This window comes from Camellia sinensis, chromosome 1, assembly GCF_055761805.1.
Source record: "Camellia sinensis isolate YWXY chromosome 1, ASM5576180v1, whole genome shotgun sequence".
NCBI lineage: Eukaryota > Viridiplantae > Streptophyta > Magnoliopsida > Ericales > Theaceae > Camellia > Camellia sinensis.
Window position 1 is genome coordinate 121,328,993 of NC_138961.1, and position 72,089 is coordinate 121,401,081.

At 39.3% G+C, this 72,089-nt stretch overlaps 1 protein-coding gene across 1 annotated transcript; it reads left to right on the forward strand.

Moving 5' to 3' along the window:
- Nucleotides 1-47,828: 47,828 nt before the first annotated feature.
- Nucleotides 47,829-48,299, forward strand: LOC145819538 (uncharacterized). The gene has a single exon (XM_082913518.1). It carries the CDS (start codon nt 47,829-47,831, stop codon nt 48,297-48,299), a length of 471 nt encoding a protein of 156 aa, XP_082769644.1.
- The last annotated feature ends 23,790 nt before the right edge of the window (nt 48,300-72,089 follow it).

Genomic DNA, 72,089 nt, shown 5'->3' on the forward strand with positions numbered 1-72,089 from the left:
GTGCCAAGTTTCGTGCTAAACCGACGCCGTTTGGTGATTTTGGGGCGTTAACTCCTTGAATTCAAGTTTCTTAAAGAAGTAATTTGCCTAAAGTGAAATCCGGCTCTAACTCCCAAACCGGGAACCCGATTCGAGCCCCGTCTTCTCCCACAAGTCTCTCGTGCCTAGACGGTCGTGTGTGCCAAGTTTCATGCTAAACCGACGCCGTTTGGTGATTTTGGGGCGTTAACTCCTCGAATTCAAGTTTCTTAAGGAAGTAATTTGCCTAAAGTGAAATTCGGCTCTAACTCCCAAACCGGGAACCCGATTCGAGCCCTGTCTTCTCCCACAAGTCTCTCATGCCTAGGCGGTCGTGTGTGCCAAGTTTCATGCTAAACCGACGCCGTTTGGTGATTTTGGGGCGCTAACTCCTCGAATTCAAGTTTCTTAAGGAAGTAGTTTGCCTAAAGTGAAATCCGGCTCTAACTCCCAAACCGGGAACCCAATTCGAGCCCCGTTTTCTCCCACAAGTCTCTCGTGCCTTGGAGGTCGTGTGTGCCAAGTTTTGTCCTAAACCGACGCCGTTTGGTGATTTTGGGGCGTTAACGCCTCGAATTCAAGTAAAGAACGCAAAGATGCATTTTAGCTTAGAATGCAAAGATACATTTTATACCTGATCTTCTGGTGGTGGTGTATATGGATTCTCGTCTTCTGCAGATTCCCTAAATGCCCGGTGGCCACTCGATGCATCAGGAACCTATGTTAGTCAGTGCATAATGTGTTAATCATATTCGAATTTCATACATAATCTTGAGTAAAAATTGAACTATCAAACAATTGTGATGTTTATATGGAACCTGTCTGTTGGGAACCACACTCGCCCCCTGTGACACAAGGGCCATCATCTCAGCTCTCATCTGCTGCAAATGTGTAGAGAACTCTGCTCGCAGCTCCTCCCTCAACTCATCCCTTAGCTCAGCACGAACCTGCTGCGTGATCTGATCAATAGTCGATGGCTGGGGTGTTGACTGTGATGGCCCAGCACCATCTTTATACACCACTCTCCGAGGCACGATTCTCTCGTATGTGTGACAATATCCATGTCTGTCATGACCTATCAACTCATGGAAAATGGCATTCCTAGCCTCCAAAGTCCGACCATCCTCAGGTAGCATAGAGAGTTGACGATTAAACTCATCCTGTATTGAATAAGACACACAAGTATACGCCAAATTAAGATGGTTGACACACAAAAAATAAACTTTAAATACAATCAAAGGTGTTTGGAAACTACCAAGGTCTGGATAACCTCTGGGTCATCTACTCTACGTGTCATAAGCCAAACATTCATCTTATCAGTAGACTCCCCCTTACTGGTCATCTAAATTTTTTTTAGAAATATGAAAATTAGAATCCAAATAATTTGCAAATATACAATGTTTATTTATATACAAAAATAAAACAATAAAATGTAAACCTCATGCCGTATTTGAGAGAAAGTAGTACGCCCTGTGGTATGAGCTATGCCGTGAGCTCGCCGATTTTTAGCGTTCCTACTTGCAATTTTCTATAACAAGTTCAACAAATGTAAGTATGTAAATATGATTTGTATGTTTACATATCATAAATATAACGTAATTGTATACCTCAGCATCGGAAGTACGCCAATACTCCACAAGTTGTTCCCACTGGCTTGGCACAACGTTCATAGGAACATCATCCTTCAGATTAGGATCAGAGCTTCTAGTCTTGAAATACTTAGCCTTAAGCTTGTTCTTGTGGTCCTTCCATATGCTGTTGCAATTTTTCATGTAGATTGGCTTGTACTTCTCTGGACATATATTCAAATTGTCCTATAAAACACAAAGTTTAAGGCTAAGTATAACACAAATTTGGAATTCGAATTTGTGGACAAAAATATACTTTTACCTTCACATCCTTCCAGATAGCATCAACAATATCATCAGGCACACTGTTCCAGTCAACAAAAGTAAGAGGAACAATGTTACCATTCCGGACAATAATGCCAAGTTGAGTAGTTAACTTGGCCACGTTATCCCCTATTGGGCAGTAATTTCCATCAAATTGTATGTGCAGCTTTTTACCAGTACCCCACTCTTTAATGCCCTTGGCACATCCTCTACCACGCCTAGTCGAGGTTGATGAAGAACTAACATGACCTGCGATATACAATAATAATAAACAATATGCAATGGTAACAACCAAATGCAAATTTAAATAATGTGAATACAAATCATATCAAATAAACCTGATGTGGGCTGTGAAGAAGTTGAAGGGTCTGCAAAATACAATGAGAATAAACAAGTTATATATAATGAGCATAAATAAATGTATGTGTAAATAATTTTCATGCAAATCAAAGCAAATTTAAATACCTGCGGATGGCTCATAAGCTGATGATGATAGCTGCTGTGGTGCCATTGATGGTGGACGCACCGATGGTAGGCGTGGAGGCTGAGTACATGGTAGCTGCTGTGGTGCCACTGATGGTGGTCGATACGGTGGTAATGGCCCCTCAGATGGTGGTGGCACTAATGGCCCCTCCGATGCTGGCCGATGTGATGCCTCCTCTAATGGTGGTACTACTGATGTCCTGTTATGTAGCACATCAGACATCATGCGCCGGGGATGATCAGGCTTCCTCTTCCTTCCCATAATAATCTGCAAGCAATATAACATTAATTGACATTAGAAACATAGACAATGGTTTGTCATCAACTATAATATGACATGAATTGAACTAATACAATTACAAAGACAAAGTAAATTAAGAAATTGATGATTAACTACAACCTTGGCCTTAATTGAATTACTAATATTGATTACATATCAGCCTATTTGAACATCAACTGTTTCCCCTTCTGCGGCTTCCCTCACCCAACCAATTTCTTCATCACGAAGCATTATATTTTCTTCCAATTGTTGGCTCATGTATGGCTCGATTTGTGGATCAGTTGAACTCATATCAAATAAACCTCTTTGAGACATCTTCACCACGACTTGCCAGTCTGGTTGTAACGGGTCTGCTACATACCAAACTTGCTCTGCTTGGGACGCCAAGATGAAAGGTTCATTGGTAATTCGATCATCTCGGTACAACAAATGATTGAAGTTCACCAACGTGAAATTGAAGATATCTTCTTTCTTTCCGTGAATGTTGTCAATCCAATCACACTTAAACAACACATGTTTCTTCTCATTGGAATATCAAATCTCAACAATATCTGTCAATTGTCCATAATAGTACACAGACCCCAGACGAGGATTCTTGTCTTTTCGACTAGCATAACTTATGGTATCTGCCTTCAAAGCTACACCACAATTTTGTGTGGCTCGACGATCATCCATGGCCTTTACTCGATACCGAAACCCATTCATTATATACTCGTTGAACCTCCTTGCCAGGTTATGAGGACCATTTGCCAATAGAATAATCTCTTCAGAAAGTATGACATCAGTAGTCCTTCGCAAAGTTTGGACCTATTTAACATGAAAATGTAAAATTTAAAATGTAGATCGACTTAAGTAACTAGAATCTATAGAGTTAAATACATACATGTTCCTTGAACCAAATGTGAAAAGTTTCAAAATGTTCACGCTGAAGTTGATGATCGTCGACACGAGGCATTTTGAGCTTAAGTACTTCAAGGTGTTTGCTGTGTAGATTGAAATTTTAGCCATACAAAAATTTTAGTTGAAAATTCAATAAAACATAATAAAATATTGAGTGAGTGACTTAACCTACTTTATGAATGGTTGAACCGCGCTTGTATTGCATAAGATGTACCGATGAGCTTGTACCCAAGAAGTATTATCAAGATAAAAGCTTGTGTTTTCACCAGTAGCATGACCCAAATTATCAACACCACTATAGTTCCTCACGGGTCGACTAGATTTGGTTTCCACATCACTGAGATATTGTGCACAAAAATTCATGCATTCTTCCATAAGATATCCTTTAGTAATTGATCCTTCAGGACGAGCTCTATTACGCACGTATTGCTTCAAAGTAAGAAGATACCTCTCAATTGGATACATCCATCGAAACTGAATCGCTCCACCCAATAACGCTTCATCAGCTAGATGTATAGGCAAGTGCGCCATTATATCAAAAAAACTCGGAGGAAATATTTTCTCTAGATGACAAAGTGTTACAGCGATACGATCTTTAATATATTGCAAATCCGTCGCACGATTCACTTTCGAACACAATTGTCTAAAGAAATTGCTCAATTCAATCAAGGGTTCAATTACATTCTTCGGTAACGATCTGCGAATAGCCAATGGAATAAGTTATTGCATCAGAATATGACTATCGTGGCTCTTAAGACCCCCAATGCTTCTATCATGTAAGCGCACACGACGTGATATATTGGATGAATACCCGTCGGGAACTCTTACTTCCTTCAACACTTTCAAGAACAAATCTTTCTCATCCTTGGTCATCGTGAATTGTGCTGGTGGTAAATAGGCTTTATTCGACCCTCTTAACTGCAAATGTAGGGGTTTTCTAATATTCATATCTTGTAAATCACGCCGAGCATTAACACCATCCTTCGATTTTCCTACAACCCCTAATATTTTCCACAACACATTGTCACAAACATTCTTCTCTATATGCATCACATCGAGGTTGTGTCTTATTAGATTGTGCTCCCAATATGGCAATTCATAAAAGATACTCTTTTTCTTCCAACTATGGGTGCGATGTCCAGCTTTCTCCTTCTCTACCTGTCTCCTATGCCTCTCTTTAAGGTCATCCCTATTGTATTGGGTTAAAATACCCTCAGATTCTAATTGCAGCAACATCTCAGTTCCAGACAACAATTTTGGTTTGAGTCTGAGTTCCCGACTACCATCAAATGATACTTTATCCTTCCGGAATTTATGGCCAGTAGGTAAAAATCTGCGATGACCCAAGTATGATTGTTTCCTACTATGTTTCAACCAACACGATGTAGTTTCCTTATTGCAACAAGGACATGCATATTCTCCTTTAGTGCTCCATCCTGACAAGTTTGCGTATGCAGGAAAATCACTAATTGTCCACAGTAAAGCTGCATGCATTTGAAACTTTGATTTGTTGATGCATCAAATGTTGACACACCCTCATTCCATAGTTCTTTCAAGTCCTCAATCAACGGTTGCATATAAACATCAATCTTGTCACCAGGTCCTTTCGGGCCGTCAATAAGCACGGATAAAATTAGAAATGGTTGCTTCATGCACATCCATGGCGGCAAGTTGTATGGAATGAGCACAACAGGCCAAGTGCTATGAACTATGTTTATCGTCCTGAATAGGTTAAAACCATCAGATGCTAAGCCAAGCCTTACACTTCGGCAATCATTACTAAAGTCAATATTCCGACGGTCAAAATCTTTCCATGCAAGGGAGTCAGCAGGATGCCTGAAGACACCATCATCAATTCGTTCCTCTGCATGCCATCTCATTAACTTGGCCGTCTTGGATGACATAAACAACCTCTGCAACCTTGACTTTAAAGGAAAATACCTCATCTGTTTTGCAGCTATTTGTTTGCCACCTGTGTTAGGACCATTTGAACCACCATCACCATTTGATTTCCATCTAGAACTGTTGCATATGACACATTTATCAAGATTGGCGTCCTCGTTTCGAAACAACATGCAACTGTTGGGACATGCATCCCACGTCTCATACGTGAAGCCCAAATCTGTTGTGACCTTTTGAGCTTTATAATATGAGTCCGGGAGTTTCACACCCAACGGAAACGCCTCATTCAATAACTCAAGCAACATGTCAACAGACTTGTCCGTCCACTAATTAAGCACCTTCAAATGTAGAAGTCGAACAATGAATGACAAAGATGTGAACTTCTGACAACCCGGATACAATTCACTTTGTGCATCTTGAAGAAGTTTGAAATACTTTGCAGTCTCTGCATTTGGACCGAGCTGGGGTTCAGATGCATGGGGATCAGGCCCCTGTGGTTCATCACCCTCAACACTTGTACCGACATGTGGATTTCTCATAGCCCCTTGTATCATTCCAATCATATCATCTCCAATGTCTAAATTAGCTAATGTTTCATTCTCTCGATTACTATGCAGAGATATGTAAGATTCCCCATGATTAATCCAATGTTTGTATTTTTTAAAAAAACCATTGAAAATCAGATGCTCCCGTACACCATCTCGTACAAAATAGTATCGATTCTCACACTTCCTACACGGACAACTGATCATCGAACCTTCAACCCTATTGGTGTAGGCAAACACAAGGAATTCATCAATCCCATTAATGTATTCACTCGACATCCTATTTGGCAAATCAATCCAACTCTTATCCATCATCTGTACACATCCACAAGAATATCTCACCAAAGTAACTCTAAATATAATACCTACACATAAATATTCACTCGACATCCTATTTGGCAAATTAACGAAATGTCTAAAATTCCTATTTAAGGTTTAAATTAATTAAATTAAAAATTTAAGATTTATTTTATTATAAGGGTTAAAATCCTGTTTTTTTTTTTTTGTATTTTTTTTATTTTCTCTTAAATATTTTTATGACTTATTTAAACATTTGCAATTTAAATTTGTAATCGAACCATTACATGTGTATGATATCAAAAATACAAAAAAAAAAAAAGAAATTCTATCATAATAAACAGATTTATTATGGTACTGTATTTTAAGATTATTGTATATATAGACAGATTTATATAGACATCTCTGAAATCTGTTTATTGTATTTTAAATAAACCAATAAACAGATATATATATATAGACATCTCTGAAATCTGATTATTTAAGATTATTTTATATACAATAAACAGATTTATAAACCAATAAAATAGATTTATAAACAGATTTATAAACCATAATAAACAGATATATATAAACCAATAAACCAATAAACAGTTATTTAAGATTATTTTAAATACAATAAATAGATTTATAAAAAAAATTAAGATTTAAATACAATAAACAGATTTCAGATTAAGATTAACTGATTTATACATATATAGACAGATTTATATATATATAGACAGATTTATATATATATATATAGACAAATTTCAGATAAACAGATTTATATATATAGACAGATTTCAGATTTATATATATATATATATATAGATTTATATACATTGCATATATATATAGATTTATATATATAGACATTCATCTATATATATATATATATATACAGAGACCGAGAGAGAGAGAGAGAGAGAGAGAGAGAGAGAGAGAGAGCATACGCAGAGCGAGAGAGAGTCGTCGCCGGAGCACCACTACTTGTCGCCGTCGCCGCCGCACCACCGCTGGCTTGCTCGCCGCACCACCGCTGTCTTGCTCGTAGCCCGTTTGAGAAATTTGGGGGTGAAGTTAGGGATTTGGGGAGGAAGGATTGAGCGACAACAGGAAAAAGAAGAGGGGGGATTTTTTTATTTTGACTTTTTGCGACGGTATGCTGTAGACCGTCGCAAATAGAAGGCAGTAGTTCGTAAAACGGCGCCGTTTGAATTAATACTTTTTTGCGACGGCAAATTTCCATGGCAAATGAGATATGCCGTCTCAAAAAAAAGGTGTTTTGCGATGGTTTTCTTTACCGTCGCTAATACTTCCGCATTTCCGACCCCTCCGCTTAGTTTCATTACCGACGGGTAAGTGCCGTCGCTAAAGGCTATTATTTGCGACGGGTGACGTTACCGTCGCAAAAAATCGTTTTTTGCGACAGGGGGCGCGGCGTCGCTAAAAGCTCCGTGTTTTTTGCTATGTTTTCCTGTAGTGAAACCACGACGTTCATTGCTAGTCGTTGAATATTTAATACAATGACTTATTTTGCTTGCCGTAGATAGCCTAAGTTTCACAGCATTTTTTGCATGCCGTAGAATATATATATTTTTTTATTAAAAAAAAAAATCAACATGTTTTATTTCACTTGTACAATATAAGAAAACATTGAATACAAGCTTTACAAACATATATATATATATATATATCAATCAACCACCAAAATATTGTTTCAAACATCAGAAAAAAAAATAAAAAATTATCTATAAATTTTGAACATTCAAAAACTATCTATTCATTCCAACCCATCCAAAAACTACGTTTCTAGACATCAAAAACTATTGTTAAGTTTAAAACCGTCCAAAACGTTCAAAATGATCCCAAAAAAAAAAAAAAAAACCCTTAAGTTCTAAACTATCGAAAAACTATCCTTAAATTCAAAACCGTTGCTGAGGGGCCTTTGTCTTATTACAGGTCATGTCGAAATATCATCCCCTCAAGGGGCAACCTAAGGAACAAGGAAGAGGCTCAACTCAACGCCCACTTTAGAAAACCTGGCTGCTTGACTTGGAAGTCTCATAATCTGTGAGAATGAGTACAAGAAACACAAATAGAATGATGCATTGTCAACAACAAAGGAAACATTGATCATTGAAGAGCACATAATTGTTAGTATATATATATATTTGTGGAATGCAAAAGCAACCATTATAAGGAACTAATCATTTGGTGTATTCTTAGTCCACCAATGAGCTTTCCCTTAAATGACTTCCTGTGTAACTTCATTGACTTCATTAAAGAGTTAACCTGTAATTCTTTTCCAGCATGTTTAAGAATTGCAAGTGAAAAGGTAACTAAGAGAGTGAAGTGTTGTGCTATTGTGTAATACTTTCATCTTTTTGCAAGTTTTAGTTTTTTTATTTTATTTTAAGGAAGAAAAAAAAGAGGAAAATCAGGCTTCTTCAAAAAAGAAACAAGTTCATTGTGTTCATGCCACATAAGTTTATATGTTTCCTTATTCAAAGCACTACATGTGAATCTCTTACATTGCTTGATGCACAGAAAAGATTCTTTCACAATTTCATTTAATAGTATTGATCCAATTTCTCTCCATCATTTTAATGACAGCAATTTTTGCAATTGCTCCACTTAGAAATTTTCCTTCAAATGCCAATAACAAAAATGAAACATGCTTAATCATAAGCAATTTTAATGTCTCTAGCTTATTGCACAAGAATTGCAATGTGCTATAAAGTAATTAATAAAAGGGGGAGAAAATGGCACATTTACCATTGATTTAAGAAAGGAATCTTACCTTTTATAAAAGAGAGAGATGAGGTGGGTGATAAAAATAGAACGATTAAGATCAGATGCACCATGTGACTTATCACTCCCTAGGTTTCCCAAATTAACCTTAAGACCGAAAACATGGACAGTGGCAGCACATGGGTAGGACAACCAATGTGGTTTCTTCACCTGGGCAGTAAGAACACAATGTTGCAGCAACCCAGCCATGTATAAGAAAAAGTATAAGAAAGGAATAGCAGATGTTTCTTACCTCAACAGAAAGGAACATACTCTTCTAGCTCCCCCCGAATAGGAGCCTATGAGCCCACCTACAGCCCCAGCTGTGGCTATAGTAGACTGAACCAGATTTTTTTCAACTTCTGATGGTTTAACCATTATTGGTTGACCAAGAAGAGGCTGGCCAGAGAGTGCTATTGCCATAGGGACTGACATTGCATCCAAAAATTCAATAAAACTGCAAAGAAGCTGCATTAGCATCTAGATGTACTAAGAAGGGAAATAGACATTGATTAGATGAGAAAGTGAATACAATAATACGATTAACAAATTTTACTGCCCAATCCAAGCATATTTTTTTTTCCTTTTTTGGGGGTGGGTGGGGAATATATTATTAACCACACCATCAAACCCACTAACTTGCAGAGAATACAACAAGCAATAAATGAAACGGACCATTATGACTTTATAGAATATACCAGCAGTATACAATTTAATGAACTCGAATCCTACAATCAAGCACTCTCTAATTGCTATTGATCAAATATCTATTAATGAGTGGAAGCACTAGGGAAAGTAAACAACTTCCACTAACAAATGAAATATGAAACATCAAAGCAAATACCATCCTTCACCAAAAACAAATGTCCTTCCATTTTTTTCCACAATATTCACCCTCAACATTTTTAAATCACTAAAATAATACAAATCCATTAATAGCTACGCAATGTTTAAAGCATTTCTCCATTACCAAAACCAAATTTTAACCAATGTAATTTCATGAAGCCCATCCCCAAAACCAAAAAAAAACTTGGCAAATTTACATTGTGTGGTGGAGGAAGGTGAAAGAGAAGGACAGGGGGTCATCATCTATCTTACAAAGCATTGGACTTGGCCTTACTGCAATTTTGTTAGCCCATAATTACTTGTCAATTTAGCATGTAGACTTTTTCAATATGATTAGTGTGCCTTTTGCTCTGTCATCTTCACTTGTTGATAACAGCCTTAGTTGTTGAAAGAAGTGTAGACTTCTATCTTTGACCTCATTACGAGATGAGAAACCTCCACCCATAATAGAATTAAAATAGTTATAGCATAACAAAAAATTAAATTGAGATAATTTTTTTGCTATGGCAGGAAAAATTGAACTCACCCAACTCTCTTGGAACGCCTTGAATTGCGGTCCATTATAAGGCGTACATCTTGGACCTGGAACTATAATTCAACGGTATTAGAAATACTCAACACAAATAATTAGTTCACCATCAAACGTAATATACCATCACATATTACATTAAAGCCCCACAGTGAGTGACCCAAGAAGCACGAAACTTCTGGGGGCAGCTGCAAGGCAAGCATGCACAGACTAAGTGGGTCTCCAATAGATAGCTTTGATTGCCTGCCAAAATGTTATAAATCATACGCTAAAGATAATAAAAAGTAAAATCAATGTGAAAGTTGATTCATTTTGGCCAGCTTCATTTACTTGTACAAAATAAAATACAATAACAGATCTTCAAAGCTCAAACACAGTAAAGACTAAGTAATACAATTTCATTTAGCATCCTTTGAACTTTTTTAAATAAAATATGGCAAGTTCCTATTTCTTGTATAAAAATACAGTTAAAAAATTCACAAATTTTGGATATTATTTAGGTTTGCCTAAGACATAAAATGCAATTAATACATCAATAAAAAGTTCAGATGGCAGTGCCTAAATGAAGCCTATAGGCAACCTTCTCATACCTTACAACTTCTAATCTATTATAGACTGAAATATAAAAAGTGAACATAGAATGACTTGTACAAATGATAATAGTTCTGATAGCATACTTAATCTGAAATCACAAGTCATACAAGGACAACCAAAGAAAAATTATTAACCTTTCCGGCCCTCAAGAAGAAATCATACACATCTCTTTCATCTGCCTTCAAAGATATCTATCAGAAATGTAGAAAAAATATATAAGTCAGCAAAGTGCAAGTAACAACCTAAGCAAAGCAACACAAAAGCAATTATGTAGCGGTTTAAATACTTGATAAGCAAAAGCCATCCACTGATCTCGTTCAGGATCAACCTCCGGCTCTACTACGTCTTCCTTTTTCTCTTTATACCGTCTGCTAAAGAAAAAAAAATTCTAAAGTATTATCCCAACTTGTTCCATAAATAACAATAAATCTGATTCAGTTAAAGAAGGGCAAGTCAAAAGAGTGGAACAAACTAGCGAACCATAACTAAGGAAAATACATTTGCTCCTTGAAATAATTGAAGTACTTAAGCAGCAAAATTCCTTGAGTCACTATGCAAAAGAGAAAAAAAAAAAAAAAAGGAAGAACAGAAAAGAGCAATCCAAAAAGGGTAGCAAATTTTCTCCAGTATGTGTATAATGAATGGCCGAACCCATCTCACATAACCCTGCAAGGAAGTGCACCAAGTTAAAATGGTGGGACCAATGTATGCAGTTGTGAAACCATAAACATCTTCTATTAAATTTACTAAGAACCAACCTGGAAACAATTAAAAGAAATTGGAACATTGGGACCAAGTAGTGAACTATGTAATCCAACTTCAGGCAATGAATTAATAACAGACTTGTTCCCTTCTACAAACAGCCTAATCTTCAATGGGAAGAACATCATGGGGTCATACAAATGGCACTGTTAAAGGAGATATCATTAATTGAAAGCACACCAATGTGAAACCTATTAAAATTTTGTAATCAATGAAAAGAGACACTCTTAGCAAGCAATAAGAAGGCCAAAAATTGAACGTAGACATAAAAACCAAAAAGCCAAACATCACTTGATGTGTTTGACTTCTCACCAACCACCACCATAGTGATATAAAATATCACAATATAAGCAGCTCAACTATAGGCATCCACCATATTTCCCCTGGATAAATTATTGGAGTCAATAAACAAAAAATAAAAATAAAAATTACACAAAATTAAGCCATAAAGTGAAATTCTTTATCATATAACACACAGCTATTATAGTATTAAGACAATATAATTAATGAAATTAAGTTCAGAATATCATAAGGAAAATGACCATTGACATTTATGGACACAATGAAACACAAGATACAATTCTAATCTAATGTTTTATAAACATAAAGAGTAACTTGATACTTGAAAACAAAATGGAAGCACACCTTCTGCGGGCGCCGGAGGGGGAGGGGAATAAGTTTCTTTAAAGTAGTAACTTGACAATTGTAAACCAACTAAAAGCATGCCTTCCACAAATAGTAAAAGTCTCTGATTAAGTTTCTTCAGAGCAACAACACAACAATCTAGGGTTTAAGAAACCACTTGTCCTACTTCTCGAAATAGTCACAGCTAAACATACATAGATGATAGAACAGAAGCTGCTACCCATTATAAACCCACGTTTTTTTCTTAAATGATAGCGATGCTAAGGATCTCTATTAATAAATGTGTATGTCAATCCACATCAATGAAGTCAAATATATACTCAATGCAAGTTCTTCTTCATATGTAATTCATACATTTCAAGCATATAAACCTATAATTGAATAAATATACATATATATATATATATATATAGAGAGAGAGAGAGAGAGAGAGGAATTGACAACGTCGTCGCAGTAGAAACGATTGATGAGGACATTGCCGTGGATATTCAAGAAGTATATGGCGGAAGCAGCTACCGGTCAGAATGCTGAGGCTGATCGAAAACAGATCAACTCAGATCTAGGGTTTTACCTTATAGATTCGACGGCCAATAGAGACCTGTCTTCATTCAATTTTGTGGTCTTGTGATTTAGAGCTTCACAATGAATATGAAGAAAATACTACTTACTCTGTTTCTTTGTGAAATAAGAGAGAGAGAGAGAGAGAACTTTCAAGTTGGAAATTTTTTTATCTGCTTCATGGTTTTGAATCGGATTCGAAACAATGGAACTCATATTCGAAATCCCTTATTACAAACTTAACGAATATTCAAAAAAATCAAAATTAAATAATTTTCATATAAAATAAGGTAGGGAGAGGAAGAAACAATCTATGAATCTACACAAATATGGGAGGGGGGGGGGAACAAAACCAAAGATGAAGATGAAGATGAAAATGAAGATAAAGATGACCAACTTACTAGTCAGTGAAATACACTCTCAATCGTTGCTTACAAGGACTCCTTACAGAAAAAACATCATGAAGAAGAGATGGATAACTCTGATTTCAGATGCACAACCGAAGAGAAGATGAGCCCCAGAAAGATCAATTCAGTCTTAGAGAGATTGAAACCCTTCCCCCTCTATGTTCCCTTTCTAAATTAGAACCAATGAGAAGACGAGTTTTTTTTTTTTTTTTGGGAGGGCAAATTCATTTTGCCGCTTTTTTTTAGGGAGAGAATTTATATTTTGGCGCTTATTTTTTTTGGTCTTATTAATAACGACTTAGATTATGCATCGTAAAAAGTGTAATATTTTTAACGGTGGACTTTTTGTGTGCCGTGAAAAGTGTAATATTTTTTGCGGCTGGCATATGTTTGTCATGTATAGTTGATGTATTAACGGCATGCCATATGCATGTCATAAAAAGTTTTATTATTTACGGCAAACATTGCAAGTCGTAAAAAAATCATCGTTATTACCATTCACGGCCTACGCAATGGACACGTCATGGTTGGAAAATTATTTTATGGCGTGCAAAAAAAGCAAGTCGAAAAAGTGAAAAATTACGGCGGGAATTTATTGTATGTCTGTAGACACCCCATTTTTGACCGTCCTCAAGACTTGGACGTCACCATCTGAACACCCGGTGATCATCCATGTTTGTGTTCGTTTGGAGTTCCCGAAGGTCTCGGCCATGCGCCTTGCCTCAGGATCGCCAAACTCGACCATTTAGTGTCTGGTTTTGCACCAAACACTTGTGTTTTGCCTTGGAGGGGTAGGGAATGCCTTGTGAGGCACCCCCACATACCACCGGCCATGGCCAAAGGCCACCGGCTGGTTTTTGTCTCCATCGGCACTGCAGTTTGCCGGTCGGCATCTTATTTTGCCGGTCGGCACATTTTGTTGCCGGTCGGCACTAAATTTAGTCAAAATGACATTTTTGGGCAGCCGACCATTGTTCATCTACTTTATGTAGATATTTTGTGCTAGCTGTGATAGCTGGCACCAACTCTGCTTCCCTCCATACACGTGTATGGAGGGATCTCCCTCTAAGCAAGCTTGTTGTATAAGCTTTGCAAGAGGGACTTCTATAAGAGGAGAAGCCTTCTCCTTGTTCTAGGTTAGAGACTTGGAAGGAAAAAACCAGAGCTTACATATATAGATACACTCTCTCTCTATATTTCCCTCTCTCTCCTCCCTTGTGTGTGTTTCTTGGCCTAAAAGTGTGATTTTACCTTACTTTTGCACCAATACACACACTATTACACCTTGCTCCAAGATTGAGGACTTTGAGGGTTGATTCTTGAGTTTTTGGACTGCTTTTGATCAAAAGAAGGGGGCTGCCTTGGCTGTTCTTGAAGTGTGCTTCAAGGGTGAGCATTTTACTTTAGTTTCCCCAAACTTGCACTAGTCTTTTACCTATCTTTCTTGCTGATTTAGTTTTTGTGTATAACATAAAAAAGGCTTATATTTTCATGCTTTAGAACTTTCATTAAGGGTCTTTGGTGGTTTGAGTTCAAACTCACCCTCTTAGGCCTCATTTGGCCTTTTTGTTGTCTCATTGGTAAGGCCTCATTTGCTTAAGTGTTTTGGTCTTCTCACCACTGAAAACTAGTGGATTTTCAGTGGTGAAGGAGGTGGTTTGAAGTCTTGCATAGGGGAGGGACACCCCTCTCCCTTCATTGTCTTGCTTTCTTGCATTTTGGCTTAAAGGGTAACATGCATGCTTGATTGGTTTTAGCCCTTTTTCAGAGGTTTTTGGGTGTTTTTAGGTCATATGTGATCTCTGTTTTTGGCCGGATTTATACCCATTTGCATGCTTAATATACTTGCTTTATATCCCCCTATTTGGCCTAGAAATGCATCTCATGTTTAGGCCATGATTTTTGCATGTGTTGGCATAGTTCCATGAAGATCTTGGCTTTATTTTATCATGTTTGAGGTCTGTTGGCTATTCATTTCAGTCATACTTGTCTTGGTTGGTGTCATCTCTTTGTGTTTTGGCTTGTAAGCTTTGAGCATATTGACCTCTAGCATGCATAACTATGACCATCCTCATGATTTGGCATCACTTAAGACCCTATTTCAGCCCACGAATCATGTTTATATGTGTGCATGTGTGACCTTTTTCATGCCTTGAGGGTGTGTCCTTTTATGCCTAGATATGAACTTTGGTGCATGCATCCCTTTGGAGCCATTTAAGTTGCCATATTAGGAGGGTTTGGAGTCCTATTTTGTCTGTAAAAATTCTGTTTTTTTACTTGTCTTAATCATGCCATGAGTGGTCTTGTTGGTGGAAGTGAAAAGCCCTCCTTTTGTGCCTTAACTTTAGGACCATTGGTTTGCTTGTTGGCATGAGTTTTGTCCATCTTTCTAGGCACTTTTGGCCACTGTTTTGGGGTGGATCAAGGTCTGCCCCTTTATGGTTCAAAGCCCTCTTACATGCTTGTCTCATGTTCATTGCATGATTGCTTCATCAAGCCTTGCAATATGTTGATCCCATTGCTCAAATGGTCCATGTTTGCATTACATTTACATCTTGCATGCCTAGCATTGCATACTTGCTATATTAGTTGCATAACATTTGGCATGCCTTGCATTTCCATCTCATTGTTGCATTTCAAGCCATGTTTGCATAACATGCATTGCATTACTTGGTTTGGGGTGTCAAACCAAGTGTGAGGATCAAGGAACATTCATACTACAAGTGATGTAATGTGCCTTGATTCTCGGTCACCGGGACCCTTGACTTCGGCATGATAGGGTCTTGGTCCTCATTTGTGTGGTTGCATGCATCTTTACATCAAGTGGCAAATTTGATCCCTTGGGCTATCATGCACCATTGATGGCTCGAGGATCAAGGGCCATGCTTCCCTGAGTTCAAAGCATGATGGGAAGCATGACCATGCTCACATGTGCCTGAAATCCCATGCCATATACTGTCTATCCTCTGTTGCTGTCAAAACTGTCTTCTGCAGGAAGTTTCTGCCGACCGGCAGAATTAAGTGCCGACCGGCCATTTTTGAAATGCCGATGACCCAATCAACAACCGATGGAAGTTGTGAACTGCCGGTGGGAATTTCCCCCAGCCGGTGGTAATCTGCAGCATGCAAGGAACCTGTCCTAGGGCTTGGGCAATTTTCAGAGAGACATGGCAGTATAACCAGAGGTGGCAGAGGTGCGGTACGGGTTTTCCAGGTGAGCCGGGTTTCGAGCATGCATCATTCACGCATCCCGAGGCAGAGGCTGCGGCCACCCTCTTCTTTTTTTTTGCATTCTTTCTATTAATTAATTAGAAATTCTGTAATAATTTATTTGTTTATTATTCGGACTGTAATATTTATTTTGGTCCCTCCGAGTGAGGGCAATTATGTAATAAGTGTGCGTGAGTGTGTGTATGTCTTCCAACCTCACGTCTTTCTTCCCTTTTATTTACCTGCTTATGGTGGTAGATTAGGGCATTTTTAAAATTATCATACCTTATGTTATGCATGTATGCATTCATGCATTTGTATTGCATGCATTAGGCTCGGTACATCACGCTAACTGCATTTGTACTTCAATTCAAAATTGAATACGTGCATCAAATTGATCGCATTTCATATGCCATGTTTAGGTTAGCCGAGCCTACTTTGATTGCACCCTGTGTGTGTTGCATTAGGCAATTTAACATGAGCTAGGACATGCATGTTTGCTAACTAGTTTATTGTTTTGGCATGGAGTACGATGTAAGTATTTTCGCTTTAGCATCTCGCATGAGTGTGAATGCTATCATGACAGCATGCTTACCATATGGCTAAATGCTTACGTGAGATAAACTGTTTGAATGCCTGTGGGTGGAGGTTGGATTGTTTGAGTTGGAAAAACTCGTTAAAATCCGTGTTTTAGCCTACTTGCGAGTAGCAAATTCCAAAGCGTTTTTCAAAACAAACGGATATGCAATGCTTATTTCCAAATTAGGCAGTCTAGTCTATACTTGTTTGTTGTGCGCATAACATAGTAATTCTAGGCTAATAACCGGAATAAGAACACATAACGTTTTCAAAAGTGAATATCACGGTTAGTAGAGGCCGGTCTTCGAACCGGGCGAAAGGGGGTGCTCATAGCTGACCTTCCCCAATCGTACCCAAGCTCCCGAGCCGAGACAACTCCAGTGATGACGGACACGTGGCCTTTGGCACCGAGTCAGGGTTTCCTAAATTTTCCCAAAATAAAATATTTAGGTGGCGACTCTGTATCTGGCAAAGCAGTCCATGTTTGGTAATTCTTTCAAAAATATGTTTTCTTAAAACGATTTGCCAGATTTGGACTCTTTGGTTCAAGATTAAGAACCGTGACACAAATCGAGTCTGAACTGTAGCGGGGTCCCTCGCGGACGTGCTACAATGTCATTGATGTGGTGCCGTAAAAAGTCAATTTTGTTGTAGTGTGTGTTTCTACTTTGTTCTGTGAATTGAAGGCCTTATCGGCCACAGAATGTGGAATTAACTTTGATTTATGTGTTACTTAGAATTTTTAGGAATTTATGGTAGGTTTAATTAAAACTCGATTCGGAATGAATTAAATTAGAATAATTAATGTCGATTTGATTAAGTTAAGTTAAGTTTAATTAATTCCCTAGTCAAGCCTATATAAGGCCACCCCAACACTTTGTATACACTTTACAGCTCCTTCGCTCATCTTTTAAGCTCAAAACGAGAGAGAGAGAGAGAGAGAGAGAGAGAGAGAGAGAGAGAGAGAGAGAGAGAGAGAGAGAGAGATAGATGGGCAAGAGGAGAAGTGAAAATAAGCTAGAAATTGCTAGGGAAATTGAAAGAACTTGGTAGTATTGAGCAAGACTTGCTAGAATTCCAAGGAATGAAGGCATCTAAGGTAAGAATTTAACCCTTAGCTATGTAATTGAGCCAACTAAGGCATAGATTCAAGTGGTTTAAATGTTTAACATGGGAATTGAGCTTAAGAGCTAGAATTGAGATCAAGTCATTCATTGCATGCATAATTCATGAGTTTTAAGGTTTGATTTCAACAAATTCTTACATGCAATAACTTATTTTTGGTCTATTTTGGGAGCTCATTGTGATTTTGCACTTTAATACTTCATTTGAACAAGTTTGGAAGCTTTGAAGCCAGGACACTTCATGCATGTTGTGTTCATGACATACCAAGGTTGATTTTACATAGTTGGCATGCTTTTGGGCCTTGATTTTGTGAAATGATCTTCAATTCATGATATCCTACAAGTTTTTAAATGTTTTCTTGAGTTTTAGTCCCAAAGGAACAAGTTTGAAGCTTCAAACTCATGTTTTGCACCTTGAACAACAATCGGGAAATTCTAGAATTTTGCTTCACTGCTCGAGCGATAGATCCTGTGCTCTAGCGACCTCTATTTATTTTACGCTTTCGCTCGAGTGACCAAAAGTTGCGCTCGAGCGACCACTCTCATGTTTGGGCATCCGCTCAAGCGAGGCCCCTATTTTCAGCATATTTGACTAAGTGTTTTGAAACTCATTTTGGCATCCTTATTGCATCCTAGGCATTCCTAGGCCACAAATAAGATACAATAATGAGGATAAGATGTAGAAATACACTAAAAAAGAAACACAATAAGTTAAGTACTATTCGAGTGTGTATGTCAATCTGTGTATCTGTTATGTTTATGTAGGTCATGCGCCATAAACTATCTGATTTGTCTGCTCTGTTTGTCTGCTTTTGGAGTCATATGTGAGTAATAACTTAGTAAAGCTATGTTCAACATTATTTATTTTATGTGTGATGAAATAAGATCTGTTTTCTGAAATGTTACGTTCTGTACAATGAATAATTGTCCAATTTTTGAAATGTATTCGTGGCATCCTTAGCATCATATGATATCTGTTAGCTGTTACCCAGTATCGGAGGTTCCATCATGGAACTTAATACGCCTGCTATCTATTACCCGGATTCGGAGGTTCCTTTATGGAATTGACTATACATAACCACCATATGTTCTGTATCTATCTGTATCTAATTTGTATTTGTTCTATTAATGCTAATGAATTTACCACATATAATTAAGTATGAACTTTGATTTCTGTGTATAAGTTGAACAAGAATAAGAATATGAATCTGTTTATGATATGAACTCTGATTTCCAAACTGATATGGGACATTATTCAATTAAAACCCTTTACTTTATTATTATTCACTGGGCTTCCACTCACTATTTATATTATGTATGTAGGTGATCAGGCGCGTGATCAGGCACGTAACCAGGCTCAATGATGATCGCTTGGAGGTTGTTTTGTCGGCCAACCCTTGTGCCTCCCGAGGAGGTTCCGAAAGTCATGTGGTCATGTTTTGGGAATGTATAAGACTTGGTTTCCTTTGGTATATGAACAAGTTTTCTATTTATCTGTACTTTGGGTTAAGTTCCACTTTTGTTTTGTCTGTATCAGCGGGTGACATAAGACTACTGTATTATGACGTCACGTGCATGTATATAAAAGTTTTGAAATTTTGTCTCATGTACATCAGCATAGCTTAATGGACTATGAATGTTTTTATATATTTGCTTCCTCAGCCCCTTATTATGTCATAATTTGTTCAGAGGCCTTTGGTAATCCAAGGATTACTAGCCGATTACAACGCTAAACCTATAGGAGCGGGTTTGGGTTGTGACAGAGTGATATCAAAGCACGAGTTATATTGCACACACAAGTCCATAAGAGCTATAAGATGTCCTAGAAAAGAATTAGGGATATTTCATCTGCATGTGTGAGCGTGTATTTATTTCTATAAATGTGAAAACTAAATTTGGACATGAATACATGAAATTGAAATGAATAAACTGGAACTTTATACTCTGAACATTATGAAAAGAACTATTTGTCTATGTTTATAAGTGTCCTGTTTACCTATAGCAAATGGAAAATATAAGAAGTGACGATATAGCTGAATCCTTAGAGGCTCGCAAGAGCCGAATGGAAGAAATGCTCGAAGTCCTAACTGAATCTATAAGACAGTAACAAAGACAACAACCTCCGCCTCCTCCCCCTCCTCTGGTCCAAGTTGAATCAAATAACAATGACATCATAAATCTAACCTAGAAGTTCATGAAGATGAAACCATCAACTTTCTTGGGTGGTATTGAACCACTAAAGGCAGAAACACGGTTACTCGAGATGAAAAAATTATTTGAAATGTTTTCCTGTTCTGAGACTCAAAAAGTTCTCTTGGTCACCTATACTCTAAAAGATTAAGCTTGAAGATGGTGGCTGCTGATTCGAAATAATAATGGAACCATGTTATGGGCTCAATTCAATGAGATCTTCTATGATAAGTACTTTCCTTAGTGCTTTCAGAACCGGAAGGTTTCTGAATTCCAAGAACTCAAGCAAGGCAACATGTCTATAGCCGAGTATGAGGCTAAATTCACTAAACTGGCTCGATTTGCTTCTCATGTGGTGGATACAGACTACAAGAAAGCTTGAATATTTGAGGGTGGATTGGATTTAGATGTATTTAATCGGGTAGGTGTCCTAATGCTACCTGCATATGTGGATGTACTTGATAGAGCATTAATGGTAGAAGCCAATCTGGTAGCAAAGGAACAAGCTAAAGTGCCAACAACAGAATTGAGGGGTAAAAGGTCTGGGTATGATTTCAGAAAGGGCCGTTCTTTTGTAAATAAAAAGCAAAACACGGGGTCTACAAGTAGCTCAAGTTAGAGCAGTGGGTCTATACTAGTTTGTTCTGAATACGGATAGCTCAAGTTCTGAATGTGCATAGCTCAAGTTCTGAATGTACATCTGGTGCTTGTTTTCGATGTGGCAAGAAAGGCCATGTAGTGCGAGATTGCCCACTTAGATCTGATAATGTCAACCATCCTATAGAAAGTTCAGCCGAATCTGCTTCTGCATCTAGAACAAATACGAGAACTAACACTGGGAGAGAAACCTTGAGACAAGGCCGAGTGTTTGCACTAGTGCCTGGTGATGTGCAGAACGCCAAAGTTGTGGTGTCAGGTATACTCCCTATTTGTGCTCAAAATGCATATGTACTGATAGATTTTGGTTCTACGCATTCTTTCATATCGCATGCTTTCTCTCGAAAACTGACTAGACCACTAGAACCTATGAATTATTTGTTATCTATATCTACACCATCTGGAGGTTCTATGGTATGTGTGTATGTTTATTCAGCATGTGACATTGTGATTGGTGGCATGCCATTATATGTTGATTTATTGCCTTTGAGAATTGATCATTTTGACATTATATGGGGTATGGATTGGTTAACGAAGTATTGTGCATCAATTGACTGTGTGAATAAATCTATTGTGTTTCATCCACCCGGGTTACCAAAGTTTGTGTTTGCCGGGAATGGGGCAGTTCCTCTCCATACTTGATTTTTGCCATGAAAGTAGTTAAATTGCTTAGGAAGGGATGTAGGGGTTATATGTGTTATCTTTTGACTAAGACTTCTAATGGTCCTAATGTGAAAACCATTTTTATTGGTTGTGAATTTCTCCATGTGTTTCCGAATGAATTGTCAGGGGACTTGATTGATAGGGAGATTGAATTCACCATTGATGTAGTACCCGGAACACAACCAATTTCCAAAACCCCATATAGAATGTCAACTTCTGAATTGAAAGAATTGAAAACTCAACTTTAGGAATTGTTAGAGAAAAGGTTTATACGCCAAGCATTTCACCGGGGAGTGCTCCAGTTTTATTTGTCAAAAAGAAAGATGGATCTTTGAGGCTGTGTATAGACTATTGGGAGTTGAATAAAGTAACCATGAAGAACAAATATCCACTGCCCCGAATAGATGATTTATTTGACCAACTTCAGGGACCCCAAGTCTTTTTGAAAACCGACCATCGATCCGGATATCACCAATTGAAAGTTAAGGCATAAGAAGTAGAGAAAATTGCATTTAGAACTAGATATGGGCACTATGAATTTTTGGTAAAGCCATTTGGGGTAACAAATGCATTTGCAACGTTTATGGACCTAATGAATTGGGTTTTCAAACAATTTCTTGATAAATTTATTATAGCATTTATTGATGACATACTGATTTACTCCAAAAGCAAGGAAGAACATGAAAGTCATCTGAGAACTGTCTTACATATTCTGAGAGAAAAGAAGTTGTATGCAAAACTTTCCAAATGTGAATTTTGGCTTGATAGTGTAGCATTTTTGGGACATGTAATCAACAAAGATGGAATATCAGTAGACCCACAGAAGATTGAAGCCATTATAGATTGGCCAAGACCAACCAATGTGTCAGAAATTAGAAGCTTTCTGGGGCTTGCTGGCTACTACCGTAGATTTGTGAAAGATTTCTCAAAACTTGCCATGCCATTGACACAGTTGACTCAGAAAAATACACCGTTTGATTGGAATGATCAAAGGGAATCTTCCTTCCAAGAGTTAAAGACCAGGGTTGTAACAACACCAATTTTGACTTTGCCAAATGATACTGATGGGTTTCAAATTTATAGTGATGTTTCATACAAAGGTTTAGGGTGTGTATTGATGCAAAATTAGAAAGTAATTGCCTATGCTTCTCGGCAACTTCAACCATATGAAAAGAACTATCCAACATATGACCTTGAATTAGTAGCGGTGGTGTTTGCTCTGAAGATTTGGCGACACTATCTGTATGGTGTGACTTGTGAGGTGTATATGGACCATAAAAGCTGGAAGTATTTCTTCACCCAAAAAGAACTGAACATGAGACAAAGGCGATGGCTTGAATTAATCAAGGATTATGATTTGCAGATCTTGTATCATCCGGGGAAAGCCAATAACGTTGCAGATGCCTTAAGCTGAAAATTCATTGGCAATTTGTCATGTTTTTTCACCGGTCAAAGGAAGTTGTTGTGTGACTTAGAGAAAAATGAGATTGAAATTGCGTTGCATGAACGAGGTGGGATTCTAGCTGCCATTTCTACCCAGCATGTAATTATTGAAGAGATTAGAGAGAAATAATTGAAAGATGAATTTCTGAAGAAGATTGTGAATGAAATTGACTCAAAACCAAGGTCGGGATTTGTGTTTGACAATAATGTATTGAAATTTCATAATCGACTCCGTGTACCGGACTGTTTTGATTTGAGGAAACGTGTTATGACTGAAGCTCACAACACCAAAATTTCTATGCATCCGGGGAATACAAAGATGTACCATGACTTGAAACAGAATTTCTGGTGGCCTGGAATGAAGAGGAGCATTGCTGACTTTGTAGCAAGATGTTTGCATTGCCAATAAGTTAAAGCTGAGCATAAATGACCTGCTAGATTGCTTCAGCCGCTTCCAATACTAGAATGGAAATGAGAGCATATTACCATGGACTTCATTGTGGGATTGCCTCGCTCCTCCCGAGATATGGATTCTATTTGGGTCATTGTTGTTCATTTAACTAAATCTGCCCAGTTTTTGCCCGTCAAATCTTTGTATAACACGGATAACTTGGCTAACTTGTATGTTAATGAGATTGTGAGATTACATGGTGTGCCAGTATCTATTGTATCTGACAGAGACCCTAAGTTCAATTTAAGATTCTGGCAGAGTTTACAGCTAGCTTTGGGAACTGAGTTAAGACTGAGCAGTTCATATCACCCATAGACAGATGGCCAATCAGAAAGAACGATACAGACTCTGGAAGATATGCTTAGAATGTGTGCCCCACATTTCCAAGGCAATTGGGAGACCTACTTACCATTGGTCGAGTTTGTATATAACAACAGCTACCATTCGAGTATCGGTATGGCTCTTTATGATGCTTTGTATGATAGAAAGTGTCGTTCTCCTATTTGTTGGGCTGAGGTAGGTGACAGACCTTTGTGGGATCGGAACTTGTGCAAGAGATGACGAAAAATGTGAAATTGATACAACAAAGATTAAAAACTACACAAAGCCGGCAAAAGAGTTATGTAGATGTCCAAAGGCGAGATAAAGAATATGAGATTGAAGATCATCTGTTCATCAAAGTGACTCCAATGAAAGGCCAAACACAGTTTGGAGTAAAGGCCAAGCTAACGCTGAGATATGTCAAGCCATATGAAATCCTTAACTCGGTGACATATCGGGTAGCCTTATCACCGGTCATGGACCATATACATAATGTTTTTCATGTCTCAATGCTTCGGGAATATTTACAGGATCCGGACCATGTTATTGAGCCACCCATGTGCTCCTGAAAGATGATTATACATACGAGGAATGACCAATTCAGATTGTGAACTGCCGAATCAAAAGACTAAGAAACAGAGAAATTCCATTGGTGAATGTTGATTAACAAAACCATGGAGGGACATATGCAACATGGGAGACGGAAGAGGATATGATGAAGAGATACCTTGACTTGTTCCCATTGGATCCGGTATTTTTCCAAAGCAAACGTAATTTGAGTTTGGAGAACCAACTCTTTAAGGGGAGAAGACTGTAACAATTTCGACCTATGATTAACTGTTAAACCATGATTATGAGTACCTAATCAGTAATTAAGATGGAATTTTGAATTACTTGCATATGTGTTGCATTATTTGTGTTTCTATCTGTTTATTGTAGAAATATCTGTTTGTGCTTTACTTTGTTTTGCGAATTGAAGGCCTTATCGGCCACAGAACGTGGAATTAACTTGATTTATGTGTTACTTAGAATTTTTAGGAATTTATGGTAGGTTTAATTGAAATTCAATTCGGGACGAATTAAATTAGAATAATAATGCGAATTTGATTAACTTAAGTTTAATTAATTCCCTAATCAAGCCTATATAAGGCCACCTCAACACTTTGTATACACTTTACACCTCCTTTGCTAATCTTTTGAGCTTAAAACAAACGAGAGAGAGAGAGAGAGAGAGAGAGAGAGGAAGAGGAGAAGTGAAAACAAGCTAGGAATTGCTAGGGAAATTGAAAGAACTTGGTAATATTGAGCAAGACTTGCCAGAATTCAAGGGAATTAAGGCATCTAAGGTAAGAATTTAATCCTTAGCTATGTAATTGAGCCAACTAAGGCATAGATTCAAGAGGTTTAAATGTTTAACATGGGAATTGAGCTTAAGAGCTAGAATTGAGGTCAAGTCATGCATTGCATGCATAATTCATGTGTTTTTGAGGTTTGATTTCAACAAATTCTTACATGCAAGAACTTATTTTTGGTCTATTTTGGGAGCTCATTGTGATTTTGCACTTTAATACTTCATTTCAACAAGTTTGGAAGCTTTGAAGCCAAGACACTTTATACATGTTGTGTTCATGACATACCAAGGTTTATTTTACATAATTGGCATGCTTTTGGGCCTTGATTTTGCGAAATGATCTTCAATTCATGATATCCTGCAAGTTTCTAAATGTTTTCTTGAGTTTTAGGCCCAAAGGAACAAGTTTGAAGCTTTAAACTCGTTTTTTGCACCTTGAACAGCAATTTGGAATTCCAGAATTTTGCCTCATTGCTCGGGCGACCGATCCTGCGTTCAAGTGACCCCTCTTTATCTTGCACTTCCACTCGAGCGACCAAAAGTTGTGCTCGAGCAACCACTCTCTTGTTTAGGTGTTCGCTCGAGCGGAAGAAGTTGCGCTCGAGCTAGGCCCCTGTTTTCAGCATATTTGACTAAGTGTTTTGAAATTCATTTTGGCATCCTTATTGCATCCTAGGCATTCCTAGGCCATGAATAAGATACAATAATGAGGATAAGATGTAGAAATACACTAAGAGTGAAACGCAATAAGTTAAGTACTATTCAAGTGTGTATGTTAATCTGTGTATCTGTTATGTTTGTATAGGTCAAGCGCCGTAAGCTATCAGATTTGTCTGCTCTCTCTGTCTACTTTCAGAGCCATTTGTGAGTAACAACTTAGTAAAGCTATGTTCAACTTTATTTATTTTCTGTCTGATGAAATAAGATTTTTTTTCTGAAGTGTTATGTTCTGTACAATGAATGATTGTCCAATTTCTGAAATGTATTCGTGGTATCCTTAGCGTCATATGATATCTGTTAGCTGTTACCCGGTATCGGAGGTTCCATCATGGAACTTAATATGTCTGCTATCTGTTACCCGTACCGGAGGCTCAATTATGGAGCTTAGCATATCTGTATCTGTTACTCGGATCCGGAGGTTCCTTTATGGAACTGGTTATACATAACCACCATCTGTTCTGTATCTGGTCTGTTAACGCTAATTGATGTACCACGTATGATTAAGTGTGGACTTTGATTTCTTTATATGAGTTGAACAAGAATAAGACTATGAATCTGTTTCTAATATGAACTCTGATTTACGAATCTGATATGGGACGTCATTCAATTAAAACCCTTTACTCTGTTATTATTCACTGAGTTTTTGCTCACTATTTATATTATGTATGTAGGTGATCAGATGTGTGACCAGGCTTAATGATGATCGCTTGGAGCTTGTTTTGTCGGCCAACCCTTGTGCCTCCTGAGGAGGTTCCGAAAGTCATGTGGTCATGTTTTGTGAATGTATAAGACTTGGTTTCCTTTGGTATATGAACAAGTTTTCTGTTTATCTGTGCTTTGGGTTAAGTCCCACTTTTGTTTTATCTGTATCAGCGGGTAACGTAAGACTACTGTATTATGACGTCACGTACATGCATATAAAAGTTTTGAAATTCTGTCTCATGTACGTTAGCACAACTCAATGGACTATGAATATTTTTATATATTGCTTCCGTAGCTCCTTATTATGTCATAATCTATTCAGAGGCCTTTGGTAATCTAAGGATTACTAGCCGGTTACGACGCTAAACCTGTAGGGGCGGGTTTGGGTCGTGATAGTATTTTGGCCGCAATGTCCGCACAACCAGCTATTATTGAAGAGATCAAACAGAAACAGAGAGAATATTAGTTTGTCAAGAAAATGTGTGATGAGTTTGAAACTAAGCCCAGACCGGGATTCACCATTGACGAACAAGCATTGAAATTTCAATTGAAATTCCAACGGAGACTTTGTGTTCCTAACGATGCAAAGTTGAAAAGAAGAATTTTAGAAGAGGCTCAGAAGTCAATGTTTGCTATGTATCTGAGGAATACCAAAATGTACCAAGACTTGAAGCAAGTATACTGTTGGCCAAACATAAAGAGAGAAAGTAGTGACTACAATTCCAATTGCCTCAAATGTTAACAAGTAAAAGCTGAACACCAGAAGCTAGCAGGTTTTCTTCAGTCTTTTCCCATCCTAGAATGGAAGTGGGAACATATAACCATGGACTTCATTGTCGGTCAACCTTGAACATCTAGAGGTATGAATGCTATTTGGGTTATTGTTGATAGATTAACGAAATCTGCTCATTTTCTTGCTATGAAAACTTCTTTTAACGATTATAGACTGGCCACTATTTGTATTGATGAGATCATTCTATTACATGCGGTTCTAGTATCTATTGTGTCAGATAGGGTTCCTAAATTTGTTTCTAGATTTTGGCAAAGTTTGCAACAAGCAATAGGCAAAGAGTTGAGATTCAGCACAGCCTTTCATCCACAAACCGATGGGCAAATCGAGAGAACTATCTAAACATTGGAAGATATGCTTTGTATGTGTGTCCTAGAGTTTCAAGGCAGTTGGGAAACTTATTTACCATTGGCAGATTTTGCTTATAACAATAGTTACCACTTAAGTATCGACATGACACCTTATGTTGTGCAAGAAACAATTGAAAAGATAAAAATCATCCAACAAAGGCTCAAGATTGCCCTGAGCCGACAAAAAAGTTACGCTGATAAGACAATGAAAGACTTGAAATATGAAGTGAGAGATTATGTGCTTTACAATGTGACCTTACTGTGGCCATTTTCAATATGGAAAATAGATGTCATTGGGGCTACTACACCGAAAGGATCAAACGAGCATGAGTTCATCCTGGTTCCTATTAATTACTTCACCAAATGGGTCGAGGCATAGTCTTACTTAGTACTAAAGTCATCATATAGGGCCAAGTTCATCAAGAACAACATTATCTACAAATATGGAGTACCAAATGAGATAGTTTTAGACAACTGTTCACACTTTAAGGGGGAGGTGGCTGACTTGCTTGAAAAATACAACATGACTTTGCAAAAGTTTTTAACATATAGGCCACAGACCGATGGAGTCGTTGAAGCTGCAAACAAGAACGTCAAAAATTTTATGCGAAAAATGATTGAAACTTACAAGGATTGGTCGGATAAGCTGCCTTTTGCACTATGGACATATAAGAGTTCTATTCGAACATCTACTAGAGTGACACACTACTCACTCGTATGCGGAATGGAAGCGGTTTTACCTATTGAAATTGAAGTCCCATCACTAAGAGTCATGGCCAAATGTCAGATTTCAGAAACAGATTGGTAGAATAGTCGATTTGAGAAGTTGATGTTGTTTAATGAAAGGAGAATGAAGGCACTATACCACATTCAAGGCTACGAACGTAAGATTGCTAGAGCATTCAACAAGAGGGTCAAATCCAAGGATCTAAAAAAAGGTGATTTAGTGCTGAAAACTAACCACGGACCTATTCATGATCCAAGAGAAAGTTCAAACCCAATTGGACAGGTCCCTACATCATCAAGACCATACAGTTAGGAGGAGCGGTTATTCTTATGGATTTAGATGGATTAGAGTTCACATAACTAGTCTACATGGACAAGCTAAAGAAGTACTACCCTTGAGAGACTCACTAGGCTGAAAACTTGGAAGGACGACCTAGGAAAAAGTTAGAGCATTCAAATTGGAAAAAAGAAAAGAGCTCACAAGGTCCAAAACAAGGCGACTTTGGCAAAAGTTAGGGTGCAAAAAGAGAGTTAATACCTGAGTGAATCCTGATCGTGAACTACATAAGGCTTGATTCCCATCCTTGGGATACTAGGCAATTTCATTTTGAGTTTTGGCCCCAACCATATCCATCCCAACCATGTCCATCTTAGGTTGCACTCATCCATGCCATGATCAAATATGGGCACTCTTGTTCTATGATATGTTTTGGGTTTTGTTTGCGTAGGATGCTCTCGAAGACTCAGTTGTAAGAGGCATGTTGGTAACTCAAGGCGATGTACAGTGATTGTGGCCAGATGTCGTGTGGTCTCGACCTAGGGTTGCACATTCTAGGAATCAATTCCATGCTTGTCAAGTTTCGACGATTTAAAAAAAAATGTTTTGATTTCATTTTAATAAATGATTGGCTTTTCTTGCTCTACTTGTTACAAGCACTTGATCATTCATGGAACAAAAGGGGTACTTTTCAGTACTCAAGCCTTTCTCATTTGCATTAAAGTCAAAAATACAAATGGAATGTGCATGTCTAACTAAGTCTTATTTCTATCAAAACTGTTTTTTAACAAAAAAGTCAAAAATAATAAACTAGGGGTACAACAGAAGAGTCAAGCATTAGTCTTTTATTTCTTTCTGATCCCCTGGAGTCTCTGCCATCTACGCCTTGTCAACATGTATCTCGTCCTCCAAACAGAGAAGGTACTCATTAGACAAGGTACAACTGAACTCAGTCAGGGGAGACAAGAACTCTCTGTCCCTCCACGTAGCTCGAAACAGTAAAAAATAGCTAGTGCAGAAAGACTAAGCAATTGGCTACACCATGGGCCCAACTGGACAAATTTGCTTCCGCCCAAACTGATGCTTGAATCTGAAAAGGAAGAAGTATATGCTTCAAGCCAACCCAACTGTGATAACCACATTATCCACATCATCTTTGCACATTTATTTAATTATATGATTTTGAATGTGATTTGCATAATATGTGTTTAAATTGTTTGATTTGCATTCGATACTTTGTTAGGAATTATAATTGAATTATGAATTTTAAATTAGAGATGGAAAGCCTAAATGACTTAGAAAACGATAAATGATTAGTTCAATTAGTTTAATTTAATGTATAGAATCACATGGGAATTTAATTACAAATTTGATTCTGATTAATAATAATTAGAAATAATCAATTAGAGATAAGTGTGATTAATTAGCTTTAAGATTCTTGATTAACTTAATCTAATCCAATCTACATATATAATACAAGAGAGGAGATTTGAGCTCATTTCTTCAACTTATGTGTTGAGATTTTAGAGAGAGAGAGAGAGAGATTTGTAGAACTCTAAAGAGAGGAAGACGAATTGAAGGAAATCCATCTAGCAAATCAACAATTCAAGCTCTAGGTAAGCAATTCACCTCTAATTCTTGTTGTTTATCTATCTAGGAAGTAAATTCATGGGGTAATTAGAATCATTTGCATGTAATTTGTAAAAGATTGTCAAGAAGATGATGAATAGTAAGCTAGAAGCATGTTCACGGTTCAATATGTTTTCTTTCATCATTTTTTATTTGAGATTTGACATCCTTGCATGCATGTGAGTATTTTTTTTTTTACAAATTCTCACGGTTTTACATTCTCCATTTCATGTTTTGAAAATTTAAAGAAAAGAGTTGGAAATCTCTACATGCATGAAGCTCTTGAATTTAATTTTGTTGAATTGAATGAGTTTTGAGCATGGCTTGTAATTGATCATATATTTATGTTTTCTTAAGTGTTTTCATGCTTTTGATCAAGCCATGGAAGACCCTAAGCTTTGAAACTGCATTTGAAATACTTTTCTTTATGTTTTGAAAACCCAGAATTCGTATAGACTGCTCGAGCAGTAAAGTCACCGCTCGAGCTCACATTTTGAACATCCAGAATCTTGTTTTGCAAACCAAGATACTGAGAGCATGTATTTAGCGATTCTCTATTTTCAGCAAGATTTATACAACACTCTCGTGTGCATATTTGTACTTCCATATTCTTTTAAGCATTCTTACGCATTGTTTAGGCCTCATTAAGAAAATAACAAGCTACAAACCAACATAAGGAAGTGGATTAGACAAGAAGTATTTAGTTGAAGTGTGAGTTTCAACGTGTTTTTGTTTATATATATGTTGTGTAGGTCGAACACCCGAAGTTTAAGATTCGATTGAGCCTACTTTGAGTAATATCTCTATCAATATATGTTTCAAATATATTTTGAAATGTTTCAAGAATGATGTTTACGGAAACTTATTTTGTATATATGAATGAATGTCCTTTTTGTAAATGTATTTGTGGTATCCTTTAGTGGGGCCCAGTTTGGGTGATACAATACCATGGCCCATTGAATGATTGAAGTACAGAGATCTTTGATATATGGCTTGAGTGGTCCCATTGTTTGACCTTTATGGTCCTATTGTTTGACCTGTATGGTCCCTTTGTATTGACCTACATGGTCCTATTGATTTTGACTTATTGGTCCCTTTGTTACTCTATTGGATGTTACCATGTATAACACTTTGATAATGGATTTTGGTTACGCCAATGTTTCGTTATGCATTCGATATATGAGTTGTTAGAGAATAAAAAGACATGTTTCAAATTATAATCATGTTTCATTCATTAACCCCTTTATATTGATGTTACTCATTGGGCTTTAGCTCACCCTTTTCCCTATATGTATATAGGTGAGCATTTGGGAGATCAAGCTTAGAGTTTTCTTTGGGAGTCCACCTTTTTGAGAAGCCAAACTATGGAGTGCCTCCGTGTTGAGGCGTTTGCTTGGGCTTATGTTAAGCCAAGCTTTTGTTAAGTTTTGCTTTTGACAAGTTTTGTGTTTGGACTTGTATGTATAAAGGATGAAGTTTGAACTTAATTGTAAATATTATAAGTTATGATGCAATGTTCTATGGAGTTTATGGTTTATCATTTAAGCACAATTCAATAGACTTATTTTATTATTGATTTTGCTTCCGCTTCAAGCCTTGATATTTTATAAATATTTTGTATTAGTCTAAAAGGCTGTAGGTAATCTACGATTACTAGACGGTCAAGCCCTTAACCTCTAGGGGCAGGTTAGGGTTGTGATAGAGTGATATCAAAGCACGACACACTTGTCCATTTGAGCAATTAGGTGTCTAGAAAAGACTTAAGATTTGCACTCATAATGCATTCATGTACAAGTATGAAATAAGTTGTGCATTCGTAAATGTGAAATTGTGAACATACTTCTTTGTGTTTATTATAATACAAGTTCATATAGATCATGGTGAGAACACAGGCAGATGAATTGGAGGAGTCTTCTTCCACTCGACTTGATAGATTAGAAAGATTGATGGAAGGGATGGTTGAAACCCTAAAATAACAATGACAACAACAACAACTGCCACCACTACCACCAATGACTATGCCACCAGTGCAAGATAATCAAGTAGATGGTCATACCATCACACTCACGAAAGAATCTGAAAAGATGATACCACCACAGTTCTGGAGAGGAGTGGATCCATTGAAAGCCGAGGCTTAGATCCTAGGAATTGAAAAGCTATTTGGAGTATTTCCATGCACTGATGCACATAAAAGTTTTGTTGGTTGCATTTGCTTTAAAAGATGAAGCTAGAAGATGGTGGATGTTGATTACAGATAAAGATAAGGGCATCAATTGGGCTCAATTTTTAGAGATTTTTTATGAGAAATACTTTTCACAATGCATTCTGGACCGAAAGGTTTAAGAATTTGAGAGACTAAGGCAAGGAAACAAGACAGTTGTAATGACCCCAACATGCATATCATGATTATAATTATTTAATTATGTGTTATTCATTAATTGTGATATGTGCCATGTGATTAAATTGGGTATATCTCTGTTTAATTTGAAAACTATCTATAATAGTAGGAAAATCTGTCGTGATTTCCGCTCTAAATCTCAAATTGAAGGCCTTAGTGGTGCCATAAACCAAAATTGAGTACATGATTAGACTAATTGGAATTTTTAGAATCATATGGTAAGTTTGATTAAAAATTGATTCAGATTAATTAATTAAGTTGTGTTTAATTAGCCTAATGTTCTAATTGCTGCATTATGATATCCTAGCTATATATTTGTGTCATAAGCTCATTTGAGCTAGTTGTATCTCTTCAATTGAGTTCAAGAAATCTGAGGGAGAGCTCTATAGAGAGAGAGAGAGAGAGAGAGAGAGAGAGAGAAAGAGAGAGATAGAACTCATATTCTAGAGAGAGAAAGTGTAGAGATTGAAGGATTAGCTTGATTTGATCAAGTTAGTGCAAGACACAAGTGTGTTTGAAGCCTCTAGGTGAGATTTACCTCTCAATTCTTGAAGATGATGTGTTCTAGAGTTGTGTTCATAGATTATATATGACCATTTGCATGTAGTTTAATATGAGAAGTCAAGAATGTGAAGAAGCTTTACTTGCATGTAGCAATATGTTGAATTTGGCCATGTTGAGTTGAATTCTAGCATCTATATTGGAATTGTGGGTTAATTTGTACATACATGTGTCATCCATCATGTGTTGGTTCTTGAATTCATGCTTTGGAAGGGGTTCGGTACATGTATGGAGCCTTTGAGCTCAAAGTTGTCAAGTTCATGAGTTTGAAAAAGAAAGAAAGTTAATTCATTACATGCAAGTCAAGAACATGGAGTTTTGAACTTTGTTTTGGAAAATTGAAAGGGATTTGAGTATATGGTTTCATAATTTCTATGAATTTATGCATTATGATGAGTTTTTACATGTTTCTGATAAGCCATGCAAGCTTTGAGCATGAGAGATGCATTTTTGAACTTCAAAGAGCAATCTGCAAAACCCAGAAAATCTGTAGACCGCTCTAGCAAACTTAACGAGCTCCTAGTACTTTTGCAGCCTTTACAAACAACTCGAGTGACCAAGTGTGTGCTCGAGCGAACCCTTTGTATATAGTTGGACCGCTCAAGTGACCAAGCATTGGCTCGAGCGTAGATTAGACCCATCCAGTACTTTTTGCAGACCTCTGTGATTGCTCGAGCGACCAATAGTTGGCTCAAGCGAGACCCCTGTTTCAGCATATTTTGACAAGTTCTTCTGTGTTCATATATTCGTTCTCAACTTCTTTGGAGCATTTTTAAGCATGAATTGTGACTCAATAAGGTACTAATAAGTGAGAAACCCACATGAATGATTGAATTAGAAAGAGAAGATGGATTATATGATTCGAACAATGTGTTCCAATATGTGTATATGTGAATTGTGTAGGTTTGAACATTATGGAAGAACATGAACCTACTCAAGGTGAGTAATGTCTTTGTAATGGTATTTTAGTATGAATTACTTCGAAAGTAGTTTTGCTATGTAATGAACTATGAAACCTACACTTTGCATAAGTCATCTGAATGATGTTCTGCATAAGTCCTTAAATGTGATGTTCCATATGAGTCACCAATATGGGTGTTCTGAATGAACTCATTCAATATGAATGTTCCGTATGGTATTTCGATAAGTAACATAAGGCCTTCGGACACTTCACAATGTGATAATTTATGAAAGGTTTGGTAGCTGCATTTGCTATTACATGTTTTCGTAACAAGCGTTAATTATAACAAGAACCTTTTGAATTACTCTGACAAATTATGAGACTTATTCATTGAACCCTTTTACATTGAGGTTACTCATTGGGCTTCCAGCTCACTTTGTTTTTATATATATACGTAGGTGAGCATCAAGAAGTTCCGTATTAGAGACTACTCTGGAGCCAACCTTTTGTGTACTCCGTGTTGAGGTCATTAGTTTTTATTTTGGCCAAGCTCGAGAAGCTTTGGTTTTGTGCAGTCTGTTATGTTTAAGTTTTTGACCTTGGGTTTTGTATCTATAAGATGATCCTTTGAATGTATTATGGTCTATTGTGAGATATAACATGTATGTTTTGTTCCTTGCATGTATGCACAACTTAATGGACAAGTTTTTAAATTATGCTTCCGCTTGTGGCCCCGTATATTATATTATAAATTTTGTTAATTCTGTCTTTGAGGTCGGGTAATCTAGGATTACTGGCTAGTTACAGTCTAAACCTATAGAGGCGGGTTTGAGTTGTGAAAATAGTAGTAGAGTATGGAGCATAGTTTACTGAGTTTGCAAGATTTGCGCCGCATATGGTTGACACTGACTACAAAAAGGCTTTAAAGTTTGAAAGGGGACTTCATGACTTAATTCAAGAGAAAATTAATGTTTTGAAATTGCCCATGTATGTTGTTACTTTAGATAGGGCATTGATGTTGGAATGAAATATGATTGCTCACAATCGATTTTCTGAATGGAGATGCAAGAGAAAGAAATTTAATGCAAACAAAGGAGCATTGTCTTTAATGAATAAGAAGTCAAAATCGAGAACTTCTAGCAATTTGGGGAAGTAATTCAGTGCCTACTTGTTTAGAATGTGGAAAGAAACATCGGGGTTTATGTTATTGAACTATAGGGGTATGCTATCAATGTAGAAAAGTAAGACATATGGCAAGTTACGACAAGTTCTACCGATTCGGTTCCAATAGTAAATCCTACTGCAACATCTAGCACAGGAAGAGATAATCTGAGACAATGGAGAGTTTTTGCCTTTGTCCCAGGGGATACCCAGAATACCGAGGCTGTTGTCTCAGATATTCTTTCTATTTGTGGCCAAAACGCCTTTGTGTTAATTGATTCATGTTCCAAGTATTCCTTCGTTTCTGTGACGTTTGCTCATAAATTGAATAGACCACTGGAATCTTTGGATTATCTGTTATGTATTTCACTGCCATCTGCGAGATATACGGATTCAGTCCGAGCTCTTGGAATTGGAATAAGTTCGGCAGCAAATCACAGAATCTTGGATGGGAATGCAACATTGCACCTTGATTTATTACCTCTTGACATGAACCATTTTGATAAGAATGCCTAAATGAGCCTAAGGATACAATTATGCACGTGAAAGTGTTAGGAAAAATTTACTGAAATGGGGTCTTTGCTCGAGCGCACACTTAGTTGCTCGAGCGGTCCAACAATATGCAAAGAGTTCGCTCGAGCACACATTTAGTCGCTTGAGCCATCTATTAAGACTGTGAAAGTACTGGATGCTTAATTTTTACGCTCAACGGTCACTCGAGCCAAGTGTTGAACAAAAGTGGGTTTGCACAAGCGCACACTTGGTCGCTCGAGCCAACGGCCAAATGTCTATAAAAAATACTGGATGCCTTTGTTTTTTGCTCAAGCAACGGATCCTTCGCTCAAGTGAACTGGATGAATTATGGGTTTTCTAGATCTATGTTTGAAGTTCAAAAACACACCTTTCACGTTCAAAGCTTGCATGTTTGGTCTCAAAAGCTTGGAAACACTATATAAAGCATGTATCTTTGGAAAATATGAAACCATTATCTCAAATTCTCTTTCAATTCTTCAAAACAAAGCTTAAAACACCATGTTCTTGACATACATGTAACAAACTCAACTCTTTTCTTTCCAAAACATGTTTATATAAGATGTTAAGTGCAAAACCATGAAGAACTTCAAGAAATAACTCAAGTCAGTCTCGTGTATGTTTGAATTTGAAGAAAACCAAGTTCAAAGATGAAGAATTATATATGCATGTACACAATTCACTTAAACTCTCCACATTTGTTATGATTCATGCTCATTCCTTTAAAATACATGCAAATGATCCTACTAATTGGTGAATTCATCTTCCTACATGGATTAACTTCATGAATTGTAGGTAAAGATCATACCCAAAGCTTAGATTAGGCCTTAGCTAAGTTAATTCTCTTCAATTTCTCTTGAACTCCCTTGATCTCTCCTTCTATCTCTCTAAGATGTTGAAATCTGTCTTGAGCTCTCAATTTTCATCTCAAAGGTTGTTCAAAATGAACTCCTAAGCCCGATTAGGCATATATACAGGGTAATTAGTGTTAGGATAATTAAGTGTGGTTGTGACTAATTAAGTGGGCTTGAGTCTAATCAATTGTACTTAATTATTCTAATTATTTTGATCTAAATCAAATTTTAATCAAACTTACCATATGGTTCTAAAAATTCCAACTAGCCTATTGAATTAATCAATTTTGGTTTTTGAATCCGTTTGGGCTTTTAATTTTGAATTCTAAATCGACATTTAAATAGATAATTCACCAACAAACAAATAAGTATCAACTAAACACGTAATTATGCAACGTATGCCCAACAGAATAATATGCAAAAATGGTACAGAGGTTGGGGTCATTACAGTCTTCCCCCCTTAAGAAGTTTGGTCCTCCAAGCTTAAGTTACCTCCATTCAGAAACAAATATGGGTACTGTTGTTGCATTTCTTTCTTTTTTTCCCATGTAGCCTCCTTCTCGTAGTGTTCTCTCCATTCTAACTTCACCATTGGCATAGATTTGTTCCTTAGTTGCTTCACTTGCAGATCAAGGATTCGTACTTGCCATTCCTCGTATCTCATATCATCATCTAAGGTTATTTGGTGGTACTCAATTACATGAAACGGATCTCTAAGATACCCTCGAAGCATTGACACATGGAAAATGTTTGCAATTGCTCCATTCCTGGCGGTAAAGCAATACAATATGTAATAGGATGACGCCTCTCCAAAATCTAAAACGGCCCTGATATATCGTGGAGTCAGTTTCCCTTTTCTGCCAAATCTCATTTTCCCTTTCATAGGTGTTACCCTGATGAACATATGATCTCCCACTTCATATTTTAATCTCATTCTTTGATCATCATAACTTTTCTGTCGGCTCTGGGCAGTCTTGAGCCTCTGTTAGATAATCTTTATCCTGTTAGTTGTTTCTTGCACAAGCTCGAACCCATACAAAGCCCTATCACCATACTCGGTCTAGCAAACTAAAGACCTACACTTTCTCCCATACAATGCCTCGTAAGGCGCCATGCCAATACTTGAGTGGAAACCGTTATTATAAGCAAACTTATCCAATGGTAGGTAAGTTTCCAAACTACCCTGAAATTCGAGGATGCATATATGAAGCATATCTTCTAATGTTGGGATAGTTCTCTCCATTTGCCCATTAGTTTGTAGATGAAAAGCTGTGCTGAATCTCAATTCTGTGCTCGTAGTTTTTTGCAAACGTTGCCAAAATCTAGACACAAATTTAGGATCCCTATCTGACACAATAGCTACTGGAACCCTATGTAATCAGATGATCTTGTCAATATAAATAGTGGCAAGTCTATAGGCATTAAACAAAATTTTCACAGCAAGAAAATCAGCAGATTTCGTCAATTTATCAACATTAACCCAAACAACATTCATACCTCTACGTGTCCGAGGTAGACCGACAATGAAGTCCATGGTTATATGTTCCTACTTCCATTCTGGAATGGGAAGAGACTGGAGCAAACTTGCTGGTTTTTGGTGTTCAGCTTTCACTTGTTAGCATTCAAGGCATTTGGAGTTATAATTGGCAATCTCTTTTTTCATGTTTGGCCACCAGTACATTTGTTTCATATCTTGGTACATTTTGGTATTCCCTGGATGCATAGCAAACATGGACTTGTGAGCTTCATCTAGAATTCTTCGTTTCAATTCTGTATCACTAGGTATGCAAAGCCTTCCATTTCAATACCTGTTCTTCAATGGAGAATCCCGATTTGGGCTTAGTTTTAAACTCATCATTCACTTTCTGTAGAAACTGATCACCTCTCTGTTTCTGTTTAATTTCTTCAATAGTAGATGGTTGTGCAGACATTGCTTTCAAAATACTGCCTTGCTCATAATATACCACTTTTATCTCAAGTCTGTCTAGATCTTGCAGTAGCTCCTTTTGGTTAGTCAACAAACAAGCCAAGGTCTCCGTACTTTTTCTGCTTAGAGCATCAGCCACTGTGTTAGCTTTATCTGAATGGTAATGGATTTGCAAGTCATAATCTTTAATCAATTCAAGCTAACGTCTCTGTCGCATGTTAAGTTCCTTGTGGGTAAAGAAATATTTCAAGCTCGTGTGGTCTGTATACACCGTATAAGTAGTGGCGCCAGATTTTCAATGCAAACACTACGACGGCAAGCTCCAAGTCATGTGTTGGGTAGTTTTTTTCATGTGGTTTTAGTTTTCGGGATGCGTACGCAATCACTTTGCCATTCTACATTGTGCCTGTTTGGTGCAGCTTAAAAGCTGCTTATTTAAGCTTTCAGCTTAAGTTAAGCTATTTTGATGTGTTTGGTTTAGCTTATAGCTTATAGCTTATAGCTTTTTGGAAGTCAGAAATCAGCTTATTCTTTCAGTGGGGCAGGAGATGCTTAATTTATAAGTCAGAAATCAGCTTATGTTCATAGTTATAAGCTATAAGCTGTTTAGGCATAAGCTATAAGCACTTTCCCACAGCTCTACCAAACAGGGCCATTAAAATACAGCCCAAACCTCTATGAGATGCATCACTGAAAATTACAAACCCTCTAATACCTGATGGTAAGGTAAGAATTGGAGTTGTAGTCAACCTCGTCATCAGTTCTTGAAATACGAATTCTCTTTGATCAAACTACACAAATGGTTTTCCCCTTTCAGGTCAATTGTGTCAAAGGCACAACAATTTTTGAGAAGTCTCTAACAAATCTCCGATAATAACCTACCAAACCCATAAAACTATGAATTTTTGTTACATTAGTCGGAGTAGGCCAATTAACAATTGCCTCAATTTTTTGTGGGTCAACAGATATCCCATCTCTATTAAAAACATGTCCCAAAAATGTAACTTCATTCAACCAGAATTCACACTTCTTAAGTTTTTCAAACAGTTATTTCTCCCTGAGTGTTTGCAGAATTGTTCTAAGGTGTTGCTCATGTTCATCTATACTCTTTGAATATATCAAAATGTTATCAATAAAAACTACCAAAAACTCATCCAAAAATGGTTTAAAAATTCAGTTTATCAAATCCATGAAAGCTGCAGGTGCATTGGTAACTCTGATAGTCATGACTAAAAACTCATAATGTCTATATCTAGTTCGAAAGGCAGTTTTCTCTGTCTTTAGGTTTAACTTTCAATTGGTGATATCCCGATCTCAAATGAATTTTTGAAAATACCTGAGCTCTCTATAATTGGTCAAACAAATCATCAATCTGAGGTAAGGGATATTTATTTTTAACATTACCTTGTTGAGTTCTCGGTAGTCAATGCATAAACGAAGTGTCCCATCTTTCTTCTTTACAAACAACATAGGTGCACCCCATGGTGATGTGCTTGGTTGGACAAATCCCTTATCAAGCAATTCCTGTAACTATACTTTCAATTCTTTCATTTCAGTAGTTGACATACGATAGGGAGTTTTAGTTATGGGTTGAGTACCAGGCATCACATCAATCCCAAATTTAAGTTCTTTATCGACTAATTGTCCAGGTAACTCTTATGGAAACACATCAGAAAAATGTTTCACAACAAGTATATCATCTAAAACATCATTCGAAGTTTGAACATTCAAAATACTACACAAATACCCCTGACACCCCTTGTTAATCAGTTTATGTGCTTTCATGGTGGAAATTAGGTATGGTGGGGGAATTACACCTCCCCCCTCAAAATAAAATTCATTTTGTTCTGGCAGTAAGAATATTATACATTTTGAAGCACAATCAATAATCACATAATATTTAGACAACCAATCCATACCCAGAATAATGTCAAAGTGAGTCATGTCTAAGGGCAATAAGTCAACATATAATGTAGCATTCTCAAGCAAAATTTCACATGCAGAATAAATAGTGGAACATAACATACATCCTACTGATGGTGATGACATACATAGTATATATCTCAAAGTTTCCAACAGCCTATTGAATCTAACAACAAATCACATAGAGATAAAACACTGGGTAGACCTTGAATCTATCAAAACATATGCATACTGTCCACAAATAGAGAGTGTACTTGAGACTATAGTTTCTACATTTTGAGTGTCCCCCAGCACAAAAGCAAAAATCCTTCCTTGCCTCTGATTATCCTTCATAGTAATCGGAATCACATTGGCCCTTGCATTTGGTACCGACGCAGTTGAACTTATAGCAGCCCTATTGTCACGTTGTTGTGGCTGAGGACATTCTCTCACTATGTGTCTTGTTTTTCCATGCTGAAAATAAGCCCCAATAGTCTGGTAGTACACACCCCGATGCTTTCTTCCACAATCTGGACAAACATGTGCTGAATTGCCACTCTGATTAGAACTGCTTGAATTTCTCAACTTTGCTTTCTTAGTTGTTGTCGAAGTTTCCCCTTTGTTCATATTCTAATTTTGTATTTTACCCTTCCACTCAAAATTCCGGTTATGAGTAGATAGGTTCGTCTCGGCCATGAGAGCCCTGTCTAAAACATCAACATACTTAGGCAATTTTCAAAACATTAATTCTATCAAGAATTATGTCATGAAGACCTCCCTAAAATTTTCTAGCTTTTTTATAGTCTGTATCCACAATGTGCAGTGTAAACCATGCCAATTCAGTAAATTGAGCTTCATACTTTGCCACTGATTTATTCCCTTACTTTAACTGCTCAAACTTAGTCACTTTCCTATCCTGAACACATTATGAGAAGTATTTCTCGTAGAAAATCTCCAGGAACTGTGCCCAATTAATTCCCCTGTTGGTGTCTCGCACTAACATCCACCACCTTCTTGCTTTATCTTCAAGAGTAAAGGCGGCTAGCAGTACTTTTTGTGTCTCCGTACATGAAAACACTTCAAATAGTTTTTCAATTCCCAATACCCAGGCCTCGGCCTTTAGCGGATCAATTCCCCCATAGAATAAGAGAGGCTTCATCTACTTGAATTCCCTAGTGAGGGCAATAGTTCTGTCATTTGTTTGATGATCCGGCATCGGCAGTACATGCATTGGTGGTGGGGCGGTGGTTGTTGTTGCTGCCATTGCTGCTGTTGTCTTAGGCTTTCAACCACGTCATGCATCATCCTTTCCATTCGGTCAAGACGGTTGGAGGTAGACTCCTCAGTTCATCCCCTCTTGTTGTCACCATTATCTATATGAAACTTGTATCATAACAAATACTTGGCACGCACACACGTATACATATATACATTTTCAAAAGTTATCTCATATTGATTTTCAAATGCAAATGAATGCAATCCTTAAATCTTTTCTAGACATGTTATTGCTCAATGGACTAGTGAGTTAGATATAACTCGTGCTCTAATACCAAACTGTCACGACCTAATCCCGCCCCTAGAGGTTTAGGCCGTGATCGGCCAGTAATCCTAGATGACCTTCGGCCTCAAAGACAAAACTAATAAGTAATAATAATAATGGGGCCTTGCAGAAGCATTATTAATATAAGCATGACCATTGAGCAGTGCATACATGAGAGCCCATATGAAATTTGAACTTTAAACTTCTCGTAGACATAAATACAAAGACACATCATAACGTCTTAACATTTGCACAAATTGTCCATACATAACAAACTTCCAAAAATAAAGAAAACAAAACAAGGTAACTTGATCCACTTGGTTGACACAACTTGGCTCCTCATGAGACTAAGATCGCCCCATCACGGAGGCACTCCAAAATAGCTAACAAAAGGGTGGACTCCTGAGGTTGCCTTATGCTTGACGCTCCATTTGCTCACCTACATATATATAGGGGAAGGGGGTGAGCTAAAGCCCAATGAGTAATACTAGTATAAAGTGGTTTAAATGAATGATGTTTATCTCTATACAAAAAGTATCACATGAGCTCCAAGCATTTCATATCCGTATACATATTGAATCAAAGTTCACAATTCATAATCATATGTGGTACATCCATTAGTGCACAAAGGGAACACATGAATCTAATAAAGGGACCACTTGGGTCTAATGAAGGGACTATATAGGTCGACGAAGGGACCACCTGGGTTAACATCAGGGATCTTTGTGCACATATAACAAAGGGCCATGGTATTGTTACCCCCGGGCGAGGGCCACATAGTAAAGGGCCACGTAACGAAGGGCCGTGGTATTGGTACCCCCAGGCAAGGGCTGCACTAAGGATGCCACAATTACATTTTAAGAGAAATAATCATTCATTTGTATCAAAATAGCATTTCAAATAACATTCTTGTGGTAATTTAAAAATACATTGCAACATATCTTGAGAAGGATAATAGTCACAGTGGGATGGTACTGATGATAGACCTCGGTTGATCACCTACACAAAGCACATAGAACAAATACATATTAAAGCACATGCTCGAAACGAGTAACGTATCTTAATTATTCTCTTATGTGTGTGTCTAGCTTATTCCATGATTGAAGATGTTCAAATGAGGCTTAAGAATGCCTAAATGAGCATGAGGATGCAATTATGCATATGAAAGTGTTAGGCAAAATTTGCTGAAATAGGGTCTTTGCTCTAGCGCACACTTGGTCGCTCAAGTGGTCCAACAATATACAGAGAGTTCGCTCGAGCACACACTTGGTCGCTCGAGTCATCTATAAAGACTGCAAAAGTACTAGATGCTCAATTTTTACGCTCGACGGTCGCTCGAGCCAAGTACTGAACAAAAGTGGGTTCGCTCGAGCGCGCACTTGCTCGCTCGAGCCAACGGCCAAATATCTGTAAAAATACTGGATGCCTACGTTTTTCGAGTGAACCGGACGAATTTTGGGTTTTCCAAATCTATGTTTGAAGTTCAAAAACACACTTTTCAAGTTCAAAGCTTGCATGTTTGATGTCAAAAGCTTGGAAACATAATATAAAGCATGTATCTTTGGAAAATATGAAACCATAATCTCAAATTCTCTTTTAATTCTTCAAAACAAAGCTTAAAACACCATGTTCTTGACATGCATGTAACAAACTCAACTCTTTTCTTTTGAAAACACGTTTGTATGAGATGTTGAGTGCAAAACCATGAAGAACTTCAAGAAATAACTTAAGTAAGTCCCACGCATGTATGAATTTGAAGAAAACCAAGTTCAAAGATGAAGAATTATGCATGCATGTATACAATTCACTTAAACTCTCCACATTAATTATGATTCATGCTCATTCCTTTCAAATACATGCAAATGATCCTACTAATTGGTGAATTCATCTTCCTACATAGATTAACTTCATGAATTGAATGTAATGATCATACCTAGACCTTAGATTAGGCCTTAGCTAAGCTAATCCTCTTCAATTTCTCTTGAACTCCATTGATGTCTCCTTCTATCTCTCTAAGATGTTGAAATCTGTCTTGAGCTCTCAAATTTGGGGCTCAAAAGTTGTTCAAAATGAGCTCCTAAGCTTGATTAGGCATATATATAGGGTGCTTAGTGTTAGGCAAATTAAGTGTGGTTATGACTAATTAAGTGGGCTTGGGTCTAATCAATTATACTTAATTATTCTAATTATTTTTTATCTGAATCAAATTTTAATCAAACTTACCATATGGTTCTAAAAATTGAAAGTAGCCTATTGAATTAATCAATTTTGGTCTCTAAATCTGTTTGGGCTTTCATTTGTGAATTCTAAATAAAAAATTAAACAGATAATTCACCAACAAATAAATAAGTATCAACTAAACACGTGATTATGCAACGTATGCCCAACATAATAATACACAAAAAATGGTACAGAGATCGGGGTCGTTACAGAAGCAAACTTCAAAAATGGCCTAGACTAAGACGAAAGCAGCTATTTGGCCAAAGCGGAAGGGGACAAAATGGAGTTGACATTGGCTAATTATGAATCTATCGTTGAGTTACAAGGTTTTTGAGGATGTTAGTGTTTTTGTGATTGGAGAAGGATCATCCATGGATTGCAATGACCTCATCCTGGATGCATCTACGGCACCTCGTTTGACCTGGCAACTCGAAAGGGGTTGTATCGTGGAATCTGAATTTGATAGTGAGTTTGAGTCTAATTCTACTGAGTCAATAGAGTCAGAGATAGACTTGGGTTTCTCTGGTAGTTCTGAGTTAGGTGGTTTTAGGGTTAATGACCCAGATGCCACTGTCTTGTCTCGCTCGTCTTTTTTTATTTTCTTTTGAGTCCACTGTATCTACTAAGCCAGACCTAATGAATGAGAATCATGTAGATTGTGCTTACTTTTCTATGCCTTTAACTTCTTGTATTGACCAACATTTTCAAAATTTTGATGAAAACGAAGAGAAAGAAATTCCTTGGACTTTGAAAATTTTGATTAATTAGAAGGAGGATGGGCATGCAAAACCTTTGATGGATGAGATTGTTTAGATTAATGTAGGTATTAAGAAGGAACCTTGCTTGGTCCAGATTGGTTCCACGTATCTTTGGAGAAATGTGAGCGACTAGTCGCTTTGTTAAAAGAATTTAAAGATGTTTTTATGTGGTCATAGAGGACATGCTTGGAATCAATCCTAAGATTGTCTAGCACAAGATCCCTCCTGATCCTCAAGCCAGACCTGTCAAGCAGAAGCTCTGTAGGATTTGGCCAGACTAGGCATTCAAAATCAAGGAGGATGTCACCAAGCAAATCAGTGCAGGGTTTTTGATTGTGCCAGAATATCCGACGTGCTTGGCAAATATTGTATTGGTTATAAAGAAGGATGGAAGGATTCGAGTTTGTATTAATTTCAGAGATTTGAATAAAGCCAGCCCTAAAAATGATTTTTTGCTACCACACATTAATGAATTGGTAGACTTCACTGCAGATCATGCTTTGCTTTCGTTCATGGATGGGTTTTACATGCACTTGAGGACAAAGAGAAGACGACATTCACTACTCAATGGGGGACTTACTGCTATTGGGTTTTGTCATTCAGGTTGAAAAATGCCAGAGCTACCTACCAGAGAGCAGCAACCACCATATTGCATGACATGATTCACAAGAACGTTTTAATGTATGTGGATGATATGATTGTCATGTCCAAGGAATGAAAGGGTCACCATGACGTGTTGAGAATTTAGGAGTACAAGTTAAAGTTGAATCCGAAAAAATGTGCTTTTGGGGTGACTGCAGGAAAGATGTTTGGGTTCTTAATCACGCAACATGGAATCGAGGTCGACTCGTCCAAAATAAAGGCCATCTTAGAAATGCCCCCACCAATGATTGAAAAGGTGGTGCGAGGCTTTCGAGGGAAATGCAATTCATAAGAAGGTTTATTTCTAAATTAGCCTCCACTTGTGAACCACTGTTTGGCTTGTTGAAGACACTGAAGAAATTTCAATGGGATGACTGATGTAATTATGCTATTAAGAAAATCAAGGAATATCTATAGAATCTGGTTATGTTATCACCCCCTGAGCCAGGGAAACCATTAATCTTGCACATGTCAGTAATTGAGTCTATTATGGGTTGCATGGTAGCATAAGAATCAGAAGAGAAAGTGGAAAATGCCATATAATATCTGAGCAAGGAAATGTTGAAATATGAGAGTCGCTACACCCATTTGGAAAAGGCTTGCCTAGCCTTGGTTTGGGCTATCAGAAAGTTAAGGCACTACTTGTTAGCACACTCGGTAATCCTGGTTTCAAGGTTGGATCCCATCAAATATTTCTTTGAGAAACCAACACTTACCAGTAGGCTAGCTCGATGGCTGCTTTTGCTTTCCGAGTTTGATCTTCATTATGTTACTCTCAAATTGTCAAAGAGAGAACCATAGCAGAATTCTTGGCAAACCACCAGATCGATGGAGAAGAAGACATGGAGTATGAATTCTCGGATGAGGAGATCCTATAGTTAGAAAGAGGATACTTGGAAGTTGTATTTTGAAAAAGCTGCTAATCAGTATGGAAACGGGATATGAGTATTGCTCATAGCACCCGACAACTCCCACGTACCTCTAGCCTTGAAGCTTCGATTTAAAGTATCCAACAATTAGGTAGAGTATGAGGCATGCATAGTTGGACTGGAAGCTGCACTAGAACGAGGGATAATAAGATTGGATGTGATTGGACATTCAAACCTGGTTATATCTGAAGCCAACGGGGATTGAAAAGTGAAGGAAAAGAAAATAAAAGTCTATCATCAGTTCTTGGATATGCTGATCCTGAGGTTCGAACGATTGACATTTACACACTTGGTGAAGGAGGACAATAGGTTCGCTGATACTTTGACAGCCCTAGCTTCGATGGTAGACATACCAATTAGGGTGAGGATGCATCCGATTAACCGGCATACGAGATGATTGTTGTGATAAAAGAAGCCCAAAATGAAGGTCCTTGGCATTTTGACATTTGGAATTTTTTGGAGAATAAGAAATACACGCAAGGGGAAGGGACAAATGCTAAGGACAAAAAAGGGATACAGCGCCTGACCACTAATTCATCATCTGTGGAGACCAGCTATATAAAGTGGGTCATCTGGAAATGCATAAGTTGTGCGTAGAGGAAGATGTGGCAAAGCATATCATGGAATCCGTCCATGGAGGTGAATGTGTGGCTCATATGAATGGTATAATGCTAGTCAGAAAAATCCTTAGCCAAGGAGTTGACTATGGAGAATGATTGTGTCAGTTTTGTCCAGCGATGCCACAAGTGTTAGATTTACACCAATTGCATGAACATCTTGCCATCAAAATTGCACAACATGACTTCACCATAGCCTTTTCCAGTATGGGAAATCGGCATCATTGGGGTAGTAACACCAAAAAGGTCAAATGGACACGAGTTTATCCTAATGGCAATTGATTACTTCACCAAGTGGGTGGAGGCACAGTCATATTCAGTGTTGAAGGAATCACACGTGGCCAAGTTTATTAGGAGCAACATCATCTATAGGTATAGGGTTCAAAATGAGATTGCTTCAGACAACGGTTTGTACTTCAAGGAAGAAGTGGATGATCTGTTGAGGAAATATAATTTGGTGTCTCACAAATCATTAACCTATATGCCACAAACCAACGATGCCATTGAAGCTGCGAACAAAAATATCAAGAAGATCTTACGAAAGATGGTGGAAACGTACAAGGATTGGCTGGATAAGCTACCTTTCATGTTGTGGGGCTATAGAACATCAATCCGAACATCTACTGGGGAAACCTCTTATTCTTTGGTCTATGGGATAGCAGCAGTGTTACTAATTGAAATAGAAGTGCCTTCGTTGAGGATCATTGCTGAATGCCAGATAGTAGAATCAGATTGGCAATAGAATGGCCTTGAAGAGCTGATGTTATTTGATGAGAGAACATTGAAGGCCCTATACGATGTGTAGGGGTACCAGTGCAGGATTGCCCGAGCATTCAATAAGAAGGTTAAGTACAGAAATTTGAATGGGGGAGATCTAATGTAAAAGGACAATCAGACTCCAACTTACGATCCTAGGGATAAGTTCAAACCCAATTGGACTAGTCCTTACGTCATCAAGTCAATTTGGTCAGGAGGAGCGGTTATTCTGATGGATTTGGATAGACTAGAGTTTTCACAGCCAATCAACAAGAACAAGTTGGAGAAATACTATCCCTAAGAGGCTTGTTGCGCTGAAAACCCGGAAGGGCTACCTAGGCAAAAATTGAGAGCAAAAAAAAAAGGGAAAAATAAATAAAATAGAGATCACAAGGTCAAAAACCCGAAAGGGCGGCTTTCACAAAAGTTAGGATGCAAAAGGAGAGAGTAAATACCCGAGTAGACCCTAACCTTGAACTACGTAAGGCGTGATTCTCATCCCTGGGATACTTAGGCAACTTCATTATGAAGTTTGGCCCTAATCTTTTTGACTTGGTTGTCTTATCCTTGATCGATAGATTTATTTTTGCTCATATTCAAACGTTGTTATCTAGACCTACTTTTCTGTGATAAATATGGTTGCAAGGTAGATTCGATTGGCGACTTAATGGTAGAAAGAATGTGGAGAGTCTTTTCCGAACAATTGATTCAAGGTTATGCATCTTTGAGGGTTGATTTCAGGTATGTTAGGTGGTGACCGTTTGCGAAAATGTATTGGTGTTTTTAACAAAATTGATTGATTTTTCTCAAAACTCTTTTTGCAAAATGAACCCTTTGATCCAACTGAGAGGAAGCTTTTCAATACCCACAATCTTTCTTACATGATTTCAAAACAAAAGTGAACAAACAGGCCTAGTCAACTCCCATATTAATTAAACCATTTTACATCATAAAGCTAAGGTCAAAGTAATAAACTAAGGACATAATCGAGTCAAGCTCGTGAACTTGTCCCTGCAACGTCAGAAGATTCTACTACTAAGGATGCACCCACCTGTGCCTCCTCCTCAAGCCAAAGCAGGCACCCACTGGAAAGATCTTGATTGAAGTCATCGACTGGAGCCAGGAGCTATCTCATCCTCCGAGAAGTTGCATGCCGAGAAAGGTGTCTCACCTAGAGCAGAAATGAAGCTGGATACTTGATTCCATCAGCAGGGTGAATCTAATCATGTCCAAACTGTCTCCTGAATGGGAAAATGAAGTAAAAGAAGCAGTGTGTTAAGCCAATCAGTTGCACACCCAGTTAGCCGAATATACTATATGTCATTGGAGGCAAGTCTAATCAGGGGCAACGCCAAGCAATGTCCGTTGTAGACCTGCTACTCATCTAGTCATACCACAAGCCCTTTGAAGGAAAATCTACTGTCTAGGTTGGAAAAAGTAGTTTCTAGTTGAGTATTGAGGACAAGGTGCCACTACTTTCAACTTATCCATCAACCATACCCGGGGAGGGATGAAAAACAAGAGAGATTAAAGAATAGAGAGATATACGTTTAGTGGGAAAATGTGAGAAAGGGTTTTGAAAAAAAGAAAGGAAAAAAAATTGAGTGAAGAGGGCCAGAGTGATGTAAGAAACATAAAGTAAAGAATGGTGGGAAACAATACCTAAAGAAGTAGTGGACTCCCTACCAACTGCAGGTCTCTTGTCTATGGAATGCGTTAAAGCCCATCAAAGTCTCGGCTAACGCTAAGCTCATACAACTCTGACCCTCTCAGAGTCATGGGGCCACCTCAATGATCTTGATACTCGTCCTATTACCATTAGAGGCAAGCAAATAGTATGAAAGTAGACACATGCAAAGCGCGTATTGACGGCTCCCTCACTAAATAGGATCACTCCAATCTCCAACGATGGAAAATCGGTGAATCAATATGAACACGTCCAAACCCTCATCATGAGCTAGAGATCAAGCTTCATTTGGAGTTAGATCACACATTCGAGCTAAGGCTTGAGCATGACCAAAGTTGCGCTGATTTCTTCATCCTAGCAAAGCTCCAATAATGCTTAAAATTCCTCAATGGTCGGACAGAGCTCCTAGATGCCAAAGTCGAATACATGGGTAATTGGATCCCAACAATGAATCACTGCCTAAAGGAAAGGAAGATAGAGTGAAGTGCGACTTAAAGGAAAAAGGGCATTTAGGCCAAATCCTATCCAAAGAGATTATCCAATCCTAGAACCTAGCTATAGTTGGAGCCTCCATTTGCAGAGGAAGTTCCTTACTTTTTCCACTTTCGGGTGAGGAAGTAGTCGCAAGCCACCTTTTAAAGAGATAAGGTTGTATGAGTGCTTAACAACTATATCCTATTGTCTGGCCTGAACCTTTGACTAGCCAGCAAGGTTTGGCTTAGTCAAACAAGTTTGTGACTGGCTAATCCCCAGAATTGCAGAAACAGTGTGGCTTCGCAATCTAGCTTATAGATTTTGTTTCGGATCTTGTTTTGAGTCTTTTCCACCCCAATTGGTGTAAATAGGCGTGTTTAGGTTGTTTTTGCTATGCTATGCATTTATCGATTTGTATTTTATGTTTTGCTCAGTTGTAGGCATGATATCAGATTCAGAACTCATCCAAGTACAACCATTCTCAATTTCAAAATCAAAATAAAACTGTTATTTGTTTGAGTGTGGTGCCATGCATGTTTAGATATCTGAGATGGTTCAAAAACGAAAGTGTTTCTATCATTACTTCTCTGGTCAAAAGTGCTACAAAAGTTTTTACAAAAACCTCTCTGAAGCTATATTTGATTTTTTAATTGCAAAGTAAAAGGAACATACAAAAAAAGAAATACAAGAAGAAAGAATCAGGGTCGACTTGCCCTCGTTGTCTGCTTCGCTGACGGAACCATAGTGTCGTCCCCATCAGCATTGCTACCCTCAACCTCAACAACTGCCTTATCCTTAGTCTCAGCAACTGCCTTATCCCTAGCCTCATCTCTTCTATCCCCATCAGAGCCACTGCCACTGGCGCCACCAGAGCCATCATCAGAACCATTACCGCTCCTGCTGTCCTCCTCCTCCTCATCATCACCATCATCATCGCTGCCCTCTGAGCGCTCAATATCGATGCTTGCATCTCCTTTACTATCCTCAAAGGTCTCATCAGTGGCAAGATCCTTCTCTCGAGAAGTAGTGGGAGTCTTCTTCGAATAGGAAGAGCTCTCCACTACCTGGTGACCTCTGCCTCTGCCGGGGGAACTGCGAGGCCCTTGATAATTTTATTTAACCCTTATTTTAAAATTATTTCTTTGTAGTCCCTTAATTTCTTAACTAATTTCAATTTTAACCCAAGAATAAAAAACATGAGCCAACCGAAAACTCACGAACCCTAAATTGAACCCGGGAACTCAGGAACCATTTCTAAAATCCTAATAACAATTAAATTAATTTTTTAAGTATATTTTCCATATAAGAAACCCTAGGTTTTCGGTTCTTCGTACAATTCACCGTTTAATTCAAAACAAAGAAACTTTAATCGAATTAAATTTCCAGATTCTAAATAAATTAAACACTACACTTAATTAAATGTTCAAATGCATAAATTAAGATTTTGGCCCTCACATTTTCTTGAATCAAATGTTGACCCCAAACTAGTACCATTACATATACATATATATATACACACACTTCTACCTTTCTTAAATAAATAATTTTGTACACAAAATATCTTCAAAGTGTACATAAAAAATCAGAACAAATCCCCCAAAATTCCTTGCACATGGCCGGCCATGCTATGCATAGATATATGTGATGTCCTTTTGGTGACAAATTGATTGATTTAGGGAAGAAAAATTGACCTAAGGTACAAATTTGAATATATATTGATATATATATATATATATATGTATATGTATATTGTAAATGTAACCAATTCAACTTTGATTAATCAAAACCTTAACTAGATCATATTTAAAGTTGTAATTAAGGCTCTAACCATCATACATTATATTTCATCCTAACTAAATCCAAGCCTATTCAATTGAATTGGAACTAAGAACATTTTGGACTTTTCACCATTCCTTTTTTTTTTCTCCATAAGTACACCAATTCTCTCTACACTTTTGAGCACAAAACACACTCACACACTTACATTTCGACTGAGAGAGAGAGAGAGAGAGAGAGAGAGAGAGAGCTTTGGTGGTAGAGGAGAGAAAAAGAGATGAACCTTTGTGAAAACTCTTCAACTAGGCATCAAGTAAGCTACAATATAACTCTCTTTTACTTTCATTTTTCAAATAAATGTTATTAGAGGTTTAAAATAATATTTTTAGATGTGTTGTAATGGCGTTCTTGTGTTAAATTGAAAAGAATTGAGTCTTATTCCACCATTGTGTTTTCTCTAAATCAGTGCAAAACTATCTTTTTCTATACCTATCTCTCATAATTTGTAAAGGAACACCTTCAATCTAAATTTTTGAGTTTAATGTAAACTATTTAGCATGTTTTTATTTTAAAACAAGTGAAAAATTATCCCTAGTTACCCTCTTTTCTTACCTTCTCCCTTATTTCAAGCTTTGTGCTCAAAGAACTAGTTTTACAACCAACTTGTAAAAATTCTAGAAAAATATAGAAACCTTTCCTTAACATCATTTTTATGTCAAAAACTTCCTTAAAGGGTTAGCTTTCAAGTAAAATTTGTTTCATTGAAAAAAAGTGAGTGGTTTGAAAGAAAATTTGATTTTTGTAACAATCAACGAACATGGACAGCGCTAGAGTGTTTCTTGAATAACTAAAAATATAGGAAGGCTATGAAACTTCTAAAAGATGTTATGAAAACTAAACAAAATTCTGTACAAACCATAAGAAATCCAAGTTTGGGGAAGAAAAAAAAAATCTGAAAATGCCCTTTTGTTTACAATCTTTATGACAATGCAAATCTGGAAATTTACATTCTTGTGTGATATTATTCCCTTAACTTCATGAATATGCCTACAACTACTTGTGCATATTTGATATGTTAATCTCATGTGTTTTAATATTATTTTCTTCCATTTGTGCTATGAAGTTGTTCATGATTATGCAATAGATGTTGTTTCAAGAGCATGTTCTACCTCTGACTTAATTATCTAACGGGAAACTTAATGGGTTGTATTAGGTTTGCGGACTTCTGGACAAGTTATTGAGTTATTGATTGGTTGACGGGATGTGTTCCCTATTTGGAAGTAAAATCTTGTGCAAGTAGTTGTTTGGGAACCCTTGAACGGAGCGGTTGTATTCGAACCCTAAGTGGTTTTGGTGTGAGGAGGGAATGGGCAAGGACCTTATTTTACAATCTCTTTCAAGGCCCTGCGGTTGGCGTTACATGGTATATAACCATTGGTAGGCATCCGAGGTAAAGTCTGCAACCAAGTAACAAAAGAGAGGGCATACCAAATAATCCGCGACCGATTCTTGTGGTTGGGAGGATGAAATCTCTTTGGGGGATTTCTAGATGACTAACAACTAACCTTGTAACCCTTGTTATTTATTTTAATATCATGCTTCTTTCCCTATTGTTGTAATTACTATTGTGTATTGGATTGGGAAAAAAGTACGGGGTGTGTGTGCATTTACTAAGCATTCAAAGCTCATGGTGTTTCATGCCTGGTATCGAAGAAACATACGAGGCCGACGAAGTGTCAGAGACATTTGAAGACTTGCGTCTACTTTAAAGAAAGTTACTAGCCATTTTGCTTATGAGTCTATTTGTGCTTTTATTTTTGGATTGTAATAGTGATGGAACTCATTTTGTAATTTAAGATTTGAAACACTGTAATTATTATTTTCTTTTGTAATCCTATGCCTATCTCCGCTTCACTTATGAGACCTTGTGTTAATACCTCCTAAGATCTATCAAAAAGATAGCTTACTATCTAAGGCAGTTAGACTTAGAAGGGAGGCTATATTGACTCCTCTGACCTTCTTGGGATATTACTTGGCCATTGACCAAAGGACTCTTTAGTGATGTTACCCTAATCCTTAGAGTAGAAATTGGGGTGTCACAAGGACCACTGCCACGAGCTCTATGAGCACCTCTCCCTTGAGCTGGAGGATGACCTACTCCTTTCCCAGCTATCAGAGTAGGCATCACCGGTACCACAGCAAGCTGAAATTAAGGGTTGGTAAAAAATAGAATGTTAGATAAGAAGGGTGCAGAGATAAAGATAGTCTATCAGAGTGTATCAGAATAGAAGTATGAGGACAAATAGTACACAATGAGCCAAAATGGAATACCTGAACACCAGTTGAGGCAAGGGCATGCTCCCTCCTCCACTCCATATAAACTAGGGACTCGATCACCTCCAAACATCACTCAGTATAGGCCACGGGAGGCTGCAAATAGAAATTGGAATATGAATAAAGCAAAGTAAAGCATAATGAAAGAGTATAGTGGTATCTGAGAAGGCTGTGAAAGGGATAAGATATACCTGTCTCATCTCTAGAGCAAGGGTGAGCACTCGATCCTCAGGAAGCTCTAGAGGAACCTCTCTAAGAGCACCACTAGGTCTCATGTATGCAACTAAAAAAGGGAGTGCTGGAAAGCCGATGGCAGGATCAATGGGAGGAACACCAGCGCCTCCAAGGGTAGGAGCATCAACAAGAACAGGGGGCGACTGTGGCACCTCTCATTACTTGGGTTATATCTGGAGTAATGAGGCATGATATGGGACTGCAAGAATGTGGCGAGATCTCCATGCACATGGAATAGGTCGACATCCTATCTATCCAACATGGCCTCGAGCTCAACTATGTCAGTGATCTGATCAGTAGTCCTCATGCGAGTTGGCAGATGAGATGGGATGTTTAGAATGCCATGATCTAGGGTCTAGCGAAGAAAGCGCTCCCTCAAGTACCAAGCCCGACTAAAGGTTTCCTCAAATAGTATCCTCGCCCTGGAGGCTACCCATGATGCGATGTACCGCTCCCTTTCGGCCTAGGACATAGCCACCCAGGGGTGCCAATCAACCTGCTTGTTTGAAAGAGTGAGTTGCAATCAGAAGCCTAGGTCAAGAAAAACACAAGGATAAAACGGATCAGTATGAGTTTTGAATTCTGAATGTTTACTTGAGTAGAGGTCACAGTGTCATAGAAATAGCGAAAGTGGGTGAAGCTGCGAGACTAGCCGTCATGTGGCCTGAGGGCCTTATCAAAATATAGGGATAGAGGTACCGCCCAATCAATCTCATGCACAAGAACTACGGCTAGCTCAGGAAAGTAAGAATATGCCCATATCGGCACAGGAAAGAAGAACAACATCAGATAGGGGTAGAGGGTACCTCCCACGCATGCCAATATCCCCCAAGTAGCCTCGCCTTCTGGCAGAAGGATGAGCTCGTATAACTGTACAGTGTGGCTAGGCTAGCGCCTTCCCAATCATATTCCCTCATCCGGGGGATGTCCATCATCATACTCAAAAAGTAAAATCCAACGGTATTTTCCCTATTTGAAAATAGGGTAGTACCAAGGACGTACAAGAGAAACCCATGGGCATATTGAGCAATGGCCTCTAGGTGTCAAGGTATGTGCCGTGGAACCTCTGGTGTAGCCAGATATAGCGAATGATCCCCGGGCTATCCTTCAAGGTAATAACCCCGAGTAAATAAAGCTAGGTGGCGTCCTAAGATCCCATATCTGAGTCAAAAGGGATCAGATCACCCCTTATCGGAATACCAGTAATCATGGAGAAGTTGTAGAAGGTCATCCTCATCACCTCTACAGAAGAAAAGTAGAAGGAGTTAGTTGTATCCCACCACCTTTCCATAAGGGTTGCAACGGCCAATTGAGTGGCCTGCATCTAGGTGATTCCCGAACAGAATGTTCCAAAGCCAGCCTGCTCCACTAAGGCCTGGGCTCCAATATGGAGAACCAGGAACAACCGATGAAGGAATATGACTATTCTATATACCTCCATCTGGCGATCATTGTCCTATTGCAAAGAGAGTTGATTAGTACGGAGCAGATATGAACGAATGTGAATAAACATGTGGGTTTGGTATCGAGGTTCACCAGTTGGGCACTATGAGATAGATGCAACTTTTGCTCTCAAAAAAGCACGTTCGGAGCAACCCTTGGTCGACACTAAGTGAATGTAAGCATGTTGCGATGAATAATGTGATGAACATCAGGCTAGTAGGTAATCGGATCAAATGGTCTAAGATGTATGGGTGGTAGCTCGGGACCAAACACTGGAGGAAGGATCTCCTCTGCTGCCATGTCTAGATCATCCACCTGGACACCTACATCCTCGACAAGCATATATACGTCGGCCTTAGGGACCGGAGGAGGCACATCGACCTTTGGAAAGATGGGAGGAGCATCCCCATGAGGGATATTGGTGTCCATCAAGAAAGAATAGGTATGGGTGAGCCCAAAAATGAGGAAGAGAGAGGAAGAAAATCAAAAGTCCACCCGATGGACCCCAAAACCCAAAAAATAATGAGAAATGTGAGGAACCAAAGGGAGTGAGCGAAAGGCTAAGACAAGATGTGCAAAATACATAATGAAAGGCGAGAAACTCGAAACTCTTCCAAATCACAAATCAATCAGTTCAAAGTGTAGGAGAAAATTGTGGTTTAGAAGGAAAAATGGTGTGGGATGTTGGGTAATATAAGGGAGAAAATCTCGAAAGAGAGAAAGGAAAAAAAAAGGAAAGGTGTTCTCGGATGGTGTGGAGTCGAAATAAACCATTGGTTTGTTTTTATAAAAATTTTGGGAGAAAAAAAAAAGACAAAATTGTCCTTAAAAACTCGAAACAGCCGGCCGACCCATCCTTTGTTTGGCTGACTAGTTTTGTAGCCGGCGACCTAAATAACACTACAACAAAAAGCAATTTTGCCTATGCAAGGAAATGTGTTGGCAAAAGGTGAAAATCGTCGGCAAAGAGTTTTGCCGACACATAAAGCTGCGTCGACAAGCCATTGGCAAAAGTGTCTCGGGAAAGACTGTTACCAACAAATTTATCATTGTGTCGGCAAAAGTAACATCTTTAGCAACAAACATTTAGTTGGTAAAAGACTTCATTTATTGTCTCAAATTTACCATTGCATTAGCAAAAATGGCTCAAATAAGATGACTGTCTGACACTTTTGCCGACCTCGAATTTGCATTGGCAAAAATAATACTTTTGGCGACTCAATATGAGTTGGCAAAAGTATGCTTTTGGCGACAAATAGGCTTCGTTGGCAAAACATTTAATTGTGTTAAAAAAAAATAATTTGTTATTTGGGATGGCAAAAATTACCATCACAAATAACAAATTACTTTTCAATAATAAATATTTATAGTTCAATAGTGATAAATTACATCCACACAAATCAATGCATTGACATTAAAAAAACTCTAATCATATAAGTAACAACAATAGATCACACGTCTTCTTACAATTCAAAATTTAAGTCTATACACAATAATACTTACAAGAGAAACCAAGTAATAAAAATAAAATCAAGTCAATCCCAATTAAAACGATGTGTTTATTACAATGGCCGTAGTGTAACCTATAGATGTTGTTACTTGTGGAATCACCATGGCAATTAGCATTTCTAACGTTTATGAGGCAAGATATGCTTCTTCTAGTAACTTCTTTTCATTTTTTGAGCAACCAAACCATTTCAATATAATGTGTTACTTCACGACAATCTAAAACACAAAACATAAAGAAGTTATGAGTTTCAATTCTAAGTGGTTTTGCAAATATCTCTAACATGTTGTAGTCTGTTATTTTCATGAATTGTACATGATGTATAACCATCATGACAGTAGGATTAGAAGCAAACACCATTCCAAAATTACTTGCTCATATAAAAATCTTGAATCAGTATAACAGTAGCATTGGTGCACATTCCAAAGCTAACCATGCACACGACCCAAGTATGGTCCATCTATACAGCTGTGTACTCTTGCTTACACTTACACAGCACAGAGATAGCCTGCCTGCAACATCAATAGTTTAAAGCCAAAGAAGAATTAAAACGAAAAAATAGACTGCTCTAGTAAAATATAACTTCATAATTATGTTAGAAAAACCAATTACTCTTGGTTCAACATGAAAGATCCACAAGCAAAAATCAATTGTTATAACCATATCAACAATACAATCGGTTGCAAGAACTTAGCAGATGTATGCAGTAATGGTGGGAAAATAATTCAAATAGCCAGCAACTAGATGTAAGTTTGATCCATCTTGATAAAAGTAATAAATGATTAAAGTAATGAATACAAACCTTCAGACACTCCCTTATCCTCCCACAGTAAATCTTTTGCCTTGGGATCTTTTCCAATTAATTGAAGAGGGACATCTAATGGTGGTGGACTCTACATTAAAAAAGATAGAAACATGACATGACTGCATATCTTATTTTCTTTGATGCATTCTTTGGAAATACCATTTCATCAAAATCCTTGTGAAGAGTTGTAAAGACCTCAATGTTTCCAAGATCAAGGTTAAATAAGATGATTCATGTGTACACCTAGATAGTAGAACTCAGCTCTATAGTGCATAATAACACGCGTAGGTAAAAGTGTTTTCCTTGAACAGTTATTAACCATGCAGCGGATCAGAGGCCAATTAATTCCACGAAAAAAAGGATGTTGTTTTACGTCATTGGCACCATTGTTTGATCCTAAACGGCTGACAATGTCTCTATTTAACAATGCATGAATCAACTGCCTGCCTACAAGACTTACCTGCAATATCCAGAAAATATTAGTAACCACAAATTCAACTTAATAAAAGCTCTGGTACAGGTTTCATGCAAAAAGACATCCCTTTTAAAACTGATCACAATTAGGAGATGCTAATCCTTGCCATTTCTAGGATGCATTAGTAGTATTAAACTATTAATCACCACAAGAGAAAGGTTCAATTAATATATCCATCGGCCTTCCCCTTGCATCACCGGCCATTAATTGCTGCCACCGGCCATGGTTTCTTAATACCAATGGCCGGTCGACACTCTATATGGCCGGCCGGCACTTTATTTGGTTGGTGACCTATTTTGCTGGCCAGTGTGACCCTTTTGCACCCTTAAGACTTGGTGCATGCCAGCTGTGCCAGCTGGAATGCACCAACACTCCTCCCCGTGCATGAAGTGGCTGTTTTGAGCATTTGCACCCCTTTTCCTTCTAGAAGGTTGAACCCTTTGGCCAAGCTTCTTGAGGAAGCTTGGCCAGCTGTCCTAGCTTCCTCAAGAAGCCTTGACTCCTTTGCCCCCTTTGCCCCTTTCACTTAGCTTCTTTGAGAAGCTTAAGCCATTTCCCTTTGCCTATAAAAGGACCCCTCTTCTCCCATTGTCAAGGGTTGGTGGTTTTGAAAGAAAAACCAGAGTTTATACATATATATATCTGATATATACACCCTCTCTCTCTATATTTTACTCTCTCTCCTCCCTTGTGTGTGTTTTGTGGCCTAAAAGTGCATTTTTACCTTAGTTTTGCACTAAGACACACACTACCACACCTTGCTTCGAGTTTAAGAGACATTGAGGGTTGATTCTTAAGGTTTTGGACTGATTTTGGTCAGAAAAGAGTGGCTGGACCACCTGTTCTTGAAATGTTCTTCAAGGGTGAGTTTCTTGCTTTATTTTCCCCAATCTTGCATTGGCTTTTGACCTATATTTCATATTGATTTGAGCTTTGTGTATAACTAAAAAAAGTCTTATATTTTCATGCTTAAGAACTTTCATTAAGGGTGTTTTGGCATTGGGGGTCGAAATCCCCCTCTTAGGTCTCTTTTGGCCCCTTTTGGTGTCTTTTTCTTTAAGCCTTATTTGCTTTGTTGTATTAGCATTCTCACCACTGAAATCCAGTGGATTTTCAGTGGTGAAGAAGATGGTTTGAAGTCTTGTATAGGGGAGGGACACCCCTCTCCCTTTGTGTCTCATTTGTGCATGTTTTGGGCTCATAAGGGTAGCATATATGCTTGGTTGTTTTTGGCTCCATATCAGATGTTTTTGGTGCTATTTAGGTCACATGTTATCTCTGTTTTTGGTCAGATTGGTGGCCCTTTGCATGCTTAACATACTTGCTTTGTATTCCCTTGTTTGTGCCTAGAAATGCATCATGACTTTTGACTACCATGCTCTCATATTTTGGCTTCACTCTGTGAAGTTCTTGACCATATTTTATCATGCATGAGGTCTGTTGGCCACTGATTTGGTCTTGTTTAGCATGCTTGATATAGTTGCTTTGCATTTTGGATCATGAGCCTTGAGTGTATGGATCATTAACATGCCTAGCTTGGCCTATTATCATCATTTGGCATTAGTTGAGATCATATTCCAGTCCATATAATGTGGTCTTACATTGTCCTTTGTGTCTCTTTCAATGCCTTGAAGTGTTGTGTTTTCATGCCTTGACATGTTCATTGTGTATGCCTATGTGTTTGGGTCATTTTAGGGCTGCCATACCAGCGGGTTTTGGAGCTATTTTGCATGCTAAAATTCTGTTTTTGGGTTGTATAGTTCATGCCATGCTTGTTTGGGTTAGTGGTAGTGGAGTGCCCTGTTGTTATGCCTTAGCCTTGGGCCCCTTTTGACTTGCATGCTTGTAGTGCATTTTGTCCATCACTTGAGACACTTTTGGCCACTGTTTTGGGGGGTGTTTGAGGCCTCCCATTTCAGTCTAAGTCTCTTCTCGGACATGGTTGTATGCGTGACTTGTTGCCTCTAATCGCATGCTTGCATTGTACCATATTAGCATTGCATGATGAGTTGCATTGTAGCATTGCATGTTAGGAACATTGCATGCTTGCCATGATATGTTGCATTACATTTGGCATGCTTTGCATTTTAGTGATATGTTGTATTTTTTAGCCATGTTTGCATAACATGCATTGCATTGCTTGGTTTGGGGTGTCAAACCAAGTGTGAGGGGGGAGAAGTGTTCATACTGCAAGTGATGTAACGCGTCTCAACTCTCGGTCACCGAGGCCCTTGACTTTGGCATGATAGGGTTTTGGTATTCATTTATATGTTGCATGCATTTTCATTGAATTGCAACCTTGGCTCCTTAGGCCATCACGCATCAAAATGCATGATTGATGGCCCGAGGGTCGAGGGTCATGCTCCCTTGAGTCCCTTGCATGATAGGGAGTGTGCCCGCGCATACATTTGCTTAAAATTCCATGCCATACACTGTCTGTCCTTGTTGCTGTCAAAAACCAGTTTCTGCAGGGAGTTTTTGCCGACCGGCACTGTAGAGTGCCGACCGGCCACAGATTGGTGGCCGATAATATGAAACCCCAGCCGATGGATAAGTTCCATGGCCGGTGGGTATTCCCTTCAGCCAACGGTGTCCTACAGGGTTCAGGGAACCTGTCCCAGGATTTTGACAGTTTTCAGAGAAGCAGGGTAGTGTAAACAGAGGCAGCAGTGGTATGGTACGGGCTTTCGGGGCAAGATAAATCCGAGCATGCATCATTCACGCATCCCGAGGCGGGGACTGCGACCATCTTCTCTTTGCATTTAATTTGTTAATTAGATTAGAAATTTTGTAATAATTAATTTAGTATTATTTATTCGGACTGTAATATTTATTTGGACACTCCGAGTGAGGGCAATTGTGTAAGAAGTGTGGGTGCGTGTGTGCATGTCTTCCAGCCCTCACTTATTTCTCCCTTTTATTTACCCGCTTATGACGGTAGACTAGGACATATTTAAATTAGCATACCTTATGCTATGCATGCATGCATCCACACATTTGTCTTACATGCATCGGGCTCGGCGCATCACTCTAACTGCATTTGTATTTTAATTTCAAATTGAATACGTGTTAGTTGTAGCATTTCACATGTCATTGTAGATTAGTCGAGCCTATCTTAGTTGCATTTTGCGTGTGTTGCATTAGCCATCTTAACATGAACTAGGATCATGCATATGATTACTAACTAGTTTCTATTTTTGGCTTGGAGTACTCTGTAAGTTCTTTTGCTTTAGCATCCTTGCATGCGTGTGAGTGTTGCCATGATAGCATGATTACCATGAGGCTAGCTGCTTATGTGATATAATTGCCTGAATGCCTGTGGGTGAAGGTTGGATTGTCTGAGTTGGAATAGCCCATTGAAATCCGCGTTTTAGCCTACTTGCGAGTAGCAAATTCCAAAACATTTTTCAAAACAAATGGATATGCAATGCTTATTTCCAAATTAGGCGATCTAGTCTATACTTTTGTGTTGTGCGCATAACATAGTAATTCTAGGCTAATAATCGGGATAAGAGCATTTAACGTTTTCAAAAACGGATATCATGGTTAGTAGAGGCTGATCTTCGAATCGGGCGAGAGGGGGTGCTCATAGCTGACCTTCCCCAATCGTACCCAAGTTCCCGAGCCGAGGCAACTTTGGTGATGACGGACACGTGGCCTTTGGCACCGAGTCAGGGTTTCCTAAATTCCCCCAAAATAAAATATTTAGGTGACGACTCTGTATCTGGCAAAGCAGTCCATGTTTGGCACTTCTTTCAAAAATCTGTTTTCTCAAAACGATTTGCCAGATTTGGACTCTTTGGTTCAGATTAAGAACCGTGACACAAATCGAGTCCGAACTGTAGCGGGGTCCCTCGCGGACGTGTTATAGTTTCTGGCGACTCTACTGGGGACTTTAGAGAGCTTGACTCGAACTCATGATATCCTGTTTTGATTTCATTTATGTGTCTCTTTGCATTGCATGTGCATTGGTGCGCCTAGGACACCGTGTTTGCCATCTGCCATTCCTGAACGGTTTGCCAGAGGCTTGACTTTGTCAAAGCATGCCATAAGGCTGACCGGTTGTGGGCTCTGACAGTATGGGAACACAAACCCCGGTTTTACCGGGGCACCCTTTTCGACCATTCGACCTAGTGCATATCGAAATCCATAGTGACCATTCCAAACTAGGACAGGTTACTTACCCGATGTTAGGTTGTTCAAAAACTGCTGCGTGCATAGTAAAACCCTAGCTCCTGACAAAAATAGGATAGGGAAACTCTACCCCTCCATAGGGGTGTTTTGGCTCTCTTTACTTGCTATGTGTTTTTAGAGTGTATCTATGCAGAGGAACACACATATCTGTTCGCAAGTTTGAGTGTCAGGCCTGCGGGCATTAGTGTTTTTGGGAATCAGTCATCTATGGGTATCAGATTTAGACTTTGGGACAGCAATTTGGAAACGGTGATCAGTGATTAAGGAACAGTACATTCAGCTTGTGGGCAATTTGTTGTGACACCCAACTGCGTGTTGTGTTTATTTTACGTTGTTACGCTGTCCGATTGCCCGTTTATTTATTTGCTTTATTTATCTTTTTACTAGGTAGTTGAGCACAATTGCTTCTGACCTAGTAGATATTCCCCAAGCACTCTGGATTAGAGGTCGTCGGCTCCATCGATCTGAGGATCTGGTAGACGAACAACCAGTGTGCCACTCTTTACCCCCGGTTACTAAACGGAGGGCAGTTAGGCCAAAGGCATCAGTTCAGCAGTCAGTTCAGAGGGCCTTATCTACCCCACCAGAGTACAGTAGGGATCAGGGTTCTGTTTCACCCACAGAGAGGGAACATATACCGATAATTCAGTCAGAACAGAACAGTATGGCTAGTTTAGAGGAGATGGTGCGCCAACTCCAAGAAACCATGAAAGTGATGCAGCAGGATGCTGTCTGACAGGCAGAGTTCGCCAAACAGCAGGCCACGGTTATGAATGAACAAGCAGAGTTAATCGTGAGGTTACAACAGCAAACCGGAGCATCTGCTTCACAGCAAGTCCCTCCCCCACTAAGGGTTCCAATACCCGAAGAAACACCGAATCTCCGGAATGTCCAAGAGGATACAGACCTTCCAGCGGGGCCAGCTCCGCCCCCGATTCCACCACAACTATCCAAGGCGCCCACGCCTATCAATATACCGGACTCTCCTTTTGAGTTCGAAGTGGACCCCACAGCCTTAAAATTAAGCAAGTTGGAAAAGATGTTTAAGAAGTCCCAGGGAGTCAAGACCATCCCTGACATCGAAGATGGATACACCGACACAGCTGTGACGCTGCCTGACAGATTCAAAATGCCGCACATTGATCGATTTGATGGGTCCGGGGACCCCATGGTGCACCTGAGGTTGTTTTCAGATATCCTAAGGCCAATGGGCCTCACTAGACTGCAGAAGCTGTCTCTATTTGGCCGGACCCTGTCGGGTGTAGCGGCCATATGGTATGCCAAATTGGAGGATGACGTCAAGAGAAGCTGGGACGAAATGGCTGAGGCCTTTATCTTACAGTACTCATACAATACACAAATCAAGATTACGACCCGGGATCTCGAGACAACGAGGCAAGAACCCAAAGAGAGCATCTCAGAATTCGTGACCAGATGGCAGGCTAAGGCTTCGATGATGACCTTAAGGCCCACAGACAAAGATCAGATTCAAATGATTGTGCGCAATCTTCAGCCCAAGTTAATGCAGAAGATGATCGTACTCCCCTTTCATGCCTTTTCCGATTTACATGAAATAGGGGTACAGATTGAGGATGCACTGAAGCAAGGCTTAATTGATAATGACCGGGAGCAACCCCGCAGAACTTTCAATCGTAACACTAATGCAGGCCCGAGTGGCGCTACAACTACCAGGACCTCCGAAGTGAGTATGGTCACCACCAACCCTCCCCCAAGAACTATGGCGGCCGCACCATTCTCCGGTGCATCCGGAAGCAACCCACAAACAGCCAAATACCCACCCAAAAACACCAGAACCTTCACTCCGCTTTATATGCCCCTGTCCAAAGCTTTGGGGGTTTTAATCAGAAAAGGGCATCTGAAGCCCCTAGAGCCGCGGCCCTTACCAGAAAGACTCCCCGCTACCCACAACCCAGCCAAATGATTGTGCATTTCACCAACAGCACGGTCATGACACCGATCTGTGCTTCCGATTACGTCATGAGATTCAAGATCTCATCGATAACGGGGTGATTTTGCCTCCCCCAGAAACCCAACGTTACTACAAACCCTCTCCCCACACATAACCAAGCTCCACCATCCAAAAGGATCAACTTCATCCAAACTGGGGTCGTGCCTTACGATCCTAGCATCTATATCACTCCTTCCCACCTGCCTAAACCAAAGGTACTCCTTCCCGACTGCACCGACTTGTGCATGATGGGCACCTCCATGACCCGACCTAAGCCAATGGTGGTGACTATCGAGAACAAGGGAGAGGAGATCCCAAAGGAGAAGAAGGTTGTTGAGTCAAAATCTACAGAATCTGGGAGTGGTGTTGAGAAAGCTTATAGTCCAGGTGACTACATTTTGTCAATAGGCCAGGATAGGCCAGATATGGAACTACCAACAGAGGGGGAGCTGTGTGTGATCCAAGGGGACGGTCTGGGACAGGGAACTGATGATTTAACGGCTGTGGAAGAGGACCTTGCCAAGCTCCAGTTTTATAGTAACCAAGATCCAGGAGACTCAGCCGTCAACTGGTTCGATTATGAGGAATCAACAGAGGCTACGGGATGGTTGGACGATCAACCAGATGTGGTAGAAGAGTTTCAGCCACAACAAGCCTCGGCAGGGGCAAGAATGTCAATGACAGCCGGAAGGGTTGAAGAACAGAGTGCATCGCCAGAGAGCGCCAGTGTCAAGAATTTCGCTCGGGATTGGAGCATTTCGAGTACGGGGATTGTTGAACAGTCGGCTGCATTGACACAGTCAGAACAGGAAAGATTTGAAGATTCCTAGAGAATCAGGAAGGCAAAAGCCCATGTGGGGACTGAGACTGCTGTGAGCACAGAAATGGAGAATGGCGCGAGCATAGGGATAGAAGGTACTGCGAGTATGAGAACAGTCATGCCAGAGCCGGACAGGTGCCTGTCGGCTGCAGATAGAATGTGGTGGGAGGACGATGATCTATGTCTTGCCCACACAGACAAAGATTGGGGGAGTAACCAACCAGATGATACCTGGTATATCGGCGAAGTCGATCACATGACTAGGAGTGGACGGTATTTCAAGCCTCCACACCTAGATCAACCAGAGGCGTCTGGAAAAGATAGGGAGGCAGAGAAGCAAAAAGAAAAGCAACTCGAGGATGAGGCCGTATTGAGACAATTGAAAAAGATACAAGCAGACATCTCCATCTGGGGGCTGCTTATGGCTTCTCGAGTACAGAGACAGGCTGTCCTTTCAGCCATGGACAAGGCTAAACTCTCGATAGAGACTACGCCGGAGTAGTTGGTTGGATTGGTTTTTCCGGGAAGAGCTACCCCGATGCTGACATTTTTTGACAAGGAATTACCACCCGATGGGGCAAACCATAACAAGCCACTCTACATCTCTGTGGAGTGTAGGAATAAATGGATACCGGTGGTCCTTGTTGACACAGGGTCCGCCATCAACGTCTGCCCGGCAAGGACAGCCTATGCGATCGGTTTGAAAATCGCGGACTTTGTACCAACAGCCCAGGTGATTCGGGCGTATGACAATACAAGCTGAGAAGTCATGGGAACAGCGAAGATCCAGACCAAGGTTGGGCCAGGGCAGCATGAAATTGACTTTCACATCCTAGAGGTTCCCGCCACTTTCAATCTACTCTTGGGGCGGCCGTGGCTGCATCAAGTCAAGGCAGTCTCTTCTACCTTGCATCAAATGGTGAAATACCCCTATGGAAAGGGAGTAGCCATTGTTTTTGGGAATTCATCGATCCATCCACCGCCGGAAGTATCTACGCCAGTTTTGGAAATTGAGCACGGCATGGAGGACGTGTTTATGTCAGGTTTCACCCTTGCTGAGGCTCGGGTTGTACAGGACATCATGGCCGCTAACGAGGGGGTATACGTCAGTGCCCAAGCGGTATACCTCATGAACAAGCTTCAACATATACCTGGGATGGGATTGGGAAAGAGCGGCCGGAAGGGCATCGCAGCATTGGCCGAAGTGCCACATAACCCACATACCTTTGGCTTGGGTTATTTGCCCACTAAAGAGGATTGGGTGAGGAAAGGAAAGGAAATGGCCGGAAGAGCCAGAGCGAAACAGATGGGGAAGCCTTTTGACTTAATGCACCGGCCCATTCAGGGTACCCTAAACGGACGCTTCGTCCGGGGGGGGAGGACTTTCCGTTCTGTGGCTTCCCAGAGCCGTGGCTGAATGCGGGAAGGAAGCGCGTGCCGGGGTTTGAGATTTTCTTTGACCTGCAGTTACCTGGGGATAACATTGCCGAAGAGCAGACAGACCCATTAGCTAAAGCTGAGCAGAGTAAGGAAGTGCAGTCTGAGGACATTGAAAATAAAATGGGGGTAGCGCTGGCATGTCTACTTTCAGATCCTCCGATCGAACAGAAGTGCTTGGGGGATAACTTCTCGGTATGCATGATCGGGAATGAAACGGCTGCGGGCCTACCATCAACTATTTTGGACGCATCCATCGCACCCTCCCTCGTTTGGCAGTACGAAAAGAGATTTTTATCAAGCAGCACTGGGTCAGGTAGTGAGCCGGAATCTGATTCCACCGAGTCTTGTGAGTCGGAATCAGGTTCCAACTCGACTGAGTCTGAGTCCAGTATTCCTGGGGGTGATAACCCGGATGCCACAGTCCTGTGTAGGTCGTCATTTTCTTTCTCTTTTGAGTCTATTGTTACAGAAGAATCGGACGGCTTGGAGGTATTTAATGAGAATAATGTGGATGTGATTTCCGAGTACTTTTCTGTGCCTTAGATATATTGCTTAAATCAGGATTTTCAAAATTTTGATGGAAACGACGAGGAAGAAATTCCTCCGGTTTTGCAACGATTAATTGATCAAGAGCAGGAAAGATTTGTTAAACCTTTAGTTGATGAAATCACTACTGTGAATATTGGTACTGAGAAGGACCCGCAGCTGGTATAGATCGGGTCCACGTTGTCTTCGGAGGAACGCGAGCGCTTAGTCGCTTTATTAAAAGATTTCAAAGATGTTTTCGCGTGGTCCTACGAAGACATGCCTGGAATCGATCCTGAGATTGTACAGCACCGGATCCCTCTTGACCCCGAAGCCTGACCTGTCAAACAGAAACTCAGAAGGATTCGTCCGGAATAGGCCATCAAAATTAAGGAAGAGGTCACCAAGCAAATCGATGCAAGCTTCCTGCTGGTATCCGAATACCCGACTTGGTTGGCCAACATTGTTCCGGTACCGAAGAAAGATGGCAGGATCCGAGTATGTGTGGATTTCAGGGATTTGAACAGAGCTAGTCCAAAGGACGGCTTCCCCTTGCCGCATATTGATGAGTTAGTGGATTTTACAGCGGGGCATGCTTTGCTTTCGTTTATGGATGGCTTCTCAGGTTACAATCAGATAGTAATGGCACCCGAAGACCGGGAGAAGACTGCTTTCACCACCCCGTGGGGGACATACTGTTACAGAGTGATGCCGTTTGGGTTGAAGAATGCTGGAGCTACATATCAACGGGCCGCGACCACGATATTGCATGACATGATCCACAAAGAGGTGGAGGTGCACGTGGACGATATGATTGTCAAGTCCAAAGAAAGGGAGGGCCACTACACCGCCTTGCAAAAGTTCTATCAAAGGATCAGAGAATTCCGGTTGCGGCTGAATCCTCAAAAGTGTACGTTCGGTGTTACGGCAGGAAAAATGCTAGGGTTTCTGATTACACAAAGGGGCATCGAAGTCGACCCTTCCAAAATCAAGGCCATCCTAGAAATGCCACCACCAAGGACTGAAAAGGAGGTGCAATTTCTGGGTAAAGTGCAATTCATAAGACGATTTATCTCAAAATTAACCTTGACTTGTGAACCACTTTTTGGTCTCCTAAAGAAAGGAAGGAAATTCCAATAGGACGGTCGATGCCAAGCTGCTTTTGAACAGATCAAGGAATACTTACAGAACCCGCCTGTGTTGTCACCACCAGAGCCAGGGAGACCGTTGATATTGTATCTTTCGGTAACCGAGACCACAATGGGCTGCATGCTCGCGCAAGAATCAGAGGACAAAGTGGAGAGAGCCATCTACTATCTGAGCAAGAAGATGCTAGAGTATGAGACTCGCTACACACCGTTGGAGAAGGCTTGCTTAGCTTTGGTATGGGCTACCAGGAAGCTGCGGCACTACCTGTTAGCTCACTCCGTAATGTTGGTTTCTCGACTCGATCCCATCAAATATATTTTCGAGAAACCGGCACTTACGGGTAGGCTAGCTCGTTGGTTGCTGTTGCTTTCCGAATTCAATCTAAAATATGTGACGCGCAAGTCAGTCAAGGGAAGAGCAGTGGCAGAGTTCTTAGCCGATCATCCAGTGGAAAGGGGTGAAGCAGTTGAATACCTATTTCCAGATGAAGCCATTTTGCACGTCGACGACGAGTATTGGACGATGTACTTTGACGAAGCGTCAAACCAATACGGGTACGGAATAGGAGTGTTGCTAATAGCACTCGATAATTCTCGTATCCCTCTAGCCTTCAAACTTCGGTTCAAAGTCTCGAACAACGAAGCAGAATATGAGGCATGTATTGCCAGTTTAGAAGCAGCCCTGGAACTAGGGGCAAGACAGCTAGACGTCATCAGGGATTCGAACCTTGTTGTGTCTCAGGAAAAAGGAGACTGGAAAGTCAAAGAAGAAAAAATGATAATTTACCACCAGACCTTGGACTTGTTAATTCCTCGGTTTGAGAAGCTAACTTTCACTCATCTAGTAAGAGAGAACAACAGGTTCACAGATTCGCTAGCAACTCTATCTTCCATGATAGACATCCTGTCTGGAGTCCGGATGCGTCCGGTTATCATTGATCAGAAGTTTGTGCCTGCGTACGAATCAATCGCCGCCATAGACGAAGTTCAGGACAAAAACCCCTGGTATTACGACATTTGGAACTTCTTGGAGAAAGAGACGTATCCACCAGGGGAAAATGCCAAGGATAAGAGGGCGATCAGAAGAATGGCCGCTCAGTTCATCATCTGTGGGGGTAAGCTGTATAAGAGGGGTCATCTGGGAATGTACAAGCTGTGTGTCGAAGCTGAAGAATCGAAGCGCCTGATGGAGGCCATCCATAGAGGAGAGTGCGGTGCACACATGAACGGAGTAATGCTAGCACGGAAGATCCTCAGACAGGGTTACTACTGGTCCACCATGGAGGAGGATTGTATCAGTTTTGTTCGGCGATGCCACAAATGTCAAATCCATGCAAACCGCATGAACATCCTGCCGTCGAAGCTGTACAACATGACTTCACCATGGCCATTTTCAGTTTGGGGAATCGATGTGATCGGGGCTGTTACTCCAAAAGGGTCGAATGGGCATGAGTTTATCTTGGTCGCGATAGATTATTTCACAAAGTGGGTCGAGGCCCAATTATACGCGGTGTTGAAGGCATCGCACGTCGCAAAGTTCATCAGAAACAACATCATCTGTCGTTATGGGGTCCCGAACGAGATAATTTCAGACAACGGTTCCCATTTCAAGAAGGAAGTGATTGGCTTGTTGGAAAAATACAACGTGGCTTTTCATAAGTCATCCACATACCGGCCGCAAACCAACGGAGCGGTCGAGGCTGCCAACAAGAATATCAAACACATACTGCAGAAGATGGTGGAAACCTACCGGGACTGGCCAGATAAGCTGCCGTTTGCTCTGTGGGGCTACCAGACCTCAATTAGAACTTCTACCGGAGCGACTCCGTATTCTTTAGTTTATGGGATGGAGGCCGTTCTACCTATCGAGATTGAGGTTCCGTCATTGCTGGTATTGGCTGAGGGCCAAACAGCCGAAGCAGATTGGCAGCAGAGCAGATTTGAGGAACTCATGCTCTTTGATGAGAGAAGACTGAAAGCATTGTATCATGTTCAAGGTTATCAGTGCAGAATTGCTCGGGCTTTCAATAAGAAGGTTAAGTCCAGGAATCTGAAGGAAGGAGATTTGGTGCTCAAGGACAACCGAGCTCCCATCCACGACCCTAGGGGCAAGTTCAGACCCAATTGGACCGGTCCTTACATCGTCAAGTCTATCTGGTCAGGTGGAGCTGTGGTTCTGATGGATCTAGATGGCCTAGAGTTCTCCCAACCGATCAACATGGACAAGTTGAAGAAATATTACCCCTGAGAGGCTCGCTAGGCCGAAAACCCGAAAGGGCGACCTAGGCAAAATTTAGAGCATATAAAAAATTGGAAAATATAGAAACTGAGCTCGCAAGGTTGAAAACCCGCAAAGGGCGGCCTTGGCAAAAGTTAGAGCGCAAAAGGAGAGTGAAAATACCCGAGTGAACCCCAGGCCTGAACTACGTAAGGCTTGATTCCCATCTTTGGGATACGTAGGCAACTTCATCCTGGAGTTCAGTCGTAACCTTTTCCCCGATCAACTCTGTCCTTTTGATCATCTTGGTCATCTTTGTCTATCAGCATTCAAGAACTTTGATTAAGGTCCCCAGTACAGTGCTTTCAGACTAGAGCCAACTTTCCGTTGCTATGCAGTGCTGCGGCACTATTCAGACTAGGGGCAACTTTCCAATTGCAGAGATTCGGGGTTGTACATCTCAGAGACAGATCTCAGGTGTGTCCAGTTTTGATCCATATCAAAAATGATTCTGAAAATTTTTAATAAAAGTTGACTTTGTTCAAATTAATCTTTTTACAACTAAGACCATTTTTGGACCAAAGTGGAAAATTTTCAGTGCCACAACCTTCAATTTCATTAATTTCAAAACAGAGTTCTCCTGCTCTTGCATACAATCGAAGTTGTTTTTTATTACATTCATAAAGAAAACTTGAAAGTACTAATAAAGCAATAAATCCGGGGCATA

Bases quoted from the DNA above. Each gene is read 5' to 3' on its own strand.
- LOC145819538 (XM_082913518.1), top strand. From the start codon at position 47,829: ATGGCAATTGATTACTTCACCAAGTGGGTGGAGGCACAGTCATATTCA.